Source organism: Pagrus pagrus (assembly GCF_965226575.1).
Source record: "Pagrus pagrus genome assembly, chromosome: 12".
NCBI classification, from domain to species: domain Eukaryota; kingdom Metazoa; phylum Chordata; class Actinopteri; order Spariformes; family Sparidae; genus Pagrus; species Pagrus pagrus.
In genome coordinates this window covers 28,734,426-28,806,514 of record NC_140196.1, presented here as the reverse complement: position 1 = coordinate 28,806,514, position 72,089 = coordinate 28,734,426, and the positions used below count along the sequence as shown (strand labels likewise).

Genomic DNA, 72,089 nt, shown 5'->3' with positions numbered 1-72,089 from the left:
TGTTTAACAGCCATAAATAATTGGATGTCTCATAATTTCCTTCAACTAAACTCTGATCAAACAAAAATTCTTACCATCAGTCCCAATAATTCCTCAAATAATATCCTTTAGCATATTAGTCCACTTGCCCCCTTGGTTCAAACCACACTTCAGAAATCTTGGCATCATATTTGATCTTCTCCTGAAATTCGACCATCACACCAATAGACTAGTTCAATCCTGTTTCTTTCTTTAAGAAACATTTCTAAAATCAGATCAATACTATCCACTTCAGACTTAGAGCGTATAATTCAGACATTCATCTTCTCTCGTCTCGATTTCTGTAATTCACTTTTTACCTGCTTTAATCAAACTGCTCTAGCTCAACTTCAACTTGTACAAATTGCTAAAGGTGACTGCTCTTTTGTGGTCATGGCAACCAGACTCTGGAACAGTCTTCCTCCTCCTATCAGATCAGCTGAGTCTTGAGACTGTTTTAAAAGTCTGTTAAAAACATACTGTTATAGGCTGGCCTTCCCATTATCGCTTCCTCTGTGTGAGCGTGGATTGCTAGTCGTGTTGTCTTTGTATGTTTGCTGTTTTTACATGCACTTTGACTATGTTTTGTACTGCATGACTCTATGCTTTGTATTGTACGACTTTCTGCTTAGTATTTCCTATGTGATTTGATTTTAATCTATATTATTGTTGATGTAAAGCACTTTGTAACATGTGTTCAGAAAAGTGCTATATAAATAAAGTTTTACTTACTTACTTACTCTCTGCCTCCTGTTGTCAGTAGTTTATGGATAATGTTCAGTAAGGTAGTCTGGCTGTTTGGGCCAAATAAACATAGATGATCTTTAGAAATGTGTGGGGGGCCAACAGTTTCACCACCAAGCACACACAGGCAATAACATCCACATTCACATGGACTAACATGCAAGCATAACTGAAATGGCTATCAAAACAAAGAACAGAGAAGCACAGATCATACACAGAGGGGGTTTGACCAGCAATGTTTTAAGAGAGGAGACAAACTGCTTCAAGCATTTTGAATAGAAAAGTTGTTGGAGATTGTAAAACATACTAATTAAGAAGTCATTTTTAACAGTTTTGGGAGGCTGACACTGATATATTGCGAATTGTTCGGTCAATTCCATTTGCATTTGCTTCCAGAACTCAGAAAAAATACTTTTGTTACAAACTTGCTTCCATCAAGCAACACATTATATTCCCTTATGGTAGGATCATAAAGCTTTTTCTGGCACTGATCTGATTTTGGCAGTAACTCTTTCTTCCTAGTCTGCCTTCGTTTCTTCAGAATATGTGAAGGTCTCTCAACTCGTTTGAGACTTACTCTGCTGAAAGGATATACAGTATTTCTATTTTCCTCAAGTGACCTCAGAAACCATTCTGAAGTGGCTGAAGTCACTTGCCATTCTTCCATTACATCTGCCGGCCTGGTTCTACTTGGTTTGACTGGGCGCGGCAGCCCTCCACAGCTGGGGTTTTGCATTTCCATCACAACTGGGCTACCTGCTTGGAGTTGTTTCTTGAACCAATGACACACTTGTCCTGATCCCTGCAGTACTATTGACGAATCCCTGCTAACATAGTGGCTCCGCTAATTCAGTTACAAACACATTTCATTTACTTTAACTTCTTCACACAAAAGCCCCCCGTTATTTAGTCATTTAAAAGCTTTTATTATGAAGCAGTATTAAGGGAGACATTGTGTTTTCAGCAGCAGTAACTAAACATGGATCCTGAAACAGCTGAAAGCAAACACAACGAAACAGTTTAACACAGCAGATGTTTGAAAGTACAAACGCTCTCATCCTGAGAGAAACATAAGAGATTCAGTTAGAGGCTACAAAAGTACTGAAAGCTGAACACACAGACTTTTAAAAATATCTTTCTCTCAGGTTTCCTGCACAGACATGAGTTTAGTACCAATTACATGTTGGCTGCAGTTGCGAGACGTCACCACGGCCCACTTGAAGGTGGGGCGGCCAAATAACTGATGGACAAACATGGGAATATTTTAAGAGGTATATCAGATTACAAGAAAAACATAGGTCATAATTATAACTTGAAGCTGGATAAGATAAAGCAGGGACTATAACCTATCATACAAACAATAATTGTAGGTGTGTGTTCTGGCCGCATTGGAAGCCAGCCACAGCCACAGTGTTAAAGTGAAGCAGTTACCACGGCAGCCCGACATGTCAGGCAATCTCCAAGGTACACACACATCCTTAGATTCATCACAGGTGCTGGTTGCAATTATATGCAATGAAAGGTGATAAAATATCTGCACACTGCTTGTTTTTTGTGTGTTTGTCTGTTTATTTTACTGGTATCTCTTTGATTCAGACATGATTGATTTGAGGTCCAAAAAAGGACATTACCATCAGAGGACTCCATTGCCGCGGCGTTAAAGGTGCCTTTTATTTTATCCAGCTGATTTTGCATTAGCTGCAGCGAACATATCAGGGCCCTGAGTTTCTCTCTCCTCCCACTGGAACCTGACACGCTGTTTTATTTTGTCATTGATTCAGTCCATATCTACTAAGCCCCTCTAGGGTCACATGGGAGAAAAAAAACTGGATGTGAAAATCCATGTGAACGGATCTACAATCCATGCGCACTGTTTTGTAAATCTGTGCTCTTGGATTCACGATCCCTGCACACTGATTTTGCCCTCTTCTCATTGACCAACTGGACGCACATGGAGTTTGCTTTTGATAGTAATCAATAATCAATAAAGATGATGACAACAACTCCGTTTGACTGTATATAAGCAAAATGCTCTATTTAGCTAGAGGAGGAGGAGCGCTGCGGTGCATCTCTGTGTTCGTAATGCGGTGTGCGGATCTCAGTCCTCTGATCGGACAGGATAGGACATATAGACTATCATTCTGATTAATAGGGGATGGGGTGTTTGTGAGTGAAATAATTAATCTTTGATGAGGAACATATTAATAACATAACCTACACTCAAAATAAGGAAACTGGTGGGCTGTTACATTAACTAAAGTGAAACGTGTTATGTAAGCTATAATTTCATGTTTTAAAGGTGAACATGATTAAATCATGTTGGGTTTGCATGACATCAAACAACTAAACATTTATTAGATTCATTCATGTTGCCAGAAAGTGAGGCAATTAAGTTTCTACAGGTAGGCGGGAAAAGCAAAGCGACATCGTGCAAGAAGACACCGCTATCGCGATACTTATCGCAAGGAGACTTGGGAAGAAGGTCGTCCTTTGGCGTGCACATGGAGCAGGTAAGCAGAAAGCCATTATCATCCATCTAAATTCAAACGAAATACTATGCACAAATGTCATCAGCAGTTAGTCCATCATTTTCAGTGATATTTGGTAACAATGATAGTGTGTTATTTATTGTTATTAGACTAAATAGCCGACGTCACCATGTCCATGTCCATGTGCACCTCTTCGCTACCATGGCGGTGTTGATGATTAGAAATGGGAAAACTCGCTGGGAGGAATAATAATTGTGGTGAATTGCTGTGAAGTGTGGTTTGCAGCGGAATTGTGTGCACCCTGTTTAGTGTATTTTACAAGTGAGCATGAACGTTTGTGTTTATTTGCTGCGCAGCCATCACAGTACAAGCAGGTTAGCCGCCGCCAGCTAATCACACAGTTGTGCTGCTGGTGGGAAAGAAGCTCCTAGTTTCTGTACCGGTATGTCTTTACTTTCTTGTGGATCTTAGCTAGGGATGTAAACCGAGGACCGGTACTTTTTGGTCCCGGTACCTACTTGGGTCGGTACCAGGGTATCTGTACTTTTTGAACATCTACCACCGCTGTGTAATTATGACACTGCCGGGACAGCAGCCTGTCAGTCTGCCGTCTGACACATGTCCTGAGTGTGTAGAGTTTGTTTAAGCTGCAGCAGATAAAGCTAAAGGGAAGGAGGAAAAGGTTAAAGTTGGAAAAGAGGGAGGAAATGAGTAGAAGTGGCAGCTAAAGTGACGGTGAACGTGTGGAGCGCCGAGGTCCAGTCAATTCGCCTGTGTCGGGTCGTCACGTGTTTGAAGCCTCGCACCGGAGGAGAAAACTCGACTGTCAAAACACGGAGCTGCTTGTGTCGTTAATTTTGCGGTAACGCGTCTCATGCGTGACGGTGTGTCCCCGACGAGTGTGTGTCTGTGTGTGTCAGCACACACGGGGCGTAGCGTCGGAGCAGTGAAGTGAAACAACAACCTGCAGGTCACCTGAGCTGACGTGAACTGTGAGTCAGAACAATAAAATGTTAAGAGTAAAAAAGCAAAATATTTATAAAGAACCATAGGAGATCCGATTTTATCATGATGACAGATGTAGATGTAAGGCTGCCTAATCCCTCTCACTGCAGGTAGCCTAGTCCTAACTAGTACATAGCTTCTGTTCTGTTGAAGCTGCATTACATGGATAGTTGCCTGGCTGTATGGATGGTGTGCTGCCTGCTAATTTGTTTGACATACCTCGCACATTGTTGACTTGCTAAGGGGTTTAAAGGACAGGTGTTGAGATGACTTTCCTGCTGTCAGTTTTTTGATGATGTTGCTTTACCCCCCTTGTGGTAATAAAAAAGAAAAGGTTGAATCTTTTAACATCTTGTAGTGTCTTTGTTTTTTGTTTTTGTTTCTTTTTTTACACTAAATTACATATTATAGTATTAAAATATGATGTCAAGATGGTAGAGGACAGTAATGTACTGACCACATACATTATATTTACATTTTACACGATTTATTATTTGTTGTCTTATGTTTAAAAAAGCACAATGTAACTCGATTTTTTTGTGCTATAGTCATGCAGGTAACTAGTTTCACTTTTTACTGTGTATGTCTGCAAATTAAACACTTAATACGTACACATTTACATTTTTCATTCTAATCTCAAAAAGCACCTTTTTCACTACTTCAGTTTGCATGTCTGTCAATGATTACTTGCTAACTTGACCTTCATGGACATTAAATAATCTCTCTCAATTTATCACAGCAATTTGTCACAAAAGTGTCCTGTGTCCTCCATCCAACCGCAAGAGTGTCCTGTCCGACCACACCTGTGTCCTCCATCCGACCGCAAGAGTGTGCTGTCCGTTCAATTGCATTGGTGCCTGCATCTTTTCTGAAAAAGGTATGAAGTATGTGTGTGTTGGGGGTGGGGGGGTTGCTGCTTTTTTGTCTTTTAAGTAACGTTTTCAGTGCAGGACTTTTACTTGTGACAGAGTATTTCTATTCACACACCCTGTGTGAGCTATGCAAAAAAAATGCATAGTGAAAATGATCTCTTGATAGTCATATTGACATGATCATACCAGCATACACCTGCTTCACACAATCACACAAATATCCCGCTGTATTTGTTTTGAACTTATTAATCATATCTAGTTGATTGATCATTTCCTAGTCTGTCTGTGAGCTAGCTACCTGTTCCACTCGTCCAGATCCAGGTCTGTCAGTGATTACATGCTAACTTTCATGGGCATTAATTGATTGTTCTTTCAATTTATCACAGCAATTCCTGACCACAAGAGTGTCCTGTCCGACCACACCTGTGTCCTCCATCCGACCACAAGAGTGTGCTGTCCGACCACACCTGTGTCCTCCATCCGACCGCAAGAGTGTCCTGTCCGACCACACCTGTGTCCTCCATCCGACTGCAAGTGTGTGCTGTCTGACCACACCTGTGTCTGCCGTTCAACTGCATAAGTGCCTGCTTGAAAAATTCATAGTGCCAGACCTGGAGGTGATCTGCATAAAAAAGTGAATGTCTTTAGGTGAGGAGATGTGGAGTTGTAAGGAGTGTAATGTATCTCTATCTGGTAGATTTGAGCTACTAAAACATATTAGACTACAGCACCGTCATAGGCAACGCTACCCATGCCCACACACAAAGTGCCCATGTACTTTTAAGACATGGAATGCTCTTCACATTCATTTAAGTAGAGTCCATCCTAAACAAAACTCTCAGGAGCTGCTGGAATTGTCAACATTCAGTTGTCATTTGTGCACTTGTAGTGATCTACCTACAGAAAAGGATTATTTTGTACACATTGGCACTCATTTGAGGAGTAATGAAACTGTTGCTTGTATGTTTGGGGGTTGCAGTTTTCAAACAAATGTATACGGAACATTTCACTCTCACAAGAATAGGAAACGCAACCCACATACATTGAAAGATTTCAAGCCAGGAGTATTTATAATCACTGGAGTTTCACAAGAATCCTCTGATAATCCTGAGGAAGAGGCACTTAATCAAGATGACTCTGCAGTTGAAACCGACCATGCATGTTCGAGTAGTGATGTGGATGTAACTAAGAACTTGCCTAAAGTAATTGAGCAAAAGTTTGCTGCAGCGTTGCTCAAGTTGGAGCATTTTGCACATGTACCAGGCACTAAAATTGATGACTTCTTAGAGGAACTGCACTACTTGCTAAGTTCAGCAACATTACCCCTCTCCATTAACATTCTTGAAGGTGTTTTTCAGAAACATAGTCCCACAACTGATAAGTCTGTGATAACAGAAGTAGCCACTGCTCTCTGCGCATCTAACCCATTGCTTAAAGCCATAGGGAAGGGTGGTCCCCTGAGCACATCTCATCTCCGCAAACAGTATTATAAAGAAAGCTTTAAGGTTGTAGAACCCATTGAGTACATACTTGATGCCAAGGAAAAAAGAAGTTTTCAGTATGTGCCTGTACTGAAGTCTTTGCAGCAGCTCTTTGACAGGAGAGATGTTGTAGAAAAGGTAGTTGAAAACCACAAAGCACAGCAGAGTAGGGTGACTGGTGAGCAAACTTACAAATCTTCTCAGGATGGTTCATTCTTCCAGGAAAACAGTTTTCTGTCAGGGGATGCGTTGAGAATTTTGGTAAGTTTATAAATCGATGATTTTGAGATTTGCAACCCTCTGGGTACTTCTCGTAGGAAACACAAGCTTTGTGGAATCTATTGGACTTTAAATAATTTCCCTCCAGGCTCGCATTCATCACTATCTTCAATTTACTTGGCAGTCTTGTGTAAAACTGAGGATGTGAACAAGTTTGGTTATAACAGTATCTTACATCCTCTTCTTCAAGATATGAAAACTCTGGAGCAAGAGGGAGTTTTCGTTCCATTGCTTGGCAGATGTCTTAAAGGCACGGTTCAGTTGGTTGCAGCAGATAACCTGGGAGCTCACAGTTTAGCTGGTTTTAATGAGAGCTTTTCTGGTGGGTATATCTGCCGATTTTGCACAGGAACAAGAACAGACATCCAAACAAAAGAAGTAAAGTCAGGTGCATTCAGTCTCAAGACAAAAGAACTCCATGACTCTCATGTGAAATCAGCTCAGGAGAATGGCACAAGCTGTTGTGGGGTGAAAAGCCATTGTGTTATCACTAAAACTCTTGCCCACTTCTGTGTTCACACAGGCTATCCACCAGATGTGATGCACAATGTGTTTGAGGGCATCGTGCCTGTGGAGCTTGCACGTTGTTTGGCATTGCTGATTTCAAAAAAATATTTCAATCTTGAAACCCTCAACAAATCTATCCTGCATTTCCCCTACAAGTGGGCAGACAAGACAAATAGGCCACATGCGATCCCACACACATTTTCATCAAGGAAAACAATAGGTGGGAACGCCCATGAAAACTGGGCCCTCTTAAGACTACTGCCATTCATAATTGGGCATCTGGTGCCTGAGGATGAAATGGCATGGCAAATACTGTTGGACTTAAAAGACATTGTAGAGCTTGTGGTTGCGCCGAAACACACAGATGAGTCCATTGCCTATCTTGAGGGAAAAATTTCAGAGCACAGACAAAAGTACAAAGAACTCTTCCCTGACGCGAAACTGCTCCCAAAACATCACTATTTAGAGCACTATCCCCAACTGATCAGGATGTTTGGTCCTCTTGTGGGACTCTGGACCATGAGATTTGAGGCCAAGCACAGTTTTTTTAAACAGGTTGTGCGACACATCAATTGCTTTAAAAATGTGCCCTTTTCACTTGCTATTAAGCATCAGCTAATGATTTCATATCATTTGACATCATCCAGTTTTGAAAAAACTGCCCTAGAGATTACAAATGTGTCAACAGTTCCTGTAGATGTTTTAAAACAGGAAATAGCTCAGACTATTGAACAGAACTTCCCCGGAACAACTGAAGTTCACCTTACTAAGTGCGTGTCAAGCAAAGGTGTAAATTTCAGAAATGGGATGATAGTTGCTCACGGGTCTACAAGTGGACTGCCTGACTTTGAAGAGATTCTTCAAATTTGTGTTGACTGTTTTTCATACTGAAAAGGCTTTCTGGGTGGTACAGGGAACATTTCAGAGCCTTTGAGCGGTGTGCATGTCCTGCCAGAGAAACTGTTTTGGTTGAGCTTGGTGAACTGGCTGATTACTACCCTCTTGCCGACTACTTTGTCGGCCCTCTCAGAATGGTTACTTTAAAACGACACATACATTTAAAAGGTGGGGTAACCTTCACATTAACCCTCTGTTTTGACTGGTCCTTTTTTTCCTCCTTTCCTTCTCTCCCTCCATCCCTCCTCCTCTCTCTCTCTCCTTTCCTTCTCCCTTCTCCTTCCTCTCCTTTCCTTTCTTGTTCCTCCATTTCTAAATCCTTCTTTCTTTCCTTTCTCCCTTCCTTCTTTTCACCACCCTTTTCACTTCCTTCCTCCCTTCTTTCCCTTGGTCCTTCCTCCTTCCTTCTCTGAACCAATCTGTTCTCCTTTTCCATTCTTCTTTCCTTCCTGTCTCCCTTCTTTCTTTCCACCATTCCTTTTCCGATCCTTCCTTCATTCTTTCTTCCTTCCTCCTTCTTCCTTTCTTGACCCAACCTGTTCCCATCCTTCATCTTTCTCTCTCTTCCTTCCTCCCTTCTTTCCCTCCATCCTTAACTTCTTCTTCCTTCCCTTGACCGAATCTGTTCCCCTCCTCCATCTTTCTTTCTTTCCTTCCTTCTTTCCCACCTTCTTCCTGACCCAGTAGGACAACAGGAGGGTTAAGTGTTGAATGGTTCTTTTGTCCTCTCATTGCTCTGTTAAAATTCAGATCTACTGTTGTTAAAACATATAATATTCTCTTTCCACATTGTTCTCTTTCTCTTTCCACACACTGTCGTGGAATGGCTTCCCCGGTGAAACTAAGAATCATACTAGGAGAAAATAATTCCCAGAGATTAATTCTTCCAGATGGGATTCCAGAATCTGTCGATGAACTGGCACAGCAAATAAAGAGACAGTGTGGAATAGATGGGGTTTTCAGGCTTCACTTTATGGATGTGGAATTTGGGAATGAATTCACCAATTTGCTGTCAATATCGGATGTTCAGGACAAGGGTACCATTAAGGTCATCTTTATTTCAGATGCACTTGCCCAGCCTGGTGGCTCTGCACCCCCTCCCTCCTCAGCTTCAGCCTGAAAGCCTGCTCTCCAGATGACTCCTCATCCCTTTCATCTGGGTGCTCATTTGATACAGACATACTTTCTTCTCCAGAGTCCACCTCCTCTATGTTGTCTGCATGGCCTGTGGTCTTCCTGCTTCCTAGGTTCTCCTATGATACTGAGCTACAGCTGGACAGGGCCAACGCTGCTTTCAAAGCAACCGGAACTTTGTTGAATCCTGATGCAAAACTAAAATCCGCCATTCATAATGGCTTAGCTGAAACGATCATCCAGTATAAAGTGTACCTCTCTGACTCAGAATTTGAGGATGTGGCAGAAGCTCTTATATCAAAACATCCATGTTTAAAAGAGCCAGGTTCTGTGTCTGGATATGGCGGATGGAAGGCAAGCTTGAAATATAAACTCGGGAACTACAGAACAAAGCTCAGGGGCCTCGGGTGCCCAGAAGTTACAGTGAATGCCCTAAAACAAAAACCTGATGGCAAATGCAGTCCTGCCTATGGTGTTAAGAGGCCAAAAAAGCAGAAGTGAATTACTGCCCCACCTATCCAACTGGTGAAACAGCAGAGACGCTAGAAAAGACAAGAGTGGCCCTACTGTCAGAAGTACAGAAAAGAAATAATGATGACAAGGTGGCGAAGATGATGGACAACACCTTTGCACTCAGAAGACAAGAGGTAGTTCGAGAGGCACCAATGATAGCAGATTTCAAAACAAGCTGGCCGGCTCTCTTCCATGTGCGTGAGGTAAGTGAATGAATGTGTGATGGAACAAACTGATATCAATTTAATATACTGTGCTACATTACAGATAATTACAAAACTCCTTCAGAGTGAGATGTCTGTCTTTCTGCTGCATCAGTCTCTCTGTCTCTCTGAAACGTTTTTCAACTAAGGTTTACAGACTGGACTGTATGTGCCATGGAAAAGACATAGAGAAAGAGAAAATACACACATCATGCATTTGCATGTCTTGAATGGCCTGAACTGCCATATCAAACGTGACATTGACATGAATATAGGCAGAGTTGAGTTTTGTTAACCATTGTTTTTTATTGTAATTGCAGGTGAGTTCCAAATTCAAGAGAATCACAACAATGCATCTGCAGTCAAAGTTCTTCACTGAGCTGGATGCTCACTCTGCAAATCTGCTCAAGGCGTATGCAAAGAAAGGTGGCGCTCAGGGGAGAAAAATCAAGAGCATCATGGTGCCCATAACCCAGGTATGATAACAATGGAAAAGAGAAACTGTTCAACCTGTACTGCTGTCATATTTTTCAACTTCACTGAAAACCTGACCATTGTGGAAATAGCTAATGTTCTGGAAATAAGGGACACTTAAATCAATTCCTGTACACTTTTATAGATTTAACTGAAGGGGGTAAATTTTTACATAAGAAAAGGTATGAGCTTGCTTCAGTTTTAAATTGTACACATCATACATGAAAAAGCCAGACTATTCCAAAAGGGTTCACAATCTTTAGAGAACCACTGTATTCACTATTACTCTAGTCTCTAAATGCCTTAAATGTTGTGACTTACTGTGAATCTAGTTCAAAGTTGTCTAAGCTGTGTGAAACCTGCTCTGCTGGTAGATTGAGATGGTGTTCCTAATGTTTTTTTTTTTGGCATATTCTCTCTGATCTGCATACTTAGACGGACAGCATTGACGTTAGACGAGAATGCGTCCTCAAAGGTCTTTGTGTCTACTTGAATGAAGATTCGGAGAAGCTGGTGAAGGAATACATGGTATGTTAATATACCTTTTATGTTTACTAAGGTTTTGATTAGTTGGAATGGATGGGGTTTCCTCTGGGTTCCAATCAGCTGTAAAATTTGGAAAGATAAGGTCCTAAAAACCTCTTTGAAATCTACCTACTTGCCGACTGCATTGCATTTGTAAACAAACCAAGCATGGACTTACAAATTGATGTTTGCACAGAATAACAATTTATTAGGCCAACTGGTATAAGTTCTACTTATCAATTAAGCCTCTTTTCAGTTTGTTTGGAAAATTGTACATGCTCTCAGTGGCCCTCATTTATCAATCTTGCGTGAAAACGGGTGCAGATCTGAGCGCAGAATTGGTCTTACGACAGGACAGACGTGTGATTTATGAAACATTCATATCTGACCAATCCCAGCGTATGAATGATCGGTTCTTGATAAATGCGGCGGCTGAATCCGATCATCATTAACATGTTACGCCCTTAAATATTCCTGGTTCGGAGGCCTCGCCCACTGAGGTCAAACATGGATAGAAGAAACACTGGCAAGAAGAGAAACTTTTCCAAGATGGAGAGACAAATAGAAATATGCAGTTTATTGGCCTCAGTTGTCGGCGCACTTGAGGCAATAAATAGCCTAACACATTAAAAGAAATGAATGAAACTCTAAAAAAGCCTTAATGAAATGTTTAAATGACTAAATGTTGTCCATTGTCTGTGCTTAGTATGCCTTTAGCCAATTTCACCTAGAATACGTCCCATTACTGATTAAATACTGCAGAGCATTTGCAAGAGTTTAAGGTACTTTACGTTCTAAAAGTGATGAATGAGGTCCTTTCTCCTCCGTGTAGCCCCAAGTGGAGGCTGTGCTGGCCACGGTTCCATGGGCATTGGCTCACCTGGCTGCGCCGGCACATCAGAAGGCACTCCATTCACTAATGCAATGTTGTGCAAAACTGAACAGGCCAAAATAATATTGCACACTTTCTCTGGGGTATACAGCAGCGTTCCCCCTGCTGGTCCGAGACAGAGCCACCTGCCCTTCAGCGACCCGAAGCATTATCTAGGATATCTACTTACCGAGGAGATGACTTTGGCTCTGCAGTGCGCCCTCCTGCAGCCACGCGCCAACACAGCTGTTTTGAAATATAAAAGAATCGTGTGTGTGTCCCGGCCACCTGGCCACCATGTTTAAAAGTGATAGCTTGGCATCACAAATCACCTGTACATTTATCGAGTGGTAGTTTTTGCGATTGATGAATGCGTAATCATTCATGGATGGTGCCTTCAGATGCACGAGTGCAATCAATTGCTCCAACCACATTCGGAAACCCAGCAATCTCATAAAATTGCCTTTTTGTATTATTATTTCAAATTTTAATGTGCAATAATTAGTTGTCATGTTAGGCTATTTAGCCTATCATATTGTTTTATTTTACAAAAAAGTGGTATCAGTAAAAACGTGGGCTTTTTTTATTTTTTTTATTTTGTTTTATTCGTTTTAAGAATCCGTTTTGATCTGTTCTAAATATGTGGCTGCTTATGCTTAATGACAGCTGAGGTTTGTTTAATAATTATTTTCAGACTCAGACAGATTTTGCTGTGCTGCACCGCAAATCCGCAGACTGGAAATGGTCGCACGCACGGTTTTCTGCCGCACGTTCGTTTGATAAATGAGGGCCAGTGTCTTTAAATATAATACACAATGCGTTGGGCATCATAGGTTGCCTTCCGGGGACCTGGATTGAATCCAGTTCTGTGTTTCCCCTAGGATTTTTTCCAGCAGCAGTGCTGTTGTGCCTGTGCAGATGCCAGGACCAGTATAGCTAAAACTACCATCTAATTGTTCTTTACGTCTGTTGACTCATGTACATGTTAATTTACCAGGAGCTTTTGACAGTAGAAAGGCTGTGGAGGCCCAGATAGCTGAAATTGCCATAAATATCAAAGAATGAAAAGTTTTAACATTGATTTAGAGGAGGATTAATGTTTTATTATATTTTTTGCTGTTATAAAACACACACACACACGCTGCAGCTGAGCAGCCACATCTGCTGTCCTCCGGATCAGCTGGCAGTGCTTAGATGACGGTTAGATCTTCAAGGTTTTTTTTTGTCATTTGTTTTGATTATGTGAATTAAGGTAATACTGTAAAAAAGGGATCTAATGTATATCAGTGAAAAATCATTGCCCTTTGTAAATTGTTTTGTCACAGATGGATGACAAAAATGTTGGAACGGCCATGGCAGAGACGGTCTTTGGAATCTTTGTCATGCGACATGAAGGAGCAGAGCCCGGTGATAACCCCGAGGATGTTGGAATCATTCTGGAGGGGGTGGAAGTACTCGATGAGTTGGGAAATGTACCTTTTGCTGTGGCGATGTTGCTTGCTCTTGTGTATGCGCTAAATCTGAGCTACCCTCCAGAGCTAAAATATACCTTCGAAGCACTGCAAAAGATAATAATGGAACTAGATGGAAACAGACTATCTAGAAAAGTACAAGTTCTCAAAACATTGCTTTGCCGTTAGTAAAGTAATGGAGAATCATTGTCACCGCAATTGACAGAGAGAGGATTTGGAGCTCTGATAACCGGTTACATTTGAAGGAGTCCCTGACACTGATTCTTAACTTTTATTTTTCTCAGTTACATTTTGAACTGGTTTTCTGTACTGTAAAGGACTGTTTGAGACTGCCCACTGATGGCTTAAAAACAGGTCGAAAAAGATGTCCCCTAAATGCGGTATGGACATGGTCTTTTGTTAACCTGTGTTTCTGTGAGTTCACCAGCACATACGGGTGCAAAACTTAATTGCAAATGTTTAAGGGGAATGTGACTGCGGAGGCATTGTTCAATTTCCCAACAGGTCAAAGGTCAAAAGCAAGGCAAGGCAGCATCATGGCATAGACTCGTTTTATAGACTGCTTTTTTTTTTTTTCTTTTTTTTTTATGGATTAAGTACGAAGTACTGTGATCCATTTGATTGGTACTTTCAAAAATAAAGGGGGCAGTGAGCTGTATTATTTTACCAGTTTGTCAGAAATAAAAAAAACTGTATTTTTGTGTTAACAGTATCTTGGAGTTCAGATCATCTTACACTCATTTTAAGGACTTTTTTGATGGCTTAAGTAATAGGTACTGTGATTCATTCTCTTGGCACTTCAAAATTCACCAAGCAGTCTGTAGACTTTGTTGAAACTTAGTTTCAGTTACTATTCACTGCAAACCTTAAAGTGTTAACACTCAAATTGTATTCTTTGAATGACCTTGATTAAATCATGGAAAGTATTTCCATGTGATTGAAAGGCTTTTTTTCAGCATTAAGCAATTGTGTTGGGCCAACTTATTTTATTTGGGTTGGATCAACTTAATATACTGGTGTAATTTTACTACTTAATTAAAAATTAGTGGGTCCAATACTATTATATTTAGTCAGTCTCAGCCCTAGGAAACAAGTTAAATCAACCCTAATGAATTAATTGACCCAACCCAATTAAATTGAGTTGGACCCAAACCTAGTAAACAAGTTCAATCAACCCTTATAAATGAAGTTGAACCCATGCAAAGTGCATCAAGTTGGACTAACAAAATTGCTTAATGCTGAAAGAAAGCCATTTAATCATGTGGAAATACTTTCCATGATTTTTTTAAGTTCATTCAAAGAGTTATTTTTTTGAGTGTACAGCAATCCTCCAGCATCAGGGCCCATCTTTTTGCTGGCTGAAGTGGCGCACAGCGCAACATCAAAGTGTCATTGCTAGTTTTAGACCGACAGTCTTAAAATGAGGTGTGATCAGGTGCATTGCTGGCGCATTTCAGAGCGGCAGAAAGCATTAAGATACGATGGGCCCTTGATCTAAAGTCAATGTTGCGTTATTTTCCCCTCAATCCGTGTCCCTGTCAAAAAAAATTATGTTTTATTTCTTCACATTCTGTGTGTGTGTGGTAGACAGCAGCAGCAGGGCTGGGCCAGCAGGACTACTGTGACTACATACCCAATTAGCATTACAGTGGATCTTTTTGTTCACTTAATGGGCCATCGTCCATCAGGTTTTTAAACACTCCTCTGTAGAGATGTGAAAATACAGACAAAACAGTAATAACTGTGTACGCAGCTGACTAATCTTACAAGGCACTGAAAAAAGTTGCCTACGTTTGGAGGAGCTGGGGATCAAACCTCCAGTGCTCGGTCTGCGGACAAGCGACTGTACATCATACAGTCCACACCAACATCAATAACTAGGCTATAACATAACAATGTAAACAGCTGCACCAAGGACGTGCTGCGCAACTGTGTCAGCAGCTTAGGAAAATGAATACTGATGGATAACATATATGTTGATGACCTTAAAATTGTGTTTACAAAACATGTAGGGCCTAACGACAGAAATAAAAAATAAAGAAATCGACAATAACATATGGCAACAATCACAGTATTGTATTAAAATCACAGTATCCCAAATTATCCCAAAGAATTATTCATTCTAATATCAGAAGGTAGTTTACTGATACACTACACTCTACAGTATTCACATTCCATCAGCCCACAACGTTACGTGATGTTTACTGTGCTATGACAACAATAGGCATCTGTCGTTAGCACAGATTAACTAGTTTAGCCCCATCGTCTGAAGAACAGTAACCCATAATATTACAATTTGCTGTATTTGAACAAAATCAACAACAGCTACCAACAGCCATAGGTCTTACAACCTTAGGTTAGATTGTCAAAATTAGAAACATAACATCTTAAATCCCTGAGGATCTACATTAGTGACGGTTGCATCCACAAGTATGCAGTTACCTATAGTTCCCTCAAACAATGTAATGAAGATGCGCATCAGAGGGGATTTCGAAGTGGGTATACGCAATGCCGACAGAAAAAGTTAGTTATACCTGCACCACTGCTTAAAGTTATATCACAAGTTGCTCTGGGTGTGCCGCACTCTGCCACAGCTAATTAACAGCAATCTCCACACTGCCTTTCGAGCTGAGCATAAACATATACCTCAGACTGTATGTTTCACTTACAGGCTTATGCAAGTACAGTACTGTACAGTAACTTAACATTACACATCTTTAGTTTATTCAACTTAGTTCACCGGAGAGCTGTTAAAGTTAAATATCAGCCGAAGCAGTCATATAACATAGCGTTAGACTTCATACATCCACTTCCTGTGGAGTCAACCAGCTGAAAAACGGACAGCACCACTTTGCCATTGCTGAGAACACTGTGGTCAAACGGGGTAGAAAAGTAAAATCCTATCATCAGGACATCTGATCTCTGATCATCTGATTATAGTAATGGCCTGGATATACGAAACCATAAACCATAAAAGTAATTGTTATGAGATCTAAAACAGTTTAAATTATGAGATAAAAAAATAATCATAATTATGACATAAAAGTGGAAGTAATGGCCTGGATATAAGAAACCCTGATTCTAACATGACCCTGGCTTTTGTAGGCTAACACTGAGATGAGATGAAGACAATCAGAGAAGGAGAGGAGAAAAAACAAGTTCAGAGATAAAGACAAACAGGGAGAGAGAGAGGAGAAAAAAAGCTCAGAGATGAAGACAGAGAGAGAGAGAGAGAGAGAGAGAGAGAGAGAGAGAGAGAGAGAGGAGAAAAGGGCGCAGAAGTGAAGACAAACTGAGAGAGGAGAAAAAACAAGTTCAGAGACAGGAGAGATGAACACAAAAGCATTCAGAGACAAGTGAGGTAGAGAACAGCCCAGTAAGACGGGAGAGGCAAAGAAACAGGGGGACTGAAGAGGTAAATGATGACATATTAGGTTAACAGTCTGTGCAATATGTGTCAACATAACTAATCTTATTGTTTTTATGCTATTCTCACTTTGCAGGTGACACAAGATAGACCACAAGGCTCTGTACAACCTCCTGCTGTGATTTGCTGGAAACCTCTTTTCAGTGTTTTTAAAAATATGTTCATACACATTCAGTTAAATATTACATTACTGTAAATAATGGTGACATTTGTTATTCCCTGGAATAACAAATGTCAAGTCTTTACTAATATTGTATAACCAAGGTCATGAATCTTTGTTAAGAGTTGAAGAGTCAAGATCATCTTGTCAGTGAGAACATGCATTAGTCAGGGGCTGAAGAAGATCAGGAAAACTAAAGTTGAAACAAATTCAAATCTATTTGCACACATCCATGCCTTAGGACAATACGAGAGTTTGCAATATCCATAGAAAAGGATGGTTAATCCAATATGGATTACACTGGCTGAGTGTGATGGAAGAAAGGAAGGATAGTGACTTTTGTTCATCCCTTGTATGGAGTATCTCATATGCGCTATAAGATACATTCGACCGGTAGATGCAGGGGCCCCCAAATGACTGTTCGCCTGGAGCCCCAAATGGCTAAGTTCGCCACTGATTCCAAGGACATGTATTTGATTAGAATAATGTTGGCGGCCAGTAAAAGAGCAATAACAAGAAGGTGGTTACAGAGGCCCAAACAAAAGACAATTGGATTGGAATTGTGACAGAAGTATATCATGTGGAAAAGCTGGCTTTCACCCTTCTCCCAAAGTGTTTTTTTTTTAAGGTCCTTTAAACATTTTTACAAACACTACATATGACACTGTTAACCTGAGTCATAATTGGTTTGTGATTGTTGAATTTGTTTTGTCTGTAAACTGTATGAACTAAGTTCCTCATGAAAATAAAAAAACATTAACTGAATACACTTGAGAAGCTTACCTCTCTTTTTCACAAACTTCCTCCTCTGGTTTTGGGCAAAGGTGCTTTCTTGTTGTGATGTAGTGCTGGTCTCATCTTCTGACCCCTGGGCTTCTGCCATACTGGCATCTGGTAAAAAAAATAAAATAAACGAAACAGAAGAGCTTTTAGTTAGCTGGCTGCATTTGATCCTTTTCTTTCATGTTAATTTAGTATATACTGTGAATCTATCTTAGGTGACTGAGGAAGTTCTGCACACTCCACACTTTGACAGAAGGGGAATTTAAAATATAGCAAATACATCTTTTTAAAATTAAAGATTCTATAAAAGTCACCAAATATGTGAAAGCTCTAAATGTTGTGTGATAAGACGTGGTAACTTTTCCACATTTCCAAATGTGCATTCCCAAAAATAAACAATAAGTTGGGGAACCTGCTGTCAATCGTGAAGCCAAATAAAATATAGACACAAATATTCCAATCAAATGATTGATCATTCATAATCAGTGTTAAACAATGATTCACACATACCTTCCATGTCCTCTTGTGAACGGGCCTCAAGTTCAACACTCTGAAATGTGAATTGACAAAATACTGCACAAATGAGTTGGACAGCTGACAGTGTAGTGATTCACCTCTGACAATCAAGAGTACAACAAGGGGAACATAAACAGCTGGAATAATTCAAAAAATAGTTGAATTTAATTTGTGCTGTCATAGTCAAACTCTAACCACTAAAAACTTGGCCTATTCAAACCTTTATCTTTGTGTGACAGGTCGTCTCCCTCCCTGCCACTATATGGCACTGTGCCAACTATTTGGGCGCCTTTACATAGAGAGGTGCGGACACACCTGTCTCACTCTTTTCCTCCACTCCTTCCCGGTGGCTGTGGCTGGTCTGTCGCGGTGGTTCGGCGTGGCTGTTGCGAGGGTACAATCCTCTTCATTCAGGTAATGCTCTCTGCTAGTCTTCCATTGTTCATGTGTGCGTAACACGGGCACTTTGGTGACGCGATCTCCGCTCTTTGTAGAACAATTCGCTGTGGGGAGACACATCGCTCCGCCAGAAGCCCTTCCTGGATACGCTTGCCGTCCCTTTCAGTAAGTCCGAAATTGATCCCGCGGCTGTCACTCGGTTCCCAGCTGATTATTTCTTTGTGTCTGTAGCTGGGTGATTGACCCGTGGCGCAGGCTGTTGTTCTGCCGCCCCTCTTGGCCTTCACCGTAGCTTGGCAGAGTGGTATGTATGAGTTGCTTCTTCCAAAAATGTTAGTTTTAATATTTAGTTGTATATTAAATTATAGTTTGTGTGCCTTATTTGTAGAGACCGGGATAACTGGTCAGCCGGTGTGACAGTTTAACTGGTGTTCATTTTAACTGGCGAGGGTCCCAGATGTGCTGGAGGTGTGGTTAGAGAATCCCGTCTCGAGAGGGGTCCTCGGCCCTGTCCGCTAACCAGGAAAAATGTGTCGTGAATGTCTGTACTTACATACAGCTGGTGGGTGGAACAATCTGAGGCATTTGTTCACTCCGAGCGGCTCGAGAGCAGCGTGGAGAGCGCTGTTAACTGTGGCGTTGAGTGCGCAGCGTCCAGGTCAACTTGTGACACTTCGCATCATCGAGTATTTCTTTCATTCCACACTCTCGTTCAAATGGTTTCTTAAAGTCATCAGTCCCAGCGGTATACATCGCTATTAAGCTGGCGCCAAGTCGATGTGAAAACTGTATACTCTGTCATACAGCCTGCTCGTCATACAGTCTGCAGAGTATGTTGACATCCAGCCCAAACTCAGCGTGAGGTCGGTCAGCTGTGGCAGAGCGTGAGACGCCCAGATCAACCTGTGATACAAACACCTGTATCGACCGTCAATCGTGGTTCATAGCGAAGTCCAGGCATGTACTGTATCTCACACTGCTCAAAGTGTTAAGATGAATATCAGAAGGGAGAGGATGACTTCTTACCAGAAGTTAGGGCATGTGTCAGCAACCTTTACTATCAAAATAGACATTTCGTCCCGTCTGGTGCTGCAAAACACATAACGTAACGCAGCCCAGAAAGTATATCTAAGGCAATAGGCCCAAATGAGCATTCATATTTTCACATGAGGTGGCAACTCTGCAGGGAGCTACTCATGCTTACAGTATAAGGTTCTTGAACTTTGCATGTCCATTTCAATGATGACATGTTTTGGTGCATTTATGAAATAAAAGAACTAACCTACCATTAATAGAAATACAGTAGCAATACAGACCTATATATTCAGACCTACTTAAGTCCTCCCTGTATTTGTGAAAATTTGATAAATAAAACACATAGCAGCAGGCTAGATTTAAAAACAGTGAAACACAGGACAGTTTAATTTTATTTTAGTCCATTTCACTGTTAGTTAATCCTTTTTTTATTCTCAGCCACATACAGTGATCAACCCTCAGGCTTGAGCATAAAACACAATGATATCAACTCAGGATCATTCAATTAATCACAACTCGACAGAACAGAGACAATCTTGTGTGTATCCTGCAAAAATTTATTGGCAATAAGGACCCTCATTTCTGGCCATTGCAGCCTCTACAAAAATAGGTCCCCTCAGACGAGGGACAACCAACACATGTAGAGTGAAACCACATGCTGCATGTGGTACACTCAATCTAGAAGGGAAACAGAAAAACAGATGTCAGATTTTGGCAAACAGGTAAGCGTCACAGTAAGAGAAGAGGTGTACAATGAATAAAGTAGTCTAACAATGAGTGCACATCAATACGGTGTATCAATACTCAAGATATTGTGACAATGTGTGCTGGATTCTTTGTTTAAATCCTAGCTTGGGTCAGTCCTGTCACTGTGGCGTCAGTGTTGTCATTGTGCTCTTCTGCAAGGTCCACAGACATGTATTCCACACATCTCAATCACATCCAACACAAATCAACACAATGCCATCCAAAGTACACACACCAGTTACTTGTTGGGCAGTTAGGGAAGGACATGGTTGGTCATCACTCACAGGTGGACAGAGTACTCCATCAGTAGGGAGAATCACAGGCTGTTGTAAAATGGCAACCCATAGACAGGTGTAGAAACTTAAATCATTACAGGGGTGGTAGCCTTTAAAACTCAGACACACATCACATCTTTGTGGGTTTTGAAGTAGGTTGGAGTTAGTAAGCAAGAGAGAGAGAGACAGACAGACAGACAGACAGACAGACAGACAGACAGAGAGAGAGAGAGAGATAGAGATAGATATAGATATAGATATAGAGAGATAGATATAGATATAGAGAGATATATAGATAGATATAGATATAGATATAGAGAGATATATAGATAGATATAGATATAGATATAGAGAGATATATAGATATAGATAGATATATAGATATAGATATAGAGAGATATATAGATAGATATATAGATATAGATATAGAGAGATAGCTAGATATAGAGAGATATATAGATAGATATAGATATAGAGAGATAGCTAGATATAGAGAGATATATAGATAGATATAGATATAGATATAGAGAGATATATAGATATAGATAGATATATAGATAGATATAGATATATAGAGAGATATATAGATATAGATAGATATATAGATATAGATATAGAGAGATATATAGATATAGATAGATATATAGATATAGATATAGAGAGATAGCTAGATATAGAGAGATATATAGATAGATATAGATATAGAGAGATATATAGATATAGATAGATATATAGATATAGATATAGAGAGATAGCTAGATATAGAGAGGTATAGATAGATATAGCTAGATAGCTAGATAGATAGCTATGGATCCAAAAGTAGTGCAGGAGGTGTTGGACCTAAAGCTCCATGGTCAGTACCCGGACAGACTGACATCCAAGGAGCGTTACATTATCAGACGCAGGGCGGACACCTTCAGGATGAAGGGTAAGGATGCATGCTTTATCAACCCTAGAACAGAACGATCATCTGCTACGGTTCAACTCCCTACAAAACTAACACTATACCATTGAATCATCAGATGGAGCACTGCATTACATTTACAGGAGACGGAAGGATGGCACTGAGCACCTGGCCAAAGTTGTGCTGACTGCAGTGGAGGCCAACTCCATTTTTGAGGAGTTCCACTGCAGTCCAGTTGGTGGACACTGTGGGGTGGAAAAAACCCACAGTGCCATCATCTGTAGATATTATTGGCCAGGAATGCTGCAAGACATCCGCAAATGGGTAAGTTGGTATCCTCAGACTCTTGTGGTGATACATGTGCTGTTCACACACACTTCATTATTGATTATCTGTGGTACATCCACCTGCCACAGTTCTGTCCTGGTGCATTGGGGAGTGTAATGTGTATTCTTGCAAATGTAGTAGGGGCGTCTGTGGATGTAACACTGAACTAATGTGTCCGTTCATCACAAATTTTACTATTTCGTCTCTTCCAGGTTGCTCAGTGTCCACAGTGCCAGGCCAAGAGGGCAAGCATTAAAGAAAAGAAGCAATACAACCCAATAGAGGTAGAGAGTGTCATGGCAGACGGTTTTCAAATACACCATTGATCTGATCACATTCTCATGTCCTATTGTCTGTTCCCTCAGGTGACCGAGCCTCTCGAGCTTGTTGGGATGGATTTGGTGGGTAAACTAACACACACAGGTGGTGGCAATCAGTACATATGTGTTATGGTTGATTATTTCACCAAATGGGCTGAGGCCTACCCACTGAAGAGCAAAACAGCAGTCGAGGTGACAAATTGTATACTTGATTTCTTTTACAAATTTGGTGCACCTAAAAGACTGCTAACAGACCAGGGCAAAGAGTTCTGTAACAAGGTACAGTAATGATGCCTCATTTGTCCCCAGTAAGCAACTACTGCTGTACTGACTTATGTCATGTTCATTCAACTAATCACTCGAGGGTCAACTTTGAACTCTGTGAGAGGCTGGGGATCCAGAGAAGCCTGTGTTCCCCATATCATCCACAGACCAACGGCCTTGTGGAGAAATTAAATGGAACAATACAGAGGTATAATTTGTTGTCAGTACCGGAATGAGTCGTAGCTCTCTCGATATGACAAAGTTGCTGTTGCTAGCAGAGCAGCTTTATTATGCACATGAATGTGATCTCTGCATTTCTAGGTCCCTGAACAAAATGGTTGCTGATCATCCTGCTGAGTGGGACCGATTTTTGCAGTCCACAATGTTCGCCCTGCGAACAAAAAAACAATTGACAACAAAGTACTCTCCGTACTATTTGATGTTTGGGCGGGAGGCGAGGTACCCCTCAGAGGTGCCACAAGAGTACAAGGTAAGATTGTTAAATGTTGTGTGTGTGTGTGTGTGTGTGTGTGTGTGTGTGTGTGTGTGTGTGTGTGTGTGTACTACAAATGATTTGTCGCAGGTCACAGAAGACAGGGTCACCACCCTACTGAACAGGGAGGAACCCTGTGATGGCCTTCAGAGGCAGGACAGTGTTCACAGGGCGGTACTGGGGAACACCAAAAGAAGCCAGGAGAAGGTCAGAAAAAGGAAGGAGGACAAAGGCCAGGAGGACCATTTTAAGGTTGGGGAGCTGGTCCTTAAGAAGAACAAGCGCGAGGAAGAAAGAAAAGGGGGCAAGCTGGAGGCTGATCTCCTTGGCCCCCTTAAAATTGTAAGACTAGAGGGGAAAAGTGCAGACCTGGTGTCCCAGAAGGGAAAAAAACAGATAAAAATCAACATTGACCACCTAACACATAACATCCAGCCAGAGGAGAGGGGCCTTGCCAAACTAAGAAAGGTGTTGGATTCCTCTCCTCTGGCTGGTCCATCACAGACACACACACAACAGACACAGACACACAGCACATCCACTGGGACACCAGGCTGCCAAAAAGCCCCAGGCCCTGCAAAGGATACAGAACATTGTGAGTAAAGATTCATTAAAGTACACCATGAATCATGTATTTCACAAATGACTGTCATTGATCTTCATCCTTGCAGTAATCAGGGACATATGGGCAGGTGGCCGAGGGGAGACCCTATGGTCAAGGGTTGGACCATACAAAATCTATTCTGAAACCCTGCGGCACCTGGCCCCAGGGAAGGAGTTGGAGACGGAGGTAATATCTTCTAAGTGCTCATTGTTGTTCAATTTATTTTTCTCTGTTAGCTAACGTCGATCACTGTTGTACACAGATTGTCAATGCATATTTAAGGCTGCTCGGAAGGAGGACGGGCACACACATACTGGACTCCTTCGCCATGTCTGCAGTCTGGCAAGGATCACAGAAGCAGTTTAAAAGAGTGAGTACCCTGTCTACCAATTCCTATGTAGTGACATTTTGTACATTGAGATGTTTGTGTGTAAAACATGATTCTTGTTTCTAGCTGGATCTTGTGAACCACGATGTGGCAGCTGGGGCTGTATGCCACCAGGGACACTGGACCCTTATTGTGAGTAATTGTTCACTGAGTGGATACAAATCATGTGACTATCTGGTGTACAACAGGCTGGCTGTAATCATCAATTGCATTTCCATAGATATTGTATCTGAAGGAGAACAGGGCCCTTTATTTGGATCCATTTGGCGCCACAAAGGAGCAGGTTGACCACTGTAGGGATGTCACAAGGTGAGTGAAATGTCAACTCTAATGATGTATTCCTTAGATAATATTGTGGCAGAGACCCAACACATTACATCATTCTCTGTGTGACCACTGTTTAACTTAGCTACCATGAGCTTGTCCTTGTGAATTTAACACCAGTTAACTGACAGTTAATTGGTGAAGATCTTGAATGGGCTGAGGTTAGAAATAATGAGCTGTGATCAATGTCTTGTCTGTGTAGGGCATTGGTTAGGAGACATTGCCCAGCAATGGGACGATGGGCCTGCTCAACTATGACGCATCCACGACAGGTGGATGCCACTTCATGTGGTGTGTTCATATGCAAGGTAACAATTTGACTATGACTTTGCCTTTGCCAATCCATCATCAGGATGAGTCAATTTTCTGATACTGAGCAGTCACTTTCACTCAGCTTGCAGAGCAGATCCTGCAGGGTAAACAGATAAACTACCCTGTGGACCTGCAGGGTGTGGACAAAATCAGGCTCGACATAGCAACAGCCCTTTTAACGAACACTGGTATGTACCACTCCAACACATTTACTGAAACATTTGTGTCTGTATTGACATTACATACATGAATACTTATCATTGTTGTGGCTGTGTTTTGAAGATGACCTGTCGGAGCTGTGTCGGGCCTGTGGGGAGGAGAGCTCAGGGGCTGATGTAGATGAGTGGGTAAGACAGTGTATTTTAATGTTGACTGACATTAAGATGGAAGATTGGGATCCACCTTGGATAGGCTACCTCCACAACACTGGGTGAACTCTCACTATCTATCACACGGCTATTGGAAATGCATGGTTTCATTATACTTGCATGTCTTTGCACTTCCCGAGGACACTGGAGCTGACGCCACAGTGACAGGACTGACCCAAGCTAGGATTTAAACACAGAATCCAGCACACATTGTCACAATATCTTGAGTATTGATACACCGTATTGATGTGCACTCATTGTTAGACTACTTTATTCATTGTACACCTCTTCTCTTACTGTGACGCTTACCTGTTTGCCAAAATCTGACATCTGTTTTTCTGTTTCCCTTCTAGATTGAGTGTACCACATGCAGCATGTGGTTTCACTCTACATGTGTTGGTTGTCCCTCGTCTGAGGGGACCTATTTTTGTAGAGGCTGCAATGGCCAGAAATGAGGGTCCTTATTGCCAATAAATTTTTGCAGGATACACACAAGATTGTCTCTGTTCTGTCGAGTTGTGATTAATTGAATGATCCTGAGTTGATATCATTGTGTTTTATGCTCAAGCCTGAGGGTTGATCACTGTATGTGGCTGAGAATAAAAAAAGGATTAACTAACAGTGAAATGGACTAAAATAAAATTAAACTGTCCTGTGTTTCACTGTTTTTAAATCTAGCCTGCTGCTATGTGTTTTATTTATCAAATTTTCACAAATACAGGGAGGACTTAAGTAGGTCTGAATATATAGGTCTGTATTGCTACTGTATTTCTATTAATGGTAGGTTAGTTCTTTTATTTCATAAATGCACCAAAACATGGCATCATTGAAATGGACATGCAAAGTTCAAGAACCTTATACTGTAAGCATGAGTAGCTCCCTGCAGAGTTGCCACCTCATGTGAAAATATGAATGCTCATTTGGGCCTATTGATACTCCTTATACTTTCTGGGCTGCGTTACGTTATGTGTTTTGCAGCACCAGACGGGACGAAATGTCTATTTTGATAGTAAAGGTTGCTGACACATGCCCTAACTTCTGGTAAGAAGTCATCCTCTCCCTTCTGATATTCATCTTAACACTTTGAGCAGTGTGGGATACAGTACATGCCTGGACTTTGCTATGAACCACGATCGACGGTCGATACAGGTGTTTGTATCACAGGTTGATCTGGGCGTCTCACGCTCTGCCACAGCTGACCGACCTCACGCTGAGTTTGGGCTGGATGTCAACATACTCTGCAGACTGTTTGACGAGCAGGCTGTATGACAGAGTGCACAGTTTTCACATCGACTTGGCGCCAGCTTAATAGCGATGTATACCGCTGGGACCGATGGCTTTAAGTGACCATTTGAATGGAGTGTGGAATGAAAGAAATACTCGATGATACGAAGTGTCACAAGTTGACCTGGACGCTGCGCACTCAACGCCACAGTTAACAGCGCTCTCCACGCTGCTCTCGAGCTGCTCGGAGTGAACAAATGCTTCAGATTGTTCCACCCACCAGCTGTATGTAAGTACAGACATTCACGACACAGATATGAGACCGACAACATGCACTTTCGGACAATTTATTGACAGTTGCGTTTTTTTGGACAGGCATCGACACAGTCACCTATACTGTCACTGTGCGCTCTGTGGCGCTCGTTGTGAAGTGGCTTGCAGGTCGCAGACCACGGCATCTCCGTGTGGAATAGTAGTGTTCAAGCCACGTCAACATTAATATACATATACATGACTTGGATCGCTGTGCAGGGTGATCGGACTGTTTTTCCTGGTTAGCGGACAGGGCCGATGACCCCTCTCGAGACGGGATTCTCTAACCACACCTCCAGCACATCTGGGACCCTCGCCAGTTAAAATGAACACCAGTTAAACTGTCACACCGGTATTAGCCGTCTTTCCCGGGATCCACGCTGCTGTTTTGGCTCCACCTAAAATATTGGATGTCTTTGGCTCTCCGTGATGACGCTGTTCAATTACACTCCGCCGTTGTGGCTCCCTCATGAACACGTCCTGTCTGGGCGTATTGTTGATCGAGCCGCTTTTGGCTTGAGCAGCCTGGCTTTGCAGCGCGTGGTCACTCCTCATCTGGCTGTCCACTTCTGAGCCGTTAAAGGGGCATTTCACTGTTTTCAGTTTGGGGGTTTATTAGTTTCTATTTTGTTATTTAGTGTAGTGATTCACCTCTGACAATCAACAGTACAACAAGGGGAACATAAACAGCTGGTATAATTAAAAAAATAGTTGAATTTAAGTTGTGCTGTTATAGTCAAACTCTAACCACTAAAAACTTGCCCTATTCAAACTTTTATCTTTGTGTGACAGGTCATCTCCCTCCCTGCCACTATATTTCGTTTCCATTGTTTTGTCACACCTGTTCTGTTTAGCACCCTATGGCATGTTTTTAACTTGTTTTTCTGTATTTTGGGTTAGGTGCTGTGGGCCCGAGGCGGCAGTTTAATCCATGGTGGTGGTGGTCCCCTTCACGAGTGTGCAGTGTGTGAGTGCAGTGTCACAGGTGTTTTAAGTTACCGACTTTTCTACTTCTGATTTGTCCCTGTCACCTTGTAAACACAGGTCCAGCCCTTTAATCTTTGCTTCTGCAGGGTGCTAATTTTATTGTGACAAGTTGTGTGTGTGTGTACTTTTGATTAATTTTGCTGAGTTACTTATGTGTTAAATAAAGTGTTACCTTTTATTTGAAAACCGTCTCTTGCCCCGTGGTATCATCGAACCTGTGACCTTCTTCATTAAAATTTAGCTGTAGAATTTCCTGGGGGTTGACATTACCCCAGGTGGCATGAGTGGAGTGAGAAAAACAGGAACTTTCCTTCCTCTCTTTCCAACTATGTTTATCGCACAATGTTTGCAAAGCTTCTGCTCCGGTTCTGTAAGGGCCAAGTTAACATCTTCATGTGTCTCTGATTCATCTCTCGACAAATACACAGACAAGGGCATTTTGGACACCTCTCCTTCTCTCCGGCAGTTGAAGAGGATAATTTGCGCCAGGGTCACTGTGGCCAGGTCTTTCCAGTTGGAGGAGGAAACTTCTTCTTTCAGGGCATCTAAGTGTTGCTGTTGTTTTTCAGACAGCTGGCAATGAAGAGTTTGAAAATCTTGTGTGAATGGTTAGCGTTGAGGACAATTCCACTTAGACTGGTCAAGCTGAGTCAGTGCTTGGCTTGCAATGTCATATTTCCAACTTTCTTGGTAAAGCTGAGCAAATTCCTCAGCATTTTTCTTTATCTCTGGCCTTCAATCCCTCAGACTTGACAAACATGGCCAAAGCATGCAAGCTGTGGCCAACTTTGTGGGCCAGTGACAGACATTTATATTTCACTGTTTCGTCACTGAACCCTGCTAAGCATCTCGCAGCAGTGACCACATGAGCGTACTTTTCAGGTTTAATGAGTTCTTTTATAGTCTTTACTGGTGCAATCTTTTTTGCTGCCAGAATCAGCCTGCCAAGCTCCCTCAGCTTCTGTCGGATATATTGGTGTTGGCTGATTACCCTTTCGTTCTTCCTGAACAGTCTGTATCCGTACTCCAGAATGCAGCTGTCTTGCTTTACAGCTATTGCAATATTGTCTTGAATCATATCTTTCAAGAACATCCAGTATGCATCACTAAATCCAGGTGGAGCAGGTTCAGCAAAAGAACACAGTGCGTGGACCCTTGTTTTACCTGGTTTAGGTGTCTTCTCCTGAGGCTTGAATTTGCAAACCTGAAAATGTCGTTACATCACTCTTCTTGTGAACAGTCCATAGCAGTACACAGTGTAGAAATTCTTGTCCCTCAGTCTTTTTCTTTGGTTGTTTGAAAGGGATGAGCTTTCCTTTCTGGCTCTCTAAAACTTCAGTGTTATGTCCAAAGTTCCCTTTGTTTCTTATGAAATCTAAGTGCAGTCGTCTTTTTTTTTTAGTTATTTGGAAGACTGAATGCTTTTGCAACTTCAATTTCATCACAGTGCATAAGCAACAAATGTCTTGACTTTTTTTGTATTACTTTTTTACAATAAAAGCAGTAATGCTTCTTGTTGTACAGATTTGAACCATCTTCCTTCTTCAAAACTGGATTCACATAGACTGATGCATTCACTGCATGAAAAGTGGGATTTTCGGCCCAGTAAACGCCCGGAAATCTCCCTAATTTTCGGCAGTTAACGCCAATTTACAGGCTGTGAACGTGGCGTTCGTCTGTGCCGAAAATTGTGGGAAACGAGGTGCGAACGGCTCTAATTAGCATATGAATAGCAGAGAAACCACGCTTGGCCAGAGGATGTGTGGCCTGCTTGAATTTCATGTGTGTATGTATGTATGTATGTGTATATATATGTGTGTGTGTGTATGTGTGTGTGTATATGTATATATGTGTGTATATGTATATATATGTGTATGTGTGTGTGTATATGTATATATATGTGTGTGTGTGTGTATATGTGTGTGTGTGTATATGTGTGTATATGTATGTATGTGTGTGTATATGTATATGTGTGTGTATATGTATATATGTGTGTGTACATGTATATATATGTGTGTATATGTATATATATATATACGTATGTTTACATTCTCTGATATGTGCTAATATTAAAACTGTTTTTTAGACCTGGAAAAAATACTTGGAGTTGTGATTTAAAATGGTGCAATTAAATAGTTTGTTCAGCAGAGGGCTGTTATTTAATAACTAATAAATTAAAGCTCTGGATCTGAGAAAGGTTTGAAAAAAGCATCCCCCCACACACACACCCCCCCTTAACCCCTCCCCTCCGAGCTTGTATCGCTCTCCCCTCGGAGTCCCGCGACACACCCCCTCCCGCAACAAGCTTTTTTTTTTTTTTTCTCTTCAACGAACTTTATACGTCCCGCAACAAGCACCAAGAGCAACAAGCCGGCAGAAACCAACTACAGCCCAGCTTTGAATGCGGAGTAACGATGTCGGATTCACAGATAAAGTTATTACAATGCACGTTGAAACTCACGTAAATCTTGTAAGTCATTACAATGTCCACAGCTAAGCTCCACAGCCAAGCTAGCATAACGTCATTAGCATGCTACAGCTACGTTACCTTACAGCTACGTAATAAGTTACAACAGCTAAGTTAGCCACTTCTAAAAGTTACTGAGGGCCAAGAGACTAACAGATGCTGCCGTCAGCTTTCATCACAACGATCGCTTCCACATTGTGGCTGAAAAACAAACCTGTTTGAGTCTCAGAGCAACTTTGTGTGTCCCAGCTGCTGTCTGAGTAGCACCAGACAGCAGCTAGGACACACACAGCTGCTCCGAGACTCACACAGACCGCGACACAAACGTGTCCGTAAACCGTAATCTCTTGTTTATGACAGATAAGACACACAAATACACACATCGTAACGCCTATATGATAATCCATCATATTGATTTAGCAAAGACTTCGTTGAAAACAAATGGACAAGACCGGGAGGAGGGTTAGCAAAACAGCTGAGCAGTGACCGGGCGAGAGGTTGTTATGGAGAAATAAATCCGGACAAATAAGATAAAAATCCGGAAATAAATCCGAAACCCCTCCGCTTCGCGTTGGGATTTCATCCATCCCTTCATTCATCTTACTTGCTGCTTCATTTAGCTGCCACGAGCAAATAAATAGGCTGATTTGGTGTAAACATGTTAGCAATGTTAGCTTGTTGTTAGCTTACAATGCTAGCATAGAGGCTAACGTCTCCGTCGAACAAGTAAACAAGTGTTGACAACACTGCAGAGACAGACACCGTCTAATAACACAGAAACAAACTAACGGCAGCTTTCACAGTCATCAGCAGCATCGGCATGAAAGTTATCTGTGTCACAACATCCACAATAGAGACGAAGGTTACCTGCTCAACAGAAACTCGCTGTATCAGCACCGGGTCCATATCTTCACGGACCTTTCGCCACCGTTCAAACGATGACCCGATGTTTATTCGGTTTGAGCCCTCTTTGTTTCTCATCTCCGGTTTGTGTGTTTTCAGTGACAGACTTTCTTTCTTTGACTCTTTGTCAGTGGGGCGAGCAGAGGCAGCTGAACTGCTCAGGGCAAAACAAACCTCTTGTCGCTTGTAGTTTCAAATGCGGAAGTGGGTCGGGACCAGACAGGAGCAGGAGAGTGAGCGAGGATTGGATCGGAAAATTGATCCAATAGGAGCCATCCGGGCCGGATGGTTCCTATTGGTCAATTTCTTTTCAGTTTTACAGACACTAGAGAGAATGGATTTTTTTGGTTCCTTTTACTCTTCACATTGTGTGGGTGGTACTATTGGGTCATAACCACCATCTAAATGATGTTAATAATAATAACAAATCTTTCAAATCGTAGACCATAGCTTTAAGTGTTAACCGTTCAGTCCACTGACACTAAAATGTAAGATATCCTGCCTCCATTACATGACTTTGTCACAGGTATTTGATAACCACATTCAGCCAATATTATATAGCCTATATATAATATTCCAAGTGGCATTAAAAAGGTCTAAAAAGACTTAAACTTTCTGTGTTATTGCACTGTTAACCCGAACAGTACTACAAACTCATAACTATTACCGGCAACTAAATCAAAGTGGGCTAATTAGTTCACCCGACACTGAAACATTAAGTATTCTTAACGAATAATATCGTTTTGATTTCACAGGGCTTAGTATGTCTAAGTGAACACTGTCACTTAACTTGAAACGTCTGAGTTAACAGGCGTACGTGAGGGGACGTGACGTCTGACGTCACTACACCTCACTGTTCAGGGCACGTATCACAAAAATTCAAGATGGCTGGAGCTTAGCGAGGGATACAACGGAGCGAAGAAATGAGGAAAAACATTCATATTCATCAAAAAACCTGCACAACAACGCACATTTTTTTTGCCCTGCTGTTGCAAAATTGTCTTTTATCTGTGTTTTGTGTTCCGGGGGACCCCGACTTCAAGATTTAAAAGTTTCGCGCGCGAAGCGGTGAGTAACGTAACGTTACAAAAGTTCGGCAAAAGTTCAATACATATAGTTATCTTTTGTTAGACGCTGTGAATATGTGTAATGAAGTTACATGCTACGATACTAGACATATTTCCAACTGGTTTAAACTAAAGCTTACTTAGTAATTATCGTCAGTGTCGCTACTAGGCCCAGGTCGCTAATGTTACTTCGTTACTGTCAACAACGCAACGTTAACAGCAGTGGAAAGAGCCGTTCTTTGCCTTGAAAAATATGCAGAGGACGACTTGTTTCAAATATCGGTGAAATGTTTTAATAAAAGCAGTTGCTGCATATGTGAAAGTTTATTTTTTATTAGACATTGCAAAAAATCATAGTATGCTGAAGGGTTGTCTAACGGAGTTGCCCTCGCCAATAAGGGATTGACAAAGTAATACACTATACATAATCATTTAGGATTTTGCATCTTAAGCAACATTAAACTGTTTGTGCTCTCTGTTATGTTATAGTACCATAGAGCGGTTGGATATGAGAAGTTTGTCATTCTGAGCAACAGTGTTGGTGATTATTTTGGTGAGTATTTGTTTATTTAACAACACCATTTGGTTATGACGTTCATCATGATTTGGAGATAAATTACATTTGTTTATTCTCTCCCGGCAGGATTTGTGACCTCTTCTGCCCACCCCAGTTCAAGGTAAATGGACCCAGCATCTGATAAAATGACAGTTTCAGTCTGATGTGGAGAGGAGAGGAGAGAAGAGGAGAGGATATAGGAGAGGAAGAAGGAGAGGAGAAGGGGAGGAAAGGAGAGGGGAAGGGAACGATGATATTTAAAGTTACTTGGTGAACTTGTTAAAGAAGGAATAATATATTTTGGCTCTACAAACAAGGATTGTGTCACATCCTTCTGGATTGGTTGTTATAATTGATTTTCTTGTGTTTTGCAGGGTGAAGATGAGATGGAGACCACTGACACACCGCTAGCGCTCCTCTCTGTGGTCCCTGACTCCACTGGTTCCATCAGCTTCAGCCCTGAGAACATATCCATTGTGATAGAGGATGAAGTTGTTATGAGCGGGCTTGCCAGGTTGGCTGATGCATTTGTGGTGCTGCTTGGTTTAATCTATGCATTACACTTAGATTATCCCAAAAAACTCACGCACACATTCACATTCATCCAGAAAGTGCTGATGTCTCTGGATGATAACAGACCATTAAAACCATGCCTACTCTCCCTGAAAAATGATTTGTTAAAGGAATAAACAAGCTGAGAAATGCATGCCTGCACTCAGCAGGCATGCATAAATGTGATTCATGTCAGCAACATTATTATATCCATGTTGTTCTGTTGTTCATTCCTAGATGTGTCTGATATTATAGACTGTTAAAATGTTGAAAAGCACTGTTGAAAGCACTTTTGCGTATGCCCAGTGGGCTTTTTATAAGTTTAGAATGAGAGGTACATTTTTTGTTTATTTTATTGTACTGCCTCCTTGACCTCATTGATCAGTATGCCCTCATTTTTGATGGCAATTCAGTTATTTATTTATATTATATTTTCTTTTATTTATTGTATTTTATTCTGTTTTATTTGGTATGTTTTTCATTTTCCTCATTTGCACAAATTTAGATGTCTATGCTGCTACTTTTATAAGATATTTTTTATTATTATTTGAGAAAATACAGTGCAGAGAAGGGGAAGTTTGTTCGTCCCCAATGATGGTTCAAAATAGGCTGCTAAAATATATATTTGTAAAAAAAAAAAGTTTGACTCCAGGTTTTGCACTTTAACGTTATTCGACATTTTACAGTTTTACTAAGCCTGATATATTGTTCTGAAAAGAAAAAAAATTAAAATGTAGCAGTTGTTAATGCCTCTTTAAAAGGTTGGTTTTAAGGTGCTGTTTTATACCTTAATAAATTATTGGAATTCTGACAGGAACACTTTAGTCAAGAACCTTTTATTGCATGGATGATGTTTCTCTTGCACAATCATACATACAAGGTTACAGTTCTACATTTACATGTACCCAACTATATCTGCACAACTGAATTTGCACAGTTACTTTTTTGGTATGTGGGGCAGAAACTCTCAGAAAACACAGCTCTCTGAAAACGGGGCGTCTTGTACATTTTAAGTTGGCAAGTGGTAAATACTTTAAGTTCATTAAGGTGTAATATTTTGAGTAGACACTATTGATATAATACATTATGCTCAGTAATTTTTTTCAAGTCCATGTAAGTTGGCTTTTATAAGTATATTTAATCAAATCATTTAAGTATGAAGAAGACATAAATATTAAGTTAAGGAAATTTATAAAAAATATATTGAACTTAGAATATAAATTAAGTCAACTGAACACATATTTTTTGAGTTTAGTGTAACTCAAAACATTTATTACAATAACTTAAAAGTTTTTATGTAATCAGTTACGGCAAAAATTTTGAGTTTTCTGAACTTGTTCGGGTTTACAGTGTGGCTGAATTGGTACCATCTGTGGTCAGAGGGTGATTTAAAATGAAAAAAATACAGGATGAAATAAAGATGTGTTACAATTTTGTCAAAAGGACCTCTGAAGTAATTATGTCCTGTGTCTAACTCCTTGGGCTACATACATATCTGGCAACTTGGTTAAAGGCATTGAACGATTGATTTTACATCTACATATGAGGCATGTGGTGACACAAATTCAAAACAATGCATTTGGACCAATTTCATGATTATCATGAATAAAAATCAGATTTGACCAAATATGTTATGAGGTAGTACCTGGAAAATTAATTGAATTGTTTGAGCATTGTCCTGAAATTATACTGGTACACAATGTTGAACACATCTGTTTCCAAAAATGTACAGATGGAATCTTCTACTTTGACTGCACCTTTTGTCATTGTCATAAAAGACATTGAGATGGTAAAAAGACACTGCTGTATTGTGTCAATAGTTACTTGCAGTAACCTAATCTGACATTTGGTCAAGATTTTTTACTGACATGGCAGCTGTAGGTAGTTTTTGTTGGTAGTTTCATGTAATTTTTTCATCTGTTGTATGTTTCAGCCTCCAAGGGTAGACTCCTTTCACCTAACCTGGCCTAGAATGCACTATATGAATTGAAGTGTCCTTAAACAGCAATCAGTTTGCAGGTCATTGGAAGATGAAGGGATGAAGAGACAATGGGGCAAGGAATTGGAGAGAACCGTAGGTCAGTCAACTGGCTGAGCTGTGCCCTCAGGCATGTGCACTTCAAAATGATTAACATCAAAATGTTAAACTAAGGGCATAGCACAGTGCTTTGCCTATGGTCCTGTATTACAGTGACAGAGGTGGACATGGGAAAGTACACACAAATACACAAGTCTAGCTGAATAAACGCTCTCTGAAAAAGAAAAAAAGACAAAAACTACCTGTAGTAGCCAAAGACAAGCAGAGAGAATTACAGAATCCCACATGGTGACAGAGCTGACAGTATAAAGAGAAAACCCCATCAGCATTCACTCTCAGCATTTACTCTCAAAATGCCAAAAAAAAAAAAAAAAATAATTTAACTGTGATCTTAAATTTTACACCCTCAAATTCTACTAGAACACTTCCTCCCAGCATATTTAAAAAGTGCACTGGGAGTGGGGGAGCCCCAACTAAAGGAGATGTGACCTGGTGGCTACATAATGTGATGAGATGATGAAAGGAGTGGATGTATTATAGGAACTAAATACTGGATGCATCCAGTATCATCGTTGCGCTGCCTGCCTTAATTCTGTGGCAAATAATTTTCCATACGGCTTGTAACAAAATACTAAATCCCTGCATTTTCTTTGTTTGACTTCACTTTCTTCACTTTTGACTTGAAAAGTCACATTTAATTGAATTTAAAGAAAATCAACATCAGCCTTTAAAAACCCACCATGTGTAATGTGCCTGTGCTTGTTAAACTTTAAGTCCTCATCAAGTTCGGTCACATCTTTTTAAAAATCTGTCTTTGTGGAGGTGGGCGTGGTCGAGGTGCGGCTGCAACAGAGAGAGGTGGTGAGGGCTCAGGAGAGCAGCACCAGGTGAGTAATTGACAGAGCTGGCACCTGCTTAGTAATCACTGTCTCCCTTCATATGCAGTAGCGTGCTGGGCCTCGGATGGGAGATGCAGGGGAGACGCACCAGAGAGCAAAATGGATTCTGTTGATTCGAGTTGGTGTCTGAGACGCACGAGCCACGTTCGGTTCCCCCTGACAGTGTGATCATTGTGCTGAGAGCAATAAACGGTGTAAAATCAAAGAACTGTGTGCTTGGCGTAACTGAGGTAACCCACGGTAGCACGGGAAGGCTACAGTCTTATATTCGCTTCAGGCTTAATGGCCATTAGAGTTAGTCAAATGGGGTGAGTACTGTATCTTCCAAAGTTACCTGATTTACTGTCCCTCAACTGCAGCTAAGAAAGAAAAAACTGTTAAATGCAACACAAAGAGGGAACTTACACTATTTGTGACGGTCCCTGCTGCTGGTTATGAGTGTTTGGGTAGGTTTGTTGTTGACACCCTCTACCTGTCCCTCTCTGAGGTTGCCAGAGGAAGCTGATTCCAGTAACAGCCAGATCTGGAGCACTTGGGCCAAGTGCTCTGGAAGATATGGAAGTCCAGCCTCTAACTGGGCTGGCTCACTCTCTCTCATTGCCCTCACCAGCAGCTGCACCTTTTTGGTTTTGTTTAACTATCGTTTTGCTCCATCAACACCTACACCCCACCATCTCTCCACACATCCACATTTACACCACTGATGCCACTGACTTACACATCTCATCGTGCAGTTTAGTTTAGTTTAGTTTCTTATGTTTATTTTTGCACTCCTTGTCCATTCCCATGTTTTGTCATGGCCTGGAGCCAGGTTATGCCTTGGCTGGAATTAAGAATCCATTTTTGTGAAGAATGAGGACTGTAGATCTTACATTTGAATGACTTTAGGAAAGGATTCCTACACAGCCTGTATGCACAGGAGAGATGATTGCTTCACCCTGATTACCACCACTGAGGTGCTCTTGAGCAAGGCCCTTAACCCCAACTAGAGATGCTCAGTGGCCAGCAGTTCAAACTATGGTTGTACTGGGCAGCTTCCAGGTGTGTATGTGTAACTGTGTGAATGTGATCAGGGCATTCCTGCAGCCTCACATACAGTGAACCCTCCCCTGAATAAATAGAGATGGATGGATGATAAGGTGCAGTATTTACGGTAATAATAATTTAAAGAGCATTATTTGTGTGTTATGGAGTGTGCGTTATAAAGTCTGTGCCGTTCCTTGAGAGGCATTGTCCATGACAGCCAGCAGTTTTACCAGCATCCTGTCCTCCACCACCTCCTCCAGGGTGACAAGCTTAGAGCCAACAACAGACTCTGCCTTCTTGATGAATTTATTCAGTCTGTAGGCATCCTTCGTTTTGATGCTCGCACCCCAGGACACCACAGCCAAGAAGATGGTGCTCACAACAGACGGATAGAACATCTGGAGCATCCGGTTGCAGACATTGAAGGGCCTGAGCCTCCTCTGGAAGTAAAGCCGGCTCAGGCCCTTCTTTTAGACTGCCTCCGTGTTTGTAGACAACTCCAGTTTATCATCCAGCACAACACCCAGGTATGTGTATGAATGTATTAAAAACATTTGATGTTTTTAATGTTCACATGGAAAAGTGACTTGTAAACATTATTTCCGCCTCCAGTCAAAAGTTTTTTTCTTCATGTTCCTACAGGCACTAGAAGGCCACCCTACGAGTACACTGTAAAGGACTATTCTCAACAGTTTCTTACTGTATGAGCTTTGTACAGTATATTACTGTAGATTTACAATGCATTCTAGTAAAGTATTATTGTAAAGCTAAATACAGGAAATGAAATGGCCACGGAAAACAAGCAGACCTCCATTTTGGTGAAAGACTCCTTGATTTGAGTGCGATATTTTGTTACATTGTGTTAATATCAGAACGCAGGAATTTTTCTTTACAACTTTCAGACCTAAGGGGTCTAACCTTTATCATTAATAACTAGTAAGTCTGGAATTTAATCTTTATGCAAATAAAAGTGGTGATGAAGGCTGACTGTTGCTTTGCCTCACATTGCTTGTCTCTACCAAAAAGCCACACTTGAACACACATTAAAGACTACAATGGTGAAGAGGCAGGGGCCAAAAATAAGTAGAAGCTACACTGAATTGGTGAAATCATAAGACAAGCTCAAGAGGCTTCCCCCCCCCCCCATTTCTCTTACCACTTATTTGCTTAACTGAATGGCCAATCGGAGTGATTTCTCTTAATATTGGGCTCTGCTGCCTATTCAACGCACTCAGTTGAACAAAAAGCCACAGACTAGTTCCAATGGTACAGGACACACTGCATAACTAGGGCCACAGACGTTCACCAATAGCCCCGACATTGACCGACCGCCAACAATTAGCCGGTGTATCAGGGCCAAAAGATAAGGAAAAATTGAATCCAATCCTTTAAAATCAACAAACCCTCAAAATTTCTTCAATAGTCACAACAACCCTGAGTTTGGTATACTAACATGAAGTGGAAATTACGCTGATAGAACACTAGCAGTCAAATAAAGTAATACCTTTACTAAAAAGTGAAGTACAGCCACCACCCATCAGGCCTTTCGCCAAATCAGACCTGGTGATTCCATATGTAAAATCCAGTGAAGAGACTGGCAGAGGCAGCCAGTCTTATCAGTATTACTCTTGTTTTCTATGCCAATTATGCTAATGTGTAAAAGTACTGTAAAAATAAATGCGACAGCCCTTCATTGAGGATAAAAAGCTCCACAGAGCAACATTCAACGAGTATGCTGCAGGACAAAAAGGAAATATGGGCTATACATCTGAAAGGACATCATTTCTGAATTACAAATAGACCAACCTGAGGGAGAGAGCCTGAGAGAATCAAAGAGGAAAAATCCAAGCAGAGGAAGAAAGAGAGCCAAAGAGTGACGGCCTCTCTTTCCTTGGGAAGCCTGCTACTGTAAAAGCTGTGATTTATTCTGCCATCATCTCAGTAGATATATGATCCGAGTCTCAGCCTGGCCTGTCACACCACATACATATTGAGTGGCCCACAAGAATAGGGAGGACTTGATTTATTATACAGCTATTTATTACAGTGGGTGGGCACAAAAGAGAGAAAAACACATGAAAACAGCTCAAGATTGAATTTCCAAGCCTATCTATTACATCAGATCAGATCTGGTGAGAACAATACGAGGCAAAATAAATCAGAGCTAATCTGTGTCTTCTCATTTCACTATTAAATTTCAGCATTTTTAAAGATTCGGCAAATGTAGATTCATGAGTGCAAATGTTACAATGGGAAAAGAGGGAAAATATCATTTAGATGTACAGACAGGAAGCTTACAGTCTGGCATCTGTATAGAAAGTTTTTTTTGGTTTGTGTTTTTTGTTTTTATAAATAAATAGATACACAGCACTTTTCCCTGTTAAAAGGGCCTTTTTTGGGGCAAGTTTTTCCTCACTCGAATCGAGGGTCGAAGGACAGAGGGTGTCGTCTCTGTACAGATTGTAAAGCCCTCTGAGGCAAACTGTGATTTGTGAATTTGGGCTATACAAATAAAATTTGATTTGATTTGATTTGATTTACATAAGAGCAACACATTCATAGTACAGTCTGTTTTTACTGCACCTGCCTGTTATGTTTCTTCTGCTTGTAAACACATGCATGCATGCATCTTAAAAGTCTTAAAAACATAAAAACACATTATTCTCTTTGTCACTTTATCATCTTTATCAGTTGTCACTTAATATAACAATTTATTTTATTAATCTATATTTGCAGGTAAAAGAACTTGAAGCATCATGCATCATGTGCCACACTAGGAAGCTTGCTATGTGATATTTGCCACAGACTGAATTAAGAGGGTAAGACAGGACATTTTAATACCAAAAAAAGTAGGGTTAGGGTTAGTTCCACTGTTCAAGCGACTTGAGTGAGAGTTGACTCAGTATGCCATATGCATCAGCTGCCTGCCCCTTCATGCGCTGGATGTGTGGCTGTAGTCTAGATGATATGCAACAAATTTGAGGTGAATCGTTTTTTTCACTTTTTCAGAAAAGCATGAAACTTGGTACATTTGTACAGTTTGGGGCCCTGAACGTTTTCAGAGATGGAGCCATCGGAAAAACGCCACAAGGCAGCCATGGCAGTTTTACTTTCCACCATAACTGAATAATGTATTTTGCATCATATCTCCTGAACCAAACATAATAACACAGAAACTGTGTCTACCCCTATGTTGTAATGGTCAAGAATTATAATGACACCATATATTACATCACAAAGGACCAGATATCTGTCCTGCTGCTGGGTTGATTCCCTTCTGAGGCCCTGTCCAGCTCTCCTTGTGTAATCTTAACTCCACCATGCTCTTGAGACTGGGCTGGGAGACAAAGCAAACCTTCTTGCGACCGAACATATGGATGTGCCATCCTGGAGGAGCTGGACTACCCTTGCAACCTGATTGGGCTTCAGGTACCACCTCATGCTACCAGTAGTGACAAGGACATTCACAGAACACAAAACTAGAGAAGAATCAGTCAGGAAGGATAAGGGGAGAGCAATTGTCTGTGATCACCACATGCAAAACCATTCCCTGTTGGGGGGTTGTCTTGCTTTTGCCTCTCCATTGCACCTGTTGTCACTTTCATTTGCACCATAGATACATATTTTCTAACAGTTCAAATAGCAAATAAATTCAAATCCACACACACCGACAAATCATTAAATATTGAAATAAATGTGACACAATAAATCATCAACAATGACTTTGGTGCTCTTTGCTGTTTTTTTTTTTAACACATTTCATAACTTCACACAATTATCAGGTGCCCAGCTGTATCATATCAAAACTTAATTAGTTCCCTTTTTTGTTAACTTCACTTGTTCCTTCGTTACCTCTTAATTTCATCCCCTTCCTTTTTCCTGTCATGTTTCCCTTCTTTCTACCTAGTACACTCTCTTTGTTCAAGGCTTGTGGTGACAGTGCGACGTGTGATGTGTGACTGTTTTGTGTACTAAAAAACATTCTTATCACTTCTTAGTGATCATTTGAGCCTGTCAACATTAGGAAAGCTACCATAGGTTCAAAATGCAAGCAGGTAGTCAGACCCATATTTACATTTCTTTTTAGGCAGCAACATCTAGCAGCTGTAGTAATTATTATGGCTTCTCAGGAGGAAGTGAGGAAAAGTAGTATAATGAGTAAAAAGTCTGTATTGGGAGGAAGTTGGGTCAAACAAGTACAGGACTTTAATTCAGGAGACTGCTATTGGTGTCCAGTGTGAAACCTTCTTTCTCATTTTAACTTACTAATGTATTGAAGTAATGTCACGCGCATAAGGTAACAGAATTTACTTAGGTAACGTAGGTACATTTCTAAAAGAAGTGACAGAAGTAACATAGTGATTTTAACCCCAACCATGATGTTTTTATAAACCTGACTAAGAAGTTTTCCTGCCTAACCTAACTAAACTGCACCATACGATGGAAGTCCTCTATGTATGTTGCTATTATGCTGCAAAAGTCATGTTGTTTTGGGAGACACTGACAGTCGACCTATTCTGTCGTTAAGGAATGAGGATGTGTTGTGCTTCTATTCAAAAGCTCAAAGACCATGAAGCCTATCTATTATGCAAAAAATAATCCAAGTGTACTATTATCACAGTACCATTTGGCTAGTAGAGTTATTTAAATGTTTGATTAAAAACATTTGTGGCATGGAATGTTTGCCTGTAGTATATTCTCACCCTGTTAAGTGACTGCATTTTAATATGACAGAGTCCTAAAGTTAAGTCTGTGTCAGGGTCTTTGAAGAGAAAACATTATTCAAATCAAGTTAATAACATGACAATTGAGTTCTGAATACGATCCATATTTCAGGGGATTGCAGTTAAAAATGTCACATTCAGACCCAGAATGACAGTATGAATGGAAAACAAATAGGATGCCTCCAATTTTGGACACTTTCCCAGTTAATCACAGTTCAAAGTTGTGACACCTCGTGCCTTCAAACCTTCACTCAGGTAAATGAGGACAACTTTGTGTATTTTTTTTTAAGCGCCACCTTAAATTAACTCTGAACATTCATGCTGAAAGCTTAATTACCTGCTTAGTGAAATGCGAACTGTGCCACATCACACATCTTCAAACTATGTCGAGTCTCAGGCTTTCAGCTTGCCTCCCCTCACCTGTGAAACTCCACATTTCAAATTTAAATAAATGGCTTCTTTTCTTCCTGTCATTTTTGTGTGTATGACTTATCTCTGGTGTGCAGCTGTGAAGAGAGCAGGTATATTTTTATTCCTCAAATCTTTGAGAGAAGGATAGAGCAGGTGGAGCCCTGACTGTGGCACATGGTTTGCAGAGCATGTAGGTTGTTGTTAATGACAGCATTTCACAAGCAGGTAGATTCCCAGTGCTGGATATGTCTGGATAGCTGAGCTGAGGATGCCTGCCTGTGATTCTTCGTCCCATCACTCATCACACACAGGTCACTCACCACAGGAACAACATTTGTCATTTGTTTTTGCTTTTCTCTTCCATTAGTCTTTGCCACTGAAAGCTTTATCATCATCATACCTCAAAGGTGGTGTGGAATAACTGTGCTGCACTAGGTAGTCAGTGCCACTGCTGTTACTGAGAGCATTTTGCAATCAGGACATGGTACTTGGCACCAGGTAACAGCCGTTTTATTTGTGCTTCCCACAGATTTTTTTCACCAATTTAGTTGTTTCCAATTCCCACAGTGTACCACAGTCCCTGCTGCTGCTGTTCCCTACTGTTAGCCTGGCAGGGGTGTAGGCTAACATGTGCCTCCTCTGATACAAATGAGCTGTCTTTTAAGTCCGCTCTTTTGAAAGAAGGGTGGGTGTGAGAGAAAAAGCTCTGGATTTGGGCCTTTTATTTTCATCTGAAAGGATAATTCTGGTTTATAAGTATTTCACAACTGTGGCCTATGGTGCCGCTGTACGTACCGGTAATTGCTGAGATCTGAGGCCAGTATTTTTAAAATGATATCAAAGGGATTATATTGGTTGGACTGGATTAAACATCTGATCCAAAATTTCAAAGCAGATCCAAAGATTTCTCATCCTGAAGATTCAGAATCAGATTTGGTAATGCAATCCTACTGTAAATCTGGATAAAATACAGCTTTTGGGTATTTCAAACTGTAAAGGCAGAAATCTGGATCAATTTGATGCCAAAACTCTCATAACCTCATAGGTGGATTTGAGGTAGATGGATAAATATTCTAGGTTTCACTTCTCACAGAAATAGTTACCTAAGATGTTGTTATATACAGTACATCCAGCTGGTGTTCATCAGATAGACTTCAGCCTGGTGTTTGACCTCTTCTACTTTTATCCTCACCTGATTGTAAGTGGTTGTGATGTTTTTCTACTTTGTTCTCGATTTGTAAAAGTTTGCCTTTTTTTCCGACATTGTGACTTCACTCAATAACCTTGATCAAATGTATGATGTGATTGATCAATCATCTATCATCAGTTCCACAGATGAACTCTGATGCACCATGTCTTGTGAACATTAATCACAGGATGACATAAACAGTAGCATCAGTGATTCAATAGGTGGCCTTGCAGCTCTGCCTTTGTTTCTGCCTCTGTCTTTGTTACAGCTGAAGCAGGCCACTTCTTCTATGATATGTTTTGTCCACGCCTCCACTCTCTCCTCCTTGTCCCACTTCATCTCATCCATCAATCACTGCCTGGTTCCTGGCCCACTTTCGCTTCTCTTCCCGTTCATAAAATAGCCCTTTCTTACATTCTCTTTGTTGCTCACCTCGCAGGCCCCTACCACCATCCCAGCCCCTCCCCCTACTTGATGACTTGAGACTCCTAATAGGATCTGCTCCAGACTTGGACAACAAAACCCTTGGAGACTGAGTCTGCACCAGAACTCTCAATAAAGTCATGTTCCATCACATTCATTAACTGTGCAAAGTATGCCTTTAAAGATGACCATGTTAAGCTCCATTAACACCTGTCAATGTATCAAATGGTAATGGTAAGCTTAACAAAGCCAGTATTTACTTCAGACTATTAAACTGGATTAAAGGGACAATGATTAAAAAATATGGCCAAAGGTAGTAGGTTAAAAAAACATTAACAACACAATCTAACATTGTCAACAGAGAGTGAAAAAAGAGCAGTTTTGATGCTATGTCAAAGACGTCTATTACTGTATGGCAGAGATGTCTACTGAAGCATGCTAACCAGCTAGCCCCAGCTCATCCTGCAAGAGGGGATAGTCTGATAGCCCCCATTTTGGCTGGGAGATGTAGAAGCATTGAGTTCGTAACTAAGTCTAATAAGTACACAAAAGGAAAATAGTTTTTGATACCTATTTTCCTTACCAAACAGAAGAAAGACATCGGATACCTTCTAAATTCAAGTTTCTGTCTTTTACTGAACTAAGACAAGCTTATATGTCTGTCTCATTGTAAATTGTTTCATTCAAACTCTACATAAACAAAGTAAACCTCAGCATTTCCACGATCACCTCTGGTTTGGTAGAAATAAATCCTCAATTCACAGAGTTAGATGTGAAAAAAATCCCCTCTCTCTCTCCTCTGCCACTCCATGCCTGTCATGTCCCTGTCTGCCGCATCATCATGTTCCCTGAGTCATATTTCTGGTCAGAGCCACTGTAAATCACCTCTGTACTGTATCCCCTGCTTGTCTTCAAACTGACCTCTGTCAGTCTCAGAGGCTGTGCTCACTCCCTGTCTGGTGTCCACCCATGTTTACTAAGAGGCTGCTGAGCCAGTTTGAGCTTAACCCTGTTCCCTGACAGCTACAACAAAGAGTAAAGTGAGCAGCAGTAAGCAGCTATGCTGCCCCCAATAGTTTTGGAGCTACCCTCACATTCTGGCCATTTCTTCCCAATTACACCTCTAAACAGGATTATTTCAAATGTTTGTTATTGTGTTGATAATAGTGTGCATGAAATAAATAACATAATCCCTCAAAGGTTATCTTTGTTTTAAAAAAGTGATTTATTTTGAATGCAAAATAATTCACACACGATAAAAAAAAGGCTGTTTTACAGGAATATAACAATATAAATACTGTGAAAGGGAATATTGTAAATTGTTTGCAATCAGTTTCTTTTGTGTCATTTGTGACCCAACACTGATTTAGTAAAATAAATGAATGAAAAAAAGCCTCAGGGGGTAAAAAAAAAAAAAGAAATCCAATTTTGCATGCAATGATGGGACTTCAGGCAAATATGAAGCGGGTTGTATGCATGGTACATTTAATGCTGGAACAATTATGAATTTTGACCTGTAACTATATTAAGCATACCACAAGAGTGGGGCACTTCATCTCAGAAAATCTGCCCACAAACTCAGTTTCCTGAAGCACACTACTATGGGCTCTACATATTTTTCCTTTGCAGATGAGGGCTCATCTGGAGCTCTATGACAAACAGCTGGAGGTAGCAGTAGGAGGAAAAGGTGACCTTTCAACATGTTGGGTTGATTGTATTTCTCAGAATGTGGCCAAACTGTACAGGTTGCATTTACACCTGGCTGAGATCTGATCATAGTGCCAGCTGGCCAGGGCACCCCCAGATGTGGTCTGGCATTATTAGGGTCTTGTCACCCTGCAGTGCAGTAATATGCAAAATCATTACTGAGGTGTATACTTTATCTCTTATCTGAATGTGGTCCAGAATCTGCACAGGTGTGTACGAAGAACAACACTCCGCGTTCAAATCCATTTCAACTTTAGAGCTCTTATCACCAACCATTTGCTTTTATTCTGAACAGCATATGTAATGTTTGCTCTGCTTCTTCAGTCTGCCATCAAGTTTATCTCCTCCATTATATGTTTCAGTCTTTAAACCACTTACAGATCTTTACCTTCCTATGCTGTGCACGATTTACTTCCTTACTAAAATCATCATCTTGCTTATATTGGCAACTCCTTTCCCCATCGGTTAACAAGATGCAGTCTGCACGAGGGATGCTGGATCAAACACAGCAGGGCTTTTTAGTATGACAGTGTGTTAATGGACAGAGTGTCAGTGTTTCAGCGGTATCAGAACCATATTTAAGGGACATTCTGAGCTTTTTTAATGCCAACAAATATTTAAAAAATGTTAATGGATTGTATAACTTTTCTTAATATTCCTTTTCTTACTTCAATTTGAAGAATAAGGATGCTCTTATTTCTGGACCTACAGTTTCAATGATGCTTCAGACTGTGTAAGCAAGTCCAATGTTGCTTGTTAGTTGTGGGCTACAATATGTATTTTTAGCTTGTATGTAAAAAAATGATTTTCAAGCAAGTTGTAGAGTTACACTCATCAAAGTTAACTAACACCATAGCCAAATACAACTGTACTTCACTTTTCACTACCCTGAAATGTAATCCTTGCAAACATTCACTGTCTTAGACCAGGCAGAATCACTACTTTATTTTCAGAATGTGAGAGGAGTAGAAATAGTAGAGCAATTTTTTTCAGCTTCTGTTTCTTTCATCATGTTCCCAGTGGGTCAGAAGTTTATATACACTTACAAACACGTCTTACTTGGTTTCTTTTGATTTTCCCATTATGCAAACCAAAGACACACTGAGTTTGACAGGTTTCCAGGCTGCTAAACTCAGTATATGACTTCTGACACACTGGAATTGTGATTTAGTGAAGTTGAATAATTGTTGAGTTAAAGTTGAAGTTGAAGTTGAAATCAGCAATAGTTGGAACAGTAACACAAACAAAGTAGATGCCCTAACAAACCGACCAAAACAATACTTTGTGGTAGTGTTATATAATAAAATAATATAATAAAAAATAATAATAAAAAATTACTGATTACAACGTATGTGTATGCAAACTCGCTCTTTTTTCTTTGTTGTTTTTTTTTTTTTGTTACAGATGGACAGCAGAGATAGTTATATCTGAACATGTTGATAATTCAATATGGTGTTGGTGAGTTTTAACTGAGTTTAAATTAAGTGGTTTCAGCCAGTGGGTGTTTCTGGTAAGCCCAGTCACCGGATATAATGTTAGTAGCAAACCTTTCTGCAAACAGTGTTCTGCAGATACATCCAAGGTTGACATTTGTATACATATCATGTTCCCATTGAATACTTATTAGCTGACAATGCTTTCTTTCCCAGCACAGGGCTGGCAAACGAGCCACCGCAATTTCACTCTGTGGGGTGATAGAAATTTAATCCTAAACAAACGTAAAGCAGGAAAATAAAGAAATGTTAAGTTTAAACTGGGTAATCTGGTTTTGCAGCAATGTACTTAGTTAACATTTATTCTAGCAATTGGGTTGTTCTGGTTAAACAAAAATTATTTTATTCTATAACAAAGAGGTCTATGAGCGTGCCAGTGGCAAGTAAGCACTTTAAGTGGACATACTTTGACAGTGTTTGATTCTATATGAATGCTTTATGAACATATAAATAAAGGAGTGAATGTGAATATTTCTATAACTTACATTGCAGTGGCCGTTTTACTAGCTCCTATGTGAGACCACTTAGCCAGTGGCTTTTATCGACTAGTTCCTCCGCTGCCTTCAATCAACAACCATCCTACCATGCTTTGTCCTACCTTTTTGTGCATGCCAGCAAACTACTTTGTGGCAACATCACCTGTAGCAACCTTCTTCAATGGTCTGTGTTTCACAGACAGCAGAACAGAAAATATAAACTTAGATCACATAGCACTACATATAAAGGTAAACATATATTGTATTAACTAAGGTTGTAATTGAAAAGGAATAACTTCATAACATATTACAAAACGCGGTGTGCACTTAAGTGGCTTTTACATAGATATTGCCATATTATCCAACGTTGACTGAAACACAGCATAAGCTTCATGTCACTTCCTCCAATCCCCTTATGCAGTTCTCTCCTTTCGGGAGCGTGCCTCACCTCTGAGCTAAAGCGTTAGTTTTATATCATATTTTATAATTCTATAAAACATATGCCTTCAGAATTGACATCACAGAAGCATGGCGAAGAGGGTCTTTGTATTTTATCGAAATTTACATTCTAAATGTCATTAATAGGTCAAAGTCAAAATCGCACAATTTAAAGCAAAAAAACCAACAAAAAACAATCAAAAACATCTAGCCTAAATAGCAATAACATTAAAAAGTAAGAAAAAAGAAACAAAATAAAAAAAGATTTCAGATTTTTTTTTAAATTACAAAGATTGGGTTTGAAACATTAAGTTTAATAGCACTTGAGAAAATAAGGTTTTCAGTGGGACATTCCAGTACTGTCAGGTGGTTGATTCCAGCGCTGTGCTGCATAACAACTAAAAGCAGCTTCTTCTTGTTTAGATGTTCTACAGCAATGGATATTACAGTACTTATTTAATACAAAATACTTAGTAATAGAAGTAGCAGTTGTATATAGGAGCAGAAGTACTAAAATATGTGGTAGTAGCATAAACTGTCATGAGTCAGTGTCTTGTTCTTGTGTTTCCTGTTTTATTTTGATATTATGCCATCATGTGTCACTTGTTGCTTTTCAGTTCCTCCTGTGTGTTTTTCCCTCCCAGTGTTTTTCTGCTCATTCCCTCACCTGTTCCTCTTCCCTCCTCACTCCACCTGTTCCTGATCCCGTCATTAGTGTGTCTGTGTATATAGTTTTTGTTCTCCCTCATGTGTTTGTCAGTTCATTCCGTGTTGCTCCATCTTCCCCCCGTGTTGCCTCCTGGCATTCTGCTCCAGTGTTTCCTCCAGTGTGTCCCCATTGGTATGTTTGGATTTTGATTCCTTGAGTTTTCATTTGATTTGTAATTTGCTTTTGTTGAACTTTGTTTAAGTTTTATGTGGCTACTTTGTTTCTGGTACTTGTTATTCATTTCTGGTTTTTCTAGTTTTCTCTGGGTTTTTCTGTGCTTTTTGTTTCAGATGTGCCTGGTGAGGCTGGGCGTGGCTTTACTGCTGGTCGGAGCTGTGCCGGTCCACACACCTGCAGTGCATTGAGTGTATTCAGCACCTGCTCTTATACCCAGACTTTCCCTCTGCATGGTGCCAGATTACTGTCACCAGCTCCAGTATACTTCAACCGTTACAAAGACATGTCAATGAGTTTGCAGCCACAGACAAAAGAGGGACACTACGTAGTTTCTGGTTTGAGGAATGACTTGGTAGATAATAATTTAATATACCATAAAGTGGTAAAGGGTAAAAAATATACTGTGCGTGTTTGTGCATCTATCTTGGCTCGCGTGTGGATTTCCTATTATTTTGAATGGTAATGGCTCCTAAACACCTGGTTGTATTACTGCTATTGGCAAAATGTTAATATGGTAGGAGAAAGGACACTTTGACACGCAACCAGAGTCCAAAATGAGGAAATGACAGCAATTTAGAAAATGGGGACCATCTGCTTTCAACCAGAAATTTTGGCTATAAATTACCATTGGCCCTTATGGCAGAGTTGGTGGTTTTATTGTCGCTTGAAAGCCTGTACAGCCAAAAGTGTAAGTCTATTTGCTTCCAAAATGATATGCCTGCGTAGAGCACAACATTTCCTACAGTTATGATGTATCTGATCTGTGCGGAGTGAAAATTGTGAGATTTTAATTAACGTTTAGACCAGTGGTTCTCAACCTTTTTTGATCAAACGCCCCCCTGACCATACCATGATCCTCTTAACTAGGGGTATCACGATACCAAAAATTCAGTAGTCGGTGCCAATACCAGTAAAATTACACGATTCTCAATGCCGATTTCGATACCACGGTTAAAAGAAAGGATTTTCTAAGATTCCATGTATTTAACTTGAAACATGAACTTCTTTATTAAAATATTTGAAAAATAAAAAGACATACAAAACAGTGCAATAGAGCATAAATATGAACTCTGCTACACTTATATCCAATCTCCTGGCCTTAAAAATCATGTTAAAAAGCTGAGTAACACACTGAAATTTAATCTTATAAACTTCAGACACATAAGAAACTCGCTCACTGTTGAAGCATCACATACATATTTAAATGCAATGATTCTCCCACATCTTTTCTATTGCATGACAAGTTGGTCTCAGGCATGTAAAACAGCCTTAAAACCACTTGAATCATTATATAAAAGTGCCCTTAAGATTCACGACAAAAAAACACGTCAGTATCATCACTGTCATATTCTTACCAAATATAGTATTTTAAATCTTGAAAATCTAATAATGCACGCAAATGTATGCCTGCTGTTTAAAATCATTCATAATGCTGCTGCTCCTCCTTTGAAAGAAATGGTTACACTCTGCTCAGAAAAAACAACAAGAGCTACACGATCAGTTACTAGGGGAGAGTGCAGTATTCCTAAACGCAGGACTTCATTTGGTAAATCATCTTTTTCTTTTGTTGCCACAAATCAATGGAACACACTTCCAACAGAACTGATTACATGTGCAGATTTTAAAACGTTTTCATGTCACACAAAACGCTGGATGCTGTCACAGCAAACTTGCGTGCGTGCATGCGTGCGTGCATTTGATGGGGGGGTATATTTGTTTATAAAAGTTGCCGGGAGGGGGGTAATTTGTTTTGAATTGTTTTCATTTTAGTGTTATGGGAATGTGTGTATTCATCTTTTTGTAAATTTAGCAACTGTTTTTAATTTGTGGATGTTCCATCTACCTGCCCAGGGACTACGGGTGGAAAATAGCAACCTGCTAAAATCCGGTGCAATGCATCTCTCCTTGTTATACGCAGGGTTAATGTTTTATTGTGCACTGTCCCTGTTCAAATAAAAGAAATAACATAACATAACAACATTTGAATTTCTCTCTTATTTCCCTTGCTTCTCTAGAGCCTCGGTTATAGTTGGCCGAGTTGTCCTGGTCCTGGACGTCATCCTCTGGTTGAAACTGGGAAAGGAAAATTGACATTTCAGTTAATATAGTTAATTGACTAAAGAAAGCTGCACCTGCCTGCCCTGCCCAGACACACCTAATAGTAGATGCAGTCATTTGAAGTCACAGACAGGTGGTGGCAGGTAGTTCATTTTAGAACATTAACATAAAAATCAGGGCTGTCAAACGATTTTTAAAAAAGCCAGGAATGGGACAGCAGCACAGCGCTTGTTTTCAATTGCAGATTTAACTCCTAATTCAATTAGGAAGCAATGTTCAGTGTGGTCGCGACGAAATTGCAGCTCTGTCGCTCACAATTCGCTTTTACATCGAGTTTTATTGGCATCGTAAAAAATATATATATATTTTTTTGGGGGGGTGGGGGATACTTGCAAGAGACATGCTCTCATTCTCTCTCTCCTTATAACTGAGGCTGCATTACTACTAGGTACTGTAGCTAGTGCTATGCTGCTAGGCTAATGTTAAAACTACAGAATAAGCTACGTACATAACATAAGCCGTAACAAATGTGCCCACCGTCACAAACATCATGTAACGTGTATTTCAGTATGACAGATTAAAACAAACAAACAGAAAACGTTCATTCTTTGGATGTTGTTAATATGAATCAGAACTCACCTTGAATTCTTTAAACAAATCCGGATGACGGTCTTTCAGGTGCTTTGCTAAATTGGAAGTATTACCTCCCTTGGCCACGGTAGCATCGTTTGCATATTGGCTTCTGCGGGTTAATGATAACGCGGCGGTCATCTGCCTCTTACGGAAAGTACTTCCATACACGACTTTTTGAGCCTTTTTTAAATCAACAAGTCGAGGTGGGGCTATTGCTGCAGCCGCAATAAGCGTTTTAAATTTAAAAACTTTAAAATACCTACAAAATCAACAGTACATGCTACAGTTTGGAACTTTCACCAAACTGTAGCCCCAATACTGCTAAAACTTTAGTCCACTTAAACTCATTACAAATTATGAAGTCCATCACTCAGTTTTTTTCAAAACCTGTAAAACTTATAAAACCTATCTCCTCCCACAATTTTTGCTCAATTGTCACCAAACTTGCTAGAGAGCACCCTAACCCCAAATCACCAACATTTCCATGCTGTCAAGATGCAATTTATGTATTATCAGATTTTTGTTCAGGTAACAGAATTTCTGACATTTTGACCATTTTTGAAATCTGCCTTGACAACAGCTGCCCAGACAGTGACTCTCTGAGTCAACAAATGAAGCTACACAGCAGGTCTCACTTCCAGCCAATTAGCTCAGTGAGTTAGGAGCTGGTGCTTGGTGTCAGGAGTTGTGGGTTCAAGACCCAGCAAGATGTGGTGATGATGACAAATCAAAATGTCAGATGTCCTCAACATGAAACACAAGACAATTGTCCTGATGGTGGCATCACAGCAAGCCTCTAAATTAAATAAAAACCAATAGCTTGTACCGGACCATGGACGAAAGCTAACCAAATTTTGCACAAAGGTCCAGTCTCATGCCAGATAACCTCAGCTGTAAACCCAAGCCAATAGTCCTGATGGTGGTGCTACAGCAAGTGTCTAAAGTTCAAAACTTTGAAAATTCATAACAAATCAACCATACTTGCTACAGCTTCAGAACTTTCATCAAACTGTAGCCTCAATATTGAAGAAACTGTTGTACATTTAAACCTATTAAGAATTATGAAGTACATCACTCAGTTTTTTTTTCAAAAACCGTAAAACTTCTTAAACCTATTTCCTCTCAAAAACTGAGCCTCAAAAACTGAATTTTTCACAGCATTTTACATTTTTCTTTCATGTGAACAATTGGAGTCAATGCAATAATGACATAGGTAAACATCAGTTATGCACTTATGGAGCAAATCAATCATTTTTAAAATTACCAACATCTCCATGCTGCAATATGTGTATTTGTCTTGATACCTGAATTTTTTGCAGTGGTTTCAAATCTGCCTGCACAACAGTGAATGGCTTACTCAATTTGTGAAGCCACTGTTGTAATGCCACTTGCCAATTAGCTCAGAGCGCTAGATGACAGGCTTTGGTTCCAGAAGTTGTGAGTTCAAGCCTCAACTGGTCCAAAATGAGCATTGTTGTCAACTGTCTTGTCTTCCTATTCTCCTGTTTGTTGCTCAGAATTGCCTAAATTTGCCAAAAATAGCCCAGACCCGACCCATCGCTGCGCAGCAGCTATAATTTTAGTTGTAATGGGCCCCGGAGCTCTTGAGTTGCTAGCATCTTTCTGCAAAGAGCTGTGAGATAGAATTTAAGTCAAACTGGTGTTTCTACTTAGAGAAAGGCCACACAGCCTTTGAGGATGATGAATAAATTGCATATTAAGTCTGAATAGAAGTGGTTAACGTTTATATCACTTCACAATATCACAACATTTGAAAATAACCCCAGGTGTATTAAGCAACATGGAACTTGGGAAGAAAAACACCACCACAGCAGAATTTGTTGAAAATTAGTTTTAGTGGGCTAATGTAGTCAGAGATGCCAACAACACACACACTTCACGAGAACAACAGTGAATGAACCAATAAAAAAACAGAAATTGCTCGTGTGTTAATTAATGTGCTCTAGGCTTATTAAACATTTGAAAAGCAACAGTCATTGCCTGAGGACTGAGACGCTGACATGAACCACGGAAAATAAGAAGAAAAAAAGCCTATTTTAAAGAAGGGAACTATATAGGACTGTACAGGCTTTATTTATTGAAAGCAACCTAGTGAGAGCCCTGTGCTTGGTTTCGTCTGCATGTGGAGAGCTTGGCTGAATCCCTGTTCGACGAGATAAGACATGGGGAAAGCGAGGAGCAGGAGATGGACCCTCTCCCACAACGGGGGAAAATTCTGACCTTGCGTTACCCACATTGCACACCAACCAGAGGTCCGGAACTTTGCTTTTGCCTCTTCGTCGTTCTGGAGATCAATGAGGCTCTCCTGGATTTCGGTCTCACAGCTGACAGCATCTGTTTGCCATGGCTCCATCACCCAGTCAGGCACATCTAGCTGCTCTAGGTCCCTGAACCAAATCGCCATGTCGGCCTTGACTGCCTTCAAGTGGTCGGTGTAGAGCAGCAGGTGACTATCCGTCAGCTCATCCAACAACTGAACAGGCACAGTAAAACTATTATTTCATTTTATCATGAGAGCAGAGATAAAACGTAGTCTAAAGGCCTGTTCATACTCTTGGTCAGGGCATTTCATAGGCTACTTCAGGAGAAACTCTTGGGAGTTCCTTTTTTAAAAAAAACAAAAAACTCTGCAGTACACGTAACACGCGCTAAGGGATTCCCCTTAGCGGAAATGGCAAGTTTTGCATTGATTGAGGAGGAGGAGAAAAACACGTTTGAAGCGGCGGAGGAGGAGTATTTACTGATTATGTGCGATTGCGGAGGAGATGGAAAGAAAGAGGCAACGGAAGTGGCATGTCTGACCTCTTGTATGTAATATGAAATGCCTAATATTTCCACATTATGACCAATCACATTTATTTCTTATTGCGTAGTATGAACAGGCCTTAATTCAAAAACCTACCTTGGCTAACTGCGGAAAGTGATTTAATTGTCGCCTCCCCAGGTTCTGTTGGTAGAGCTCCAGTTTTGCAAGGAAGCTGCAGATGGTGGCCTTGGAGTGGACCAGCGTCATCCCATAGCCCTGGAGCTTCAATGTGACCTCATTCATCTTCCCGAAGAAGTCGGAGAGGTAAAAAATGTCATGGTGACAGGACCACAGCTTGGCCTTCAAGGTTGCGTCAGCCTGGTCGAGAAATTCAATGACTGAAGGGAAAAGCTCGCACAGCCTGGCCAAGCAGTTGCCCTTTGACAGCCAGCGCACCTCTGTGTGGAGCAGCAGGCGCTTAAAGGCCTCATCATTTTCCCCACACAGCTGTCTGAAGAGCCGATCATTAAGCGCATGAGCTTTTATTTTGTTGATCGCTTTGACCGCAACATCCAGGGACTGATGGAGTGACGGGGACATTTTTTTGGCCACCAAGTTGTGACGGTGCAGTACGCAGTGCACTGTCAACACCTGGGGGACTTGCTGCTTGAGGAGGGTGGCGAATCCCCGGTATCTCCCGACCATAGCTGGCGCTCCATCCATGGCTCAGGCGATGATGTTCGTCACCGGGATGTCCCTCTCCTGCAGGAACTCCATCAGGGCGGCAAAGATGGTTTCCCATCGCGTGTCTGTGGCCAGGCATTCCCCGAACAGGAAATCCTCAAGCAGATCCCTCCCGGACACATAACGGACATATGCCATCAGGATACCGTTGTTGTCGGCCATGGTGGTCTCATCCAGCTGGACACTAAAGCGACAGCCGCACAACTTAGCACACAGCTGTTGCTCAGTGTCCATGGACATCTCCTGTATGCGCCGGGCCACACTGTCATTGTTGAGCGGGATGGCCTCGGTGACTGGCGCAGGGTCGCGCTGCATGACGGTGGAGATCACCTCCTTTATTGCGGGAATAACTAGAGACTCCCCTACAGTGAAAGGTAAGCCGGCCGTTGCAATTCGTAGAGGTATATTATAAGATGCCACCAACCAGCTCTCTGTTTGATTGACGCTCCGAGCGAACATGGTGTTGATCGTAGGGCGCCTTGAATGCTGATCCCTCAGTGACTGGAAGTAGGCCGAGTCTTTTGATGCCCTGTCAGGATGTTTTTTTGACAGATGCTCCTGTAATCGCGACGGCTTCATTGCCTCATTCGAGAAAACCTGCTCACAGAGCAGGCACATCGGCAGATGAACATTAGTCGGTGATGGAATAAATCCGTAATTTATGTAATTGGGGGGGGGGGGGGAACAGACTAAATGCGTAAAAAGAAGTTCTACCACACCACCTGGTTATCAGCCAGGCTTACGGCCTGTGTGTGTGTCTGAGCTGCTATTTCTCCTTCGAGGTTCAGGGTAGCTCGCCAGCCATGTCAGTTGATTTCCTTTGTCATCATCATCATCAGGATCATCAGGATCAAGCCTGACCAGTGTCCAGTCCAATCCAACATTAATCTGCAGCAGCAGCAGCACAGCATCACATCATCCGAGCAGGCAGGGAAACTGTTAAATGACAGCAGGCATTATGAGTTAGCACCGGAGCTAGCGGCATTAGCCGTGTTAGCAATGCTAGTAGCGTTAGTGGCGTCCCGCTAGCATTAGCATTCCTCATGAATGGTTATCACTCACCGGCTTCTTCTTTCAGTTGGAACGTGACATGCAAGTTTTTGGCTTCCTCTTCCAGTCACTGACTTCCAGCTGTCGCAGTAAAGCTCCGACTTTCAGCTCCAGTCCTCCTGTGTCTGTATCTCTGCTCTTGAGTAGCGAATGTGTGAGTAGGGAAGTGCCGCGAGTAGTGGACGGCTGCCTTGCTGGCGTGCTCTGTGAGCCAGGTATGCTTTCTTCCGTAACCGGGGGAAAAGGGACGGCCCCCGAGTGACGCAGACCGCTGCTGATTGGCTCAGCTGACCTGACCAGCTCCTGTGCTGGTGGGCCAACCATGACTTGTCAGGAGTTAAACTCTTACTGGAGTTACATATGCGATGGTGGTATAGTGGTGAGCATAGCTGCCTTCCAAGCAGTTGACCCGGGTTCGATTCCCGGCCATCGCAAATGTGAGTTTCATTATCACAGCACTGGTCAGCTCCTTCAGCGACAGGCTGATACACCCCAAGTGTGTGAAAGACAGGTATCCCAGGTCCTTCCTTCCTGCTGCTGTCAGACTCCACAACCAGCACTGCTCCAAGTAGACCTCACATGTGAACTGTGCAATACAAAACTCTGCACATACCCACACACTTTCTGGTTTGCACTAATTGGACAATTTTTAATACCCATATTTATTATTTATTGTTTGTAAATAAAAATACCAAACTGTTTATACTTACACTGTTCACATTATAAATACTATGTCATATTGTAAATACCAAGTTCATATTGTAGATACTATGTATATACGAGTTAAATTCTATTTCTTATCTCTTATTATATTGTTTATTTTTTACTTTTTATTATTGTTTAAGTGTGACACTGTCCTTTGGCTGCTGTGACTAAGAAATGTTTTTTTCACAGACACAAAGGAATTCTGATTCTTATTCTGATTTTTACAATATGGTGTGTGGGTTAGACACTTCAGGTGCACGCTGATGTAGTGCAGCATTTACTGCCTGCAAATCTTGCACAAGTTGGTTGATCAATGTCAAATTTTCTTTCGAACTGATCTTTTAACGTGTACAGTGGATGTGAGTGTAGTTTTATATACAACCATGGGACTGAAGTCAGAGAGGGATTATTATTTGGGAGCCAGGGACCTAGGTCCTCCCATTTCCAATGAGCAGGTTTGCGATTTGAGATGCATGTGGCAGGGCCCCATCAAACAGCTAATCTTGTATAGAAGACAGAGATACAGAGACAGCAGTTGCCCTCTTTGTCCAGTCAACATAAGGCATGTTGAATCTCTCAGCTTCTAATGACTTTCTGTTCCAAACCTCCCCACCAGAAATAAGTGCTGTCCAGTGCAATGAGTCTGTCTATAAGTAACAGGATGCTTGAGTGCTGTGTGTATATGAAAATAAAGTGAGTTGTTAGGTCACAGATGCGCCACCAAATGCAACTTTTTTTAACCAATCTGGACTGAAGTTAACACAATGCCAAAGTGACACATTGGATCTTATCCCGTACAGTTAATGGGACAGTGTTAATAATGAGTGTTTTGTCACAGTGTCATCAAGTGTGCATGATAAGGGTGTGTTGTAGGCTTCCGTCATAGGAATACCATCTGCACCAATAGTTTTACAATATCTGCTACTCTTTTTTTGAAGGTTTGGGCTATGCTGATGCTTGTAGGACAGATTATCAAGCTCTTGAATCAACCAAATATACAACATAATTTCCTTGTATACTTAAAGTTAATTCTGGTAGTTTTCTAAATCTGTCATGTTCATCACTATACATTGCAAACGTAGGTTGTTCAGTTTTGTTTATTTTAACCTTAGCCTCAACATATTCAGTGGCAGACATTATTTTGCTGAAGTCAGTTTGAGATTGTGACTCACCCAGTGTTGTGCTGTGTGTGTTGTGCTGGCTGGTCTGTCACTGGGGTCTGTTCCGCTGCCTCTCACTGTCAGTCTGAGTTGGGACACGTACTCTCCCCTCTAGCTTTTTTGGGGGGGGGCAGTCTCTGCGCCAATAACCAGTCAGTCCGCAGATATGGCAAACATTTGGATCATAGGGCTGTCTTAGACCACCTGGAGCACCTCTGCACCTTTGCCACGTCTGTGTTCAGTCAGTGCTTGATATATACTAAGCTGGGCGTCGTAGAGCTTCTTTTGACGCTTGTTTTTTTTTTTCGTTTCTACCTTGCACAGCCATTTGATCTTCTGCATGTTCAGCATGCAAGATAAAAAGTATTTTCTGTAGGGATGCTGTTTTCCATGAAATACAGCGTATTCTTACACTGGCAGGAATGTCTGGGTTCATGCATCCCAGGAGATGTTCTTTCAGGTGGACCTCATAGACCTCTAACGGTGCTGCTCCAATTGTAAAATGTAAACACAGAGTCCTCCTCTCCTTGTCCTGCTGTAGTCCTGCATGGTCAGCCTATTGAGTGCAACAGCTTGATCCAGGATGCTGTGGTGGAGACGGGTCTTTGTAAAGATGTGGGCACAACAGTCTCTAATTTCTAATTGCCAGCACAGAAGCCAGGCTTTAGCAGCCTTAAATCTGAGCTGGATTGGCATGAATCTTATCATGTCTCTCTTTCTCCCAGGGGCAATGATCAAAAGATGTCAGCAGTGATCATCTTAAAGACTGCTGCTCCAAATCCAAAACCTGTGCCTTCCTCTACAATGCTGATAAATGTATTTCTGTCTTAGGCAATACGTGTTTCGGCAATGAACCCAAAAAAGAAAAAGAACAATGCCATTCTAAACAAAGTTTCCTCAGTCCTATTAAGAATACCTGAATAGATAAAACACAGTAGGTGCTCCTTGAGCTGTTGGAGCAAATTGAGCTGTCAAATGTGAGCAAACTGGGCACAACCCTTAATTTTCTCAGCTTTACAATTATACAGTTATCTAATGATACATGTCGTTATAAACTGTACTTTTTCGTACACTAATGAAATTCTGTTTTTAAATATAAATTAAAAAATCCAAACATTAAAAACAATATTTCAATCTTTTTAAAGATATCTTCAATTCTAAAATACAGTCTCAACTGCCATGAATGGCCCACAAGTTTGCAAAAAGGATAAATAAGATTATTAGCTCTAAAGGCTCTAAAATAATGTACATAACACTGTACGCCTTTCAGAGGTGTTGCTTTTGATGTCTAACTGACATGTCACTTTATCATATGAAGCAATGGTAAAACACCTGTGTTTTTTTTTTATGTAACCACGCATGCAGGTTGTCTTTAAATAAAATGAAGTTGAATCTAACTAATATTGTGCATATTTCTTGCTGTAATCATCCCTGCTGCTTGTAGTTTTCGACATCCCTCCCTGAAGCCCTTTCAATGTAAGGTCTTGTTCTTTGCAAAAATACGTTTTTTTAAAGCTAAAATGAGGCTTCAGCCATTTCAGTTAGGCAATTCAATCAGTACCTGCCAATGTTTTTTTTTTTCTTCCAGTATAGAAGTCTCTCTCTTTGTGTTACTATTCTAAAGCTCAGCAAGCAAACACTGTGAGTGGAAACACAAGGAAGCAAGTAGTAATTTGCTACCTCACTGGCACATATTGCATTTTAGAGAGAGACAGAGACATGGTATGAGAGAGCCAGATGGACATTTAGAATCAGAAGCAGAGAAACTCGAGCAGACTGGACATATGGCACAAGGAAATGGCTTCTTGAGTGGAATCTTCTGAAATCACATTCTGACACAGTGGCAGCTGCTTCCTTGGCCCCCAGCTAGCACAAGATAAATTAACCTAAAGGCTAGGCTAATGTGACCTAAAAGCACACTTAATGAACCTTAATAAACCCTCCCTTCATTTTTATGATGCTCCCTGAATGTATGAATGTTTTTTTTCTTGGGGACGATTCTCACAGATTTCTGTACAAAAACACAAGTTGCACTATTACTGTACAAAAACATAACTTTATACACTAAAGAGTAAGCTTGGTTAGCTGTGCAGCTAAGTTGGTGGTGCTATTTGCTGACTCAGCCCAGTGCTAGGATCCACGCAAGAAAACCATCTCAGTACATGCTTCCCCTCTGCTGGCAATAAGAAATCTTATTAATCACAAGCTTTGGAAAATTCCATTTCGTCAAAGGGGGAACTACCTCCAATATGCAGAAACATCTGGCCACACAGCATGCAATTCATTTGCAGGACTGTCGCGTGTTTGATACACTACTACTTAGCGACCCAAGTGAGTCAAGCAGCAGCGGCGCTAACGGGACACCATCTGTTATTAATGCCGAAGGTAACTTTAAACTCTCCAGGCAGGACAGGCCCTGTCTACTTAGTTAATGTGAGCGCCATTTCATGTGTAAACTTTTAAAGTTTAAGAATAATCCAATTGTCCATCAAATTTAGATGATGATGACGGCCAGAGTCTGGCTGGCTCAGAGGCTGGCTCTCACACTGGCTCAGAGGCTGCAGCAAGTAGCTCTCGTGCACCTCTAGCTACTCCGTTCACAGAGGCAGGGAAGAATAAACTGACCGAGGCGAGGATCAACGAATGTCATCGAGCAGTGACTAAGTTTGTGGTGAAGGGTTTGCACACACTTGCCACAGTAGATGCCTCTGAATTTCGGTAGGTTAATTTACTGTATTTTGTCCAGCATGTCTTTTCAAATGAAAATAACAAATGCCAAAGTTGCATGTTTTTATGTCAGTATAGTTCTGTTTTATTCATTCCTAGTCCTACCATATATTTTCTGTAGGGAGATGATAAAGACTCTCAACCCAAAATACAATGCCCCAAACAGAGACAGTTTAACAAATCATCAAATCTGATTCCTGCTTGGTATGGGGTTGAAAAGAACAATCTGATCACAGACCTGAAACATGTCACAAATGCAGCCATCACAGCAGATGGTTGGACTAGTTTCAGTCAAGACCACTACCTCACCGTAACATTGCACTATGTCAGGGAAGGTCAGAGTAAAGAAAAAGTCCTCAAAACCAAAGCAGTTTACAAAGCTCAAACAGGGACAGCTGTGGCCGAGGAGATTGAGGGGATTCTGGAGGAGTTTGGAGTGGAAGAGAAGGTGGTGGCAGCAATTGTGGATAATGCAGCAAACATGGATGTAGCTGTGAAAAAGCTAAACATCATCAAATTTCCATGTTTTGCACACACACTTAACCTTGGAGCTCAGAAGCTGTACAACTGCAATACAGTTTCCAACTGGGCAGCAAGGATTCGTTCTGTGATCGTATGGATGAAGAGATCCCACATGGCTAAAGTAGTCCTGAAGGAAAAGCAACAACTCCTCAGTAAGTAATAGGCCTACTGTTTAAATACTTTAATTGCAAGCTAATGACATACAAATTGTAACATATAAATGAACAGATTAGGATCAATTTAAAAAGGATAAAGTAATGGCAATATTGCATTGTTTAATGTAATCTCATAATCTTGTGTGTGTGTGTGTGTGCCTGCAGAGCTGCCCCAGATCGATAAGCAATATCGATAATGGAATCGGAATCGTTAAATTCTTATCAATTCCCATTCCAGGGAGTAGAGCAGGGGGCTCAGGATGCAGCCTTTGGGGGCACCAGTGTTGAGGGTGCAGGTGCTTGAGGTGCAATTTCCGATTATCACCACCTGTGGTCTGCCGGTCAGAAAGTTCAAGACCCAGAAGCAGAGTGAAGAGCTCAGCCCCAGATCCCTGAGCTTGGCGACCAGTCTGAGGGGAACTATGTTGTTAAACGCTGAGCTGAAATCAATGAACAGCAAATGTGCATAGTTCCCCTTGCCGATGTCTTTAGCACCCGGGACGCCATCTGGGCCAGTTGCTTTCCTGCAGTTCACTCATCTCAGAGCTCTTCTGATGTCATGCTCTGAGAGGGAGAGGGGGCGGTCCTCCCTGGTAGAGTCGCACGTGCTAGCCGTGATGCTAGCAGCGCTAATGCCGCTGTTCTTGAAGCGAGTGTAGAAAGAGCTTAAATCCTCCACCAGTGAAGGGTCTGCGACTGGCGGGGTGTCGCACCTCCTCTGTAGTCCGTGATAGTCTGAAGTCCTTGCCACATGCTTCTGCTGTTTCGGTCGCACAGCTGAGCCTCCACTTTGTCCTTGTATTGCTTCTTAGCCGTTTTCACTGTTCACCTTAGCTCTTAGGATGACGCTTTGCAGGCTGACATGTTGCCAGACCTGAGACCGCCATTGTAGGCGGCTGTGTGTGCGTTGAAAGGCTTACAGACAGACCAATCAACCCATGGTTTCTGATTGGGAAAAACTTACAATTACCATGGGACAGATATCATCTATCAGTGTGGAAATGAAGCACGTCACCACCTTTGTAAATATGTCGTTTGTATACCACCGTGAGGAAGATAGCTGCATGGTTGGCCTTCCCAAAAGACGAGAGAGATGATGCTTTGTAACTGTCCTTAACCCTTTAACACCTAAGCCTCAAACAGGCCACCTGGATTTATTTTGTTGTTTTGGCTGTAAAAATGTCAGAAAATGTGCTATGAGTAAATGCTTTTCCCCCTTTTTCCAGGATTACTTCAACTTTCAATATCTGACAATTATTTGACATTACTGTATGTTTTGAGTGTGTAATAATAACATTTTAAAGGGAAAGAAAACACAAAACAAAATTGGATTTAACAGGTTTTAAGAAACTGTATTTACACATAGACAAAAATATTACACGTGTTCATTTGACATTTTAACTATAAAACATCTGTCCAAGAAAGTTTGTAAGCCTTGGCCTCATAGTTTTTATTTTTTGGCTTGTTTTGCCTAAAAATGTCCAGGTGTTTTTTGGCCTTTGTGGCACTCCCTGAAGCAGTTCCTCTCTAGCTGCAGACACAGGCCCACATCACACTCCTCACACTTCCAGGGAGTGCACCTTTTCGTCGTCGCCCCATGCTGGCTCTTTGTGATGTGCCCTGTCCGTTGCTTGCGGGGACAGGGAAGTGGTCGTGACTGTTGGTCTTGGGCTTGACATCCAGTGGAACTCCTAGGAGCTGCGCAGAGAGCTCTTCCTGGAAGGCCTGGTGACTCACGTGTTTCTGCTGCTGGCTGGCACTTAATTCTTTGCCGATTATGTAACTGTTTGTCACTGCAATGTCCAGAAAATGCTTCTTTGTCTTGCGATGGACTGAATTGGTACCCATTATTTGATCAGATGTGTCCACTCCTCCCATGTACTTGTTGTACTCTGCCACTGCTGTGGGTCTGGGGACAGGGACCCTCTGATGTTTTCCATCATCTGCCTTTTGCCAGCGCATCACTGTCTCCCCACTGTACACAGGGTGGATGTTTGTACAGAGGGAGACTTCTCTGGTGTCCATCCACTTCACAAATAAAGGGTCACCATCCCGAATCCAGCGAATTTAGCCTCTTGGTGACTTTTTATGCAATGCATTTTCCTGAGTGGATGGAACACCAACTCTTCCCTGCCTGTACGTCCCACAAGCTCCAAATCCCTGCTGGTCCAAGTGTCGGAAGAGGAGGGGACTTGTGTAGAAGTTGTCACAGTAAATGATGTAGCCAGATCCCAGGAAGTCTTTGTTGACTAGTGATGCCACCACATCATAGGAGAGCCCATTCCCTGATGCAAACTTTGACTTCCCTGTGTACTGCTTGTAGTCAATGGTGTAGCCGTTTACATCAGCAAGTACAAAACATTTTAGCCCCCACTTAGTGGGCTTGGCCTTCATGTACTGCTTGATAGCCAATTTGGCCTTGGTAGCAACCATCCTCTCATCGACTGAAATGTGCTGCTTTGGATGATAGATGGTCATGCAGCGGCTCCTCATCATGTCAAGAAGAGGTCTGACCCGATGGAGACAGTCATAGTCTTCTGTGCCCTTTTTTTTTCATTCTTTGGGTCTTCTGATGGATCACTGATGTGCAAGTTGGAAGAAATTGCCAGGAACCGGTCCCTGGGCATAACAGTGGAAGGAAAGGCCACATGATAAATTGTCTTCCTCCTCCAGAAGTCTGTCACCTTTGGGAAGTCCATCACTGCCATGTACAGCAACAAGCACAGGTACTTTTGCAATTCAGGTGTGGTTAGTTCTTTCTAGGCAAATTTCTTCCCATTCTCCAGATTTCTTGCTGCATTTTTGTTTGTGTTTGCACACAAGACTTTGAGAACTTCTGAATCAAAAAAGTGACCGAATATTTCAATTGGTGATGGTTTTCCACCATTGAGAGGGGGTTGAACGCCAGGCTTTCGCTTCGGGATAAACCGTATTGCTTGAGTGACAACATTAGGATCCGCCTCTGTCTTCCATGCACTAATTGGTGACCGGCTTCTGATGGCATCACCAGCACCTCCACGGCCCCGACCATGGCCCTGGCCACGGCTGGGACTGCGACCACGGCTGGAACTCTCTGGCACTGATCTGGATGGCCCTTCAGCAGAAGGCATCCTAAAAGTAATGGAGACACAAGATAGAACTTTATTTAAAGGTGAATAAAATACCTTATTTATCCCAAAGGAATTCTTGTGCCAGATGTTGCTCAAAAAAATTACAACAGCATAAGAATAAAAACAAACTAATAACACCAGTGCCTACTAGAGTAATTATTGCAAATTAGTACACGGCTCTATTGAATGCTGCTCTCTGATTGGTCCATCACTGCGTTCTATGGTCCATTATTTCTGCATAATGACCGTCGTCAAGTATAACAGACTGTTGCTAGGGCGTCGCTCTGATCTGCCCCGGCAACATCGCACCGCTGTCCAGCTCCTCTCTCAGGCCAGCCTTTAAAGTGAAAGTGAACGTGAAAACTTTACAGAGCAATCCTGGTCACTGCTGAATCATTGTGGGTGATTATTTATTATTTATTTCACTCGTAAGCCGTGTAATAAGCGGGATATTGTATAGTTAGTCGGTTGTTATGTAGAAATAAACCCCTTCAGGTTGTATGAAACCCCTTCGCGTCAGGGTTCCATACAACCTGTTGGGGTTTATTTCTCCATTACAACCTCCGAACTATACATTATCCCTTACTTATATTGAAAAGATAAGTGATATTGCTATGAAGTTGAAACTTTTACTTTTAGTGTAGTCAACATCCACTGTTGCTAAAACTTTGCTAAAATTTACTAGACATTTACATTTAGGGCATTTAGCAGATGCTTTTGTCCACAGTGACTTACAGTAAGTACATGCGCCATGAAAATGTTAGCTTATTAGCTAGCTTGTACAAAGTTTACTACATACTCTGGTTCAGATGAAGTTGCTCCTTCGTCATGGTTACTGTGATCCTCCATGAACCTCTGCAGAGGTTTTGTCACCCTTGATGACTTTCTTGATATGTCTTGCTCTCACAAATATGCTCAAATGCCACACAATTGTCATAAAAAACTTCTTGTAAAAATGCTGAAAATGTCCACGTCTGCCATCCTTCTCTCCTCTCCATCTTCCTCTCCGTCTTCCTCCTCTCCGTGTGCTTTTGTCTCTCCACGGGCACAGAAAAGTGTTACTGTAATAACCCATATATGAGTTCTTTCAGGAACCGTTGAAATTTTTTCGATTGCACAAACGGTCAAGGAATTACAGTAATGAGAACCAAGTGTGTAAAATCTTGTTGGCTCGCCTGTGTGCGGCCGGCGATATCTCGCGATACCTACAGCCCACCGTAATAAGCTCTATATAGGTGCAAAGGCCAGAGTCTCAGCTTTCAGGAACCGGAAAAATGTTTTCGATAGCACAAATGGTCTAGGAATTACAGCCAGGGCATGAAATTGGCACCCGCCCACATGCCAAATGCGGGTAACTTTTGTGATTGGTGGGTGAAACTGTCAATCTACCTGCCACATTGGAAGGGAGCCAATAATAATAAACTAAAAATAGTTTTTTTCATATAAATGTAATGTTAATTGTTAATCTAAAATTCAAAAAAATGTCGAACTTGGATATGTAATGACACCACAGTGACAAAGAAACAGTGACTAATGGATTACAGTTGGGTGTTAACTAAATAAATGAGACCATCAGTGAGATGATTGGCTGTTTGTATTTCTGTTATTTTCTATTCTAAATGCCTGCCACACCAGGTCAGATACAGTTGTACTGTAAGTCATTATGTAGGTCTAGTCATTAATGAGATTAAGTTGGTTAATAACTCGACAGCACTTTAATGTGTATTCTGTACAACTTCAAGAACCATTCTTATGCATTTTCTGAGTCGTTCACCTTTATTTTAGGCACAAAAAATTTTGGCTGGTATTTTGGCTGGATTTCAAAATCCACCTGCCACAGTGGCTGGTGGCCAAAAAAGTTAACAGGCCCTGATTACGGCAATGAGAGCAACGCATGTAACATCCTATCGCCGACGATACTGGCGGTGTTAAAGGGTTAAATGGTGTATAGCAGTGGTCCAAAGTGTTCTTTCCCCTGGTTGGACATGAGATGCGTTGAAACAGGTTAGGCAAAACCCGAGTGAGGTTTGCCTTGTTAAAATCCCCAGCGACGATGAGTGCAGCGTCCGGGTATTTGGCGGTGTGTTTGGTGATGGTGTCATGAAGAGTTGAAAGAGCAGTGTCCATATCTGAATGTGGTGGAATATAAACTCCGATTGTGAGAACCTAAGAGAACTCCTGGGGCAGGTAGAAAGGGCGACAGAGTAGCGTTAGATGTTCCAGGTTAGGCTAGCAGGAACGACACAACACAGAGACGTTTCTAGGGTCTCACCAGCTGTCGTTGGTCATGAAACACACTCCACCGTCTTTAGATTTACCCTATTCCTCTATCCTGTCCATCCGAAACACAGAGAATGTATCGGCCGGTTGAAAGGCATGGTCTGGCACTGCAGGGGAGAGCCATGTCTCGATGAGGCAGAATATGTTGCAGTCCCATATGCCCTCTGGAAACTAATCCGAGCCCTCATGTCGTCAAGCTTGTTGTCCAGAGATTGAACGTTAGCCAGCAGGACACTGGGCAGGGGTGGATGGTGTGCACTCGCTTGCAGTCTGTTTCGTACTCTGGCCCGTTTTCCATGGTGTTTCTTCCTCCTGCGTTTTTTGCCAAAACCCGTCTCCATTGTTAGGGTCAGCGTCCCGGAGGATCTCCTTGGAGCTCTGATGGTGCTCTTTGAAGCACTGGTCGCAAAACAACACAAACACCTCACTCATATTCCTCTTTTACACAACATTAGAATGCACAGAGGAAACCACAGGTACTGTATCAAAAAACATGCTACACCAAGCAATTATGTCAGTTGTAAAGGGATGCATAGCATCCAAAAAGTACAGCAGATGCACAGGTGGCTCCATTTATATGCTGGGTGTCTACATACATTTTGGACTTTACTCCTTGGGACACTCACTGCAGACAATTTGGATAAGCTAAATGCCACTGTGACCTGTGCTAGGGCAAAAGCAGTAGAATTGTGTAGTATAGGTGGAGCTGATTAATGTTTTGTTTCAACTTTCATGGTTGGACATATTCCTACAGTCTGGACAATGCTATGACCCATGTCTTCAAACCAACTTGTATATATTTTCTTTCTATTTACACGGTCCTAATACATACAGTTAATTGTACAATAAGACATACAACAAAGGTTATCTTGTACATTGTTCAAGACTTCATTAGTCTCATTTCACACATTACGTGATTAAGATGGAAGACTATTGTTATGACACTGCATGTAGGGGTCTCAATACAACTACTGAGTTTTACTTAGTGTTATATCGCAGGCAACTGGACGTGTTTTAGTTTCTTGAAGATGTTTCACCTCTCATCCAAGAGGCTTCTTCAGTTCTAACTAACTGGAGGGGAGTTGCAGGCTTTTAAACTATGTCTGGGAGTGGTTAGGAAACGTGTGAGCTCTGAGTTTCAGTTGGAGTTCATGCTTGAAGATGTCAGAGGAGACAGTCTGCCCTTCTTGGACTGTGCAGTACTCACTGAAGAAGATATAGCACTTACAATCACTGAGAACCTTCATCAACATACTGAGTTTTAATTTCTCCAGACCTCTGTGGTTATAGTTAGAATTGTGTCAACAGGATATTTGGCTGAGATTGTCAACAACTCTTTTTCTAACTGATTTTTTAAAAATTAATATATGAGGTTATGATTTTTAACACAAACATTTCTCTTCCTGGTAATGCTAACTGACGTTTTCTAAGAGCAAAACTTGTAGCCAAAATTCATTCCTTTTCAAAACTGCTGGCATTTCTTTAACAACACAATATACCGCAGCCAACATTCTTCCACTCATTTGCATGAAATGATTTGCCTTCACTGTGCATATGTAGAAACCTTAAGGTGAATGATCTTTGTGTTTTGCAGTCATGATGATGAACAAACATACAATAACTATTCCCATCTTTCTATGAATTACCCAGTTTATCTAACTTGTAAATCATCTAGAATGGTTCAGTTCATCACTGGGGAAATAAATTCAGCAAGCTGACTACCTGCTAACCCCCCATAATAGGATATATACGTTTGGTTAATCTGTGCCATAAATGTAAAGTAGCAATGAATTCGGAACAATTCATCAACAGTAAATACTGCAGCACTGTGTGTGTACTGTGTGTGTGTGTGTGTGTGTGTGTGTGTGTGTGTGTGTGTGTGTGTGTGAATGTGTGTGAATGTGTGTGACTGAGTGAGTGAATGCTGTTTAAGTAGCCTCATCTTCAACACAAAGCACTTCATTCTCCCATTTATCCATGCCAAGAAGGTTGAAGGTAGCAAGCCAGGCAGATCCTATCAATTAATGAGATGTCAACAAGCATGTCTGCATAATTCATGTGTGAACACGTACACCATAATGGAAAACCTCAGCTCATGTTAAACAGTGGCTGACAAGTTTCTTTTGCTCTTTTAAAATTTGCAGCTTCACAATTCAGGCATACTAAAAGAACATGGTTGATTTTTGCACTTTAATGATTTGGCCAGGGCAAATGGATAGACTATATAGTTCAGACACTGACAGGGTTAGAGATAATGATCTTACCTGAAATAATAATAATAATAATTTTGTTCTTCAAACTCTGCTTTCCTCAAATAATCCTCCATTTGCAGCAGTCACAGGCTCGCAGACATTTGGCATTCTGGCTGTCAATTTGTTGAAGTATTTGAAGAAATCTCACTCCATGCTTTCTAAAGCACCTCCCACACACAACAGAACAATGGGATTGAGATCTGGTGACTGCACTTCCACTTCATCAATAGATAGGATACCAGCTGACTGCTTTTTTATATAGTTCTTGCACAGTTTGGAGTCAGTATCCTGTTGTAGGATGAAGTTGGCTCCAATCAAGCGCCCTTCAAAGGCTTTGCCATGGTGTTGCAAAATGGAGTTTTAGCCTTCCTCATTCAAGATCCCTGAAACTCTGCACAAACCTACCACTTTACTAGCACCAAATACTACAAGAAATGATGTATTGAGCCAAACCGCACATGTTCTTGAAGAGCTGTGACTTGTGTCGGGCCAATGCCTCCTTATCCGGTCTGGCACTGCGTTTTTCTGTTACACAGTCCTGGACACAGTCCGTGTCCAGAAACACCTAATATAAAAAAATGGGTCTTTCACAACATGGTGGAAAAGCAACTCTATCAATATGTCAATGTAGCCTTGGGTGTGCAGATAAAATATAGGTATAACACAGTTTACCTCAAATCTATCAAGATGCCACTAAAGACTAAAAACAAATGACATGAAGTAGGATGACTCTTCAATGGTTGCACAATCCTTAGGCATATTTGTTCTCCAGCTGCAGTTGATACACAATTAAGTGTACATTGTAGTGCTTTGCTGTCAACTGGAATCTAATAAACACAATAGACACTGTCCTGGATGCTGGAAAACAATGCATTGTCTCTGGTCCGATCTCATCTCTTCGGTTTGGCGAAAGCAAATTCAGCTGTCTCTGTCAGCTACATATCTGGCTCAAATGATATTGTCAATGGCTGGGAATCCCCTTTGTAGACAATTTTAATGTTTTCTGGAACAGACTCCACTTATGTTCCCCAGACGGCCTATATTTTTAATAGAGAAGGCAAACGACTTTTGGCCAACAATATGCTTCTAACTTTAAAAACAGCCACTAATGCCCTGTCAACATCAAACACAGCACAGCGTGACTGACTGTTTATACACCTGGTCAGTCAGAGCATCATTACACTACGTCGATGATGAAGGACTTGTTGGCAGAATAGCAGCAAAGAAACCATTACTTAAAGAGAAAAATAGAGTTAAATGCCTGAAATTTGCAAAAGAACACAAGAAATGGACAGAGAAAGAATGGTATAAAGTGTTGTGGACTGATGAGTCCAAGTTTGAACAGTTTGGCAACAAGCGAAGAGTGTATGTTCGACGGAGGGAGGGGGAGCGATATAAAAATAAGTGTCTCTTACCAACACTAAAACACGGAGGGGGTAGTATTATGGTGTGGGGTGCCATTTCAGCCTCAGGAAAATATATATAATAATAATAATAATAATAATAATAATGTATACCACCTGTCTTATTGGGCCTGGATATTGCCGGAACTACCTGCGACAGAAGGACTCTGCTGGAACATTGAAAATGATGTACTGGCCCCCTCAAAGTCCGGACCTCAACCCCATTGAGCAAATTTGGGGTGAGTTGGAAAATAAACTGGACAGATCTATTGTACATTCAAAGGAAAGCCTTTGGCTTGAGTTGCAGAAGGCATGGGATAACATTAGTGTTGAAGTTCTCAGGAAATATATTGACACTATGCCAAAGAGATGTGCTGCTGTAATTGCTGCAAAAGGTGGACATACCAAACAGTAGGACTCACTCCATCTGATATTTGTCGTGCTCAGAGCAACCATCTCATGTTTCACGAACATACGAACATTATGAGATGAAATCATGTTTTGGAGGCAAAAAAAATGGTCAATATTTTCAGATCTGTCAGGTGTTCTAATAATTTTGCCCACCACTGTGTGTGTGTGTGTGTATAAACTTACTCACTAATCATATATTAATGGAAAATGTATCTACATCCAGTACACTGCAATAGAACCCGTCTCCATCTGGTCACCACTCATTCATTTTTAACAAACCTGACAACAAACCTTTTTTTGCATGTAAACAAAGCGAGCTGTTAAAGAGCTGTTCGGCATCCATATACCAGAAAAAAAAAACTTAATATATACCTCTGATTGCTCAAGTTTTGAGCGTAAACTGGAGAAACTTATTCTCTTACAAAAGACAAGTTTTTTTATGTCAAACCAGGCACTCTCCCAAGAGATGAGATAAACTGTGAAACAGCGCAAGGCTCTGTGGCATTCAATCAAACAAAGCATGAGTGCTAATGAGGAACCACCTGCTTGGGCCAAGGAACTGCTGACAAAAGTTACCAGCATAAAAGATACCTTCCAACAAAGGTTCGATGAACCGAACAACTCAATAAAGGAGATAAAAAAAGACGTTCGTGCTATTGTCAACAGAGTGGGGAACGCTGAAAAACGGATCGGGACTCTGGAGGATAAACAAGCCATCCACCAGACAGCCGTACAAGAATGCATGAAAGGGATAAGAAATCTGAAAACTAAAGTGACATGTTTAGATTCACATAGCAGAAGAAATAACTTGATCATTGTGGGCCTGCGGGAGGGCTTGCTTGAGAGCGGTAACCCTGATGAGGAGCTGGCAGCACTGTTGCGCTACATTCTGGACTGGAGTGAGACGGAACCAGCGCCGGAGGTGGATAGGCACCACAGGTCTCCTTGTCCCCGCCCGGACCCGTCAGACCCACCAAGACCATATATTGTCCGCCTTCTGAGATGGAGCGATCGACAGCTTATTCTGAGAGCTGCAGCTCAAAAGAGAAAGAAGTTGGCCGAAAAAAGGAAAAGGCTGGAATGGAGCAATAAGCCTATTCATGTGTTTTGAGATCTGCCATCTGAGATCCAGCAAAAACGCGATGAGTATGCAAACATCACGAGGAAGCTGTGCAGAGCAGGTGTCCGGTATGGTCTGCTATTT

General features: G+C 41.2%; 1 protein-coding gene across 1 annotated transcript; it reads left to right on the top strand.

The window, feature by feature from the left end:
• Positions 1 to 24,087: 24,087 nt before the first annotated feature.
• LOC311266368 (uncharacterized protein) lies at positions 24,088 to 25,585 on the top strand (the record flags this gene model as incomplete). The annotated part of the gene is made up of 7 exons (XM_084368717.1): positions 24,088 to 24,108; positions 24,193 to 24,258; positions 24,347 to 24,435; positions 24,653 to 24,758; positions 24,845 to 24,950; positions 25,045 to 25,109; positions 25,484 to 25,585. Exons 4-7 carry the CDS (start codon positions 24,681 to 24,683, stop codon positions 25,583 to 25,585), a joined length of 351 nt encoding a protein of 116 aa, XP_084224843.1. The 5' UTR covers positions 24,088 to 24,108; positions 24,193 to 24,258; positions 24,347 to 24,435; positions 24,653 to 24,680.
• Between the last annotated feature and the right edge of the window lie 46,504 nt (positions 25,586 to 72,089).